This window comes from Glycine soja, chromosome 19 (genome assembly GCF_004193775.1).
Source record: "Glycine soja cultivar W05 chromosome 19, ASM419377v2, whole genome shotgun sequence".
Classification (NCBI taxonomy): Eukaryota; Viridiplantae; Streptophyta; class Magnoliopsida; order Fabales; family Fabaceae; genus Glycine; species Glycine soja.
In genome coordinates, this window is record NC_041020.1 from 4,417,031 (window position 1) to 4,478,656 (window position 61,626).

Here is a 61,626-nt window from a genome sequence, read left to right on the forward strand (position 1 = left end):
AACATATTTGATAAATTGCATACCTACTTCATTTTTGAAAAATGCATCCCCTTATGAAAAATTGTTTGAAAGTCCATGTGATATATCAAATCTCAAAGTTTTTGGATGTCTTTGTTACATTTCCACACTCTCAGCACATAGACAAAAGTTAGACCCAAGAGCACATCCATGCATTTTTCTGGGTTTTAGGCCAAATACAAAAGGTTATCTGGTATATAATTTACATTCAAATGATTTAGCTGTTTCTCGAAATGTGATTTTCTATGAAAATCACTTTCCCTCATAACCTGAAACACATGAATCACAACCTTTGGTTTCCCCTACACCATTTGTACTTGATCATTTTCCTTTTGAGACACATGATGTTGTGCCTGTAAGCTTACCCATATCTAGTGCACATACAGAAAATAATTCAGCCACACCTTTACGTCGTTCCACACGAGATAGAAGACCTCCTACATACCTTCACGACTATCATGCATTTCTCACTTCAACTGCTAATACCAATTCAGCTTCAGTGAGCCATCCTCTCGATTATTCAACTTCAGTGTGTCATCCTCTCGATTCTGTACTATCTTATTCGCGTCTATCATCCTTCCACAGACATTTTGTTCTTTCCATTTCTACATCTACTAAGCCTAAGACATATGCTGAAGCATCTCAACATGATTGTTGGCTTAAAGCGATGCAAGCCGAGTTACAAGCTTTACAAACGAATAACACTTGGACCCTTACAGACTTACCAGCTAATAAGAAAGCTATTGGGTGCCGTTGGGTTTATAAGATTAAGTATCATACTGATGGCTCCGTTGAACGATATAAGGCTTGACTTGTAGCCAAGGGGTATACTCAAATGGAAGGATTGGATTTCCTTGATACTTTTTCTCCAGTTGTGAAGCTCACAACAGTCCGATTATTGTTAGCATAGGCTACTATTCATGGTTGGCACCTTCGTCAGCTCGATGTAACAATGCATTCCTTCATGGAGAATTAAATGAAGAAGTCAATATGCAGCTACCTCCAGGAATGCAAGTCTCACACCCTAATCAAGTTTGTTGATTATAGCGATCACTTTATGGTTTGAAACAGGCTAGTCGACAGTGGTTTCATCATTTGTCCTCATTTCTTCTTACTCATGGTTTCTCTCAAGCTTCATCTGATCATTCCCTCTTTCTCTGTTTCAATGATAACTCATTTACTGCACTTTTGGTGTATGTTGATGATATAGTTCTAACAGGGAATGATATAATGGCTATCAATCGTATTACCGTATTTCTGGACCAAACCTTCAAGATTAAAGATCTTGGCACTTTAAAATTTTTCCTTGGCATTGAGGTTGCTCGTTCCTAGTAAGGCATCCATCTATGTCAAAGGAAATATGTTCTAGATATTCTCTCTGATTCTGGAATGCTTGCATGCCATCCAGCTTCAAAACCTATGGATTGTACTACTCATCTTCAAGCAGGCATAGGAGATCCTTTATCTGCTGAAGACTCCTCTTCATATTGTCGCCTTGTTGGTAGTCTCATCTATCTTACTAACACTAGACTAGATATTTCTTACACTGTGCAGCAATTGAGCCAATTCATGGCTAACCCAACTACCGATCACTCAAAAGTCGCCTCTCGGGTTCTTCGCTATCTCAAGAGTTCATCGGGATGTGGAATTTTCTTTCCTACAATTGGTTCAACTCGTCTTCAAGCTTTTAGTGATTCAGACTGGGCCGGTTGCCGTGACACACATCGCTCTATTACAGGCTTCTCCATCTTCCTTGGTAATTCTCTCATATCATGGTGCTCCAAGAAACAATCCACTGTCTCAAGAAGTTCATCTGAAGCAGAATATCGTGCTTTAGCTACCACCACATGTGAACTTCAATGGCTTAAATACCTTTTTCAAGAATTTCGCATTCCATTCACTCAGCCAGCTAATGTATTTTGTGATAATCAATCTGCTATTCTAATTGCTTCCAATCAGGTTTTCCATGAGCGCACAAAACATATCGAATTAGATTGCCATATCGTTCGAGAAAAATCACTAAATGGCCTTCTCAAGCTTCTTCCAGTTAGATCCTCCATGCAGCTTGCTGATGTTTTTATCAAGCCTTTATCTCCTACTCAATTCAAGACTCTAGTTTCTAAGCTAGGAATGATGAACATCTATTCCTAGCTTGAGGGGGGCTCTTAGCCACTATGAGAATTCGAGTTGCTGCTACTGCATTTGGGATGCTACTGTTGCTGCATACATTTCATTTACCCTTCATTTCATTTGAAACTAAATAACTAATTTTCCCTTTTCATTTTCCATTTTGTATATAAACCATACTTAGTGGAAAATAAAGCTTAAGCTGTCTTTGATCATTCCATAAGCTATTTTTCGTTTTCTTCTCTCTCTCGATCTTTCTCTCTCTCTCTCGATACAACTTCCTTTATTCATTTAGTTCAATTTCTGTTAGTAGTTTCCACAATTATTTATACAACTCTTCATCCACATCACCTCCCTCCCCATAGAGAGCCTCATAAACTTCACTAGTTACATATTCACTTCCACCGTTTAGCTTCCACACCCACCCATCACTCATGTTCTGTTTTAGCCCATGGACCCCAATGATGTCCCACAACTTATTCACTAATTGTATTTCCCATTGAATCCAAGGTCTCCTCCATGTTAGATTCCACCTCCACCCCTCCAAGGACCACACACCCATTTCCGTAATCTTTTTATTTTTGGCTCCGAATTTAGGATTTGACGGTTAAATTTATAGCAAAGGCTTTCCTCCCCTACCCATTTAGCTTTCCAAAAGCATACATCTCTTCGATCACCCACCTTTCTCGAGATGTTATTTTGAAATCACCCAAGACTATTCTAAAAAATCTCTCAAATATTGAAGAGATCACACCACCATTTGAGGCCTTTAATAGCATATCCCCCACCTCTCCCCCCACAAGAATCCATACTCATATTTTCCCACTAGGGTGTTGCTTTGGACACCCAACATTTTTGCTGGGACACCCAACAACCTAGGTGAAAGGACCAAAATGTCCTTCACCTGTTTAATATAAATAGGAACAGTTACTCGTCTGTATGAGTAACTCACGCTTCCTCCCTCGCGTTGCCTCTTCTTCTTCTTTGTCCTCTGCTTCTTGTTCCTCTACTTCTTCATCTTCAGTCTCACACTCGCATGCACGTTGCTTCTTCTTTCTAGTTCTTCGTCTTGTTGGTGGTTCATGGTTCTTCCTGGTTTAGTCTTCATGTTGGTTGGTGATCTTCTTCGTGGTTCACGATTCTTCTTCTTCGAGGTAAGTTTTTCTCCGTTCCCTCTTTTTGTTGATTCGTTGTTGTTGCTCTTTTGAATGATTGTATTGTTTCCAATGTTATTGATATTAGTTTGATGCTATTGTTTGAAGCATTGGCGAAGAAAAAAAATGGCGTTTCTTGAAAAAAAAAAAAACCCATACGGATTGGCTCCGTATGACCCATACGGATTGTTGATCCATATAAGTTTTTTTATTAAACCTGTTTTTGATTTTTTTTTTGCAAATTTTTAGATTTTTTTAATTCTAAATATATATTTTTCAATTATTTTTTAAATTGTTTTGTAGTGTAATTTTGTTTTGTAATAGTTAGTGTAATTTTATAATTTTTTTCTAATTTATTTGTTAAGTATTGATTTTATTTATGAAAACAAAAAAAATATTTTAGTTATTACTAAGATTAGATTAGATTGCTAAAACTAAGATTACATTGGCCAAAAAATTAATTTTAAATATTGTAATATTATATTTGTTTAACTTTTAAAAATAATTGAAACAAATATTTAAATGATATTAAATTTGTTACTTATGAAAAATATTGAAATCACAATTAAAAATAATTTAATTTTGCCAGTTACAAAAAATATTGAAAGGAAAGTTTTAAATAATTTAAATTTGTTATGAAAAATATTCAATTTTTTAATTCTACAGTAAATTTGTTAGCATTAAAAAAATTATTGAAACCAAAATTTTAAAATTTTTAATTAGTTTGAAAAAAATTGATTGAAATGAATTAATTTTAAATTTTAAAAATTGATGAAACCAAAATTTAAAATTTAAAATATGATAAGATTGTCACTTAAAAAAATGATTGAAACCGAATTTAAAAATATATTAAATTTGTTAGTTATAAAAAATATTGAAACCAAAATTTAAAATATACTAAGATTGTTAGTTTCAAAAAATGATTGAAACCAAATTTTAAACTATATTAAATATTTTAGTTGTAAAAAATATTGAAACAAATAATTAAAATAATTTAATTTTGTTAGGTTTAAAAATTATTGAACCAAATATTTAAAATAATTTAATTTTGTTAGTTTTAAAAAATATCGAAACAAATATTTAAAATAATTTAATTTTGTTAGTTTTTTTAAATGTTGAAACAAATATTTAAAAGTGATAATAAATTTTTTTGTTTTAAAAAATGATTGAAACTAAAATTTGAAATATTTTAAAATTGTTAGTTAGTTTAAAAGAATTGTTGAAACTAAAATTTAAAATATATTAAAATTGTTTGTTTTTAAAAATGATTTAAATGAAAATTTGAAAGATTTTAAATTTTTTAGTTTTATAAAATGATTTAAACGAAAATCTAAAAGATTTTAAATTTTTTAGTTTTAAAAAATGATTTAAACAAAAATTTAAAACATTTTAAATTTGTTAGTTTTAAAAAAATATTGTGCAGATAATGGTTAGAACTAGAGGTCTCGAACGGACTTTAGGCTGAGCAATAGGAAAAGCCCCGCGAAGAAGAGAGGTGAGTGACGATGATAATGATGCCCCAGCGACGAAGGCTTACCGCATCTGCCCGTAGGCAACGATAACAATTGCGTGTTGTTGAGGATCCTTCTACGGCCGCAGAGGATTTAAATGAAGAGCAACAATAACCACCTGTTGAAGAAGTTGTTATTGATGTTGAGGATTTTCCAGGCGAACCCCATGGCACTTCAATTTTGAGAGATTTTGAAAATCACATTGCTCTGAGAGTCTGGAATGGAGAGGTATGTAAATATTAAAAAACATAAACCACGCAATTTACAAATTATTTTTTTATTACATGATTGATATTATTGTTTGCAAGAACGTCCTGAGCTGAAGCTATCTTCCCATGGACAAAAGATGACTAAGTTCGGGAGGCCTGCTCTAGAGATTGAAGGCCTTGTGGCTGCCAGCGGACTAAGTCCTTTGATCGCATGTTCCCTAGATACGAACGATCGAGGACTAATGTCTACTTTTGTGGAACGCTAACATAAGGAAACTAGTAGTTTCCATTTGCCCGTCGGAGAGGTGACTATCACCTTGGATGACGTGGCGTTGTTGCTACATGCAAAAATCGAGGCATGTCACTAGATTGTAGCAGTGCGAGCGTATTTGATGCATCTGCTTGGATGCACACTCTTTGCTAACAAGAGTGTCACACACATGCACGTGGTATTCTTGGATGCACTGTGTGACTTGACACAGAGTGAGACTTACGCTTGGGGTGCTGCTGTACTTGTGCATATGTATGATAATTTAAATGAGGTGTTAAAGAGCACAGTGAGGTAGCTTGCAGGATATATCACTCTATTGCAAGTTAGTTCAAATGTTAATAAAACATTTTTTTCATTGGTGTTGGTTATTATATGTTGTCGCTTATTTTAATGAATATGTTTGCAAAATATATTTAGTGTTAGATCTACGAGCATTTCCCGTCTGTTGGTTCCGCCCTAGCTATCGAGGATTATGATGAGGGGAGACCGCGTGCATGCCGATAGACCTCTGGCAAGGCACTGCCCGTGTCGACTTATCATAGGCGTTTGGACAGACTGACCCTTGACATTGTGTGTTGGATTTCATATGGTGACCACCATTCATTTAGAGAATTCGAGGTCATCTGCTTGTTTTCTGACCATCTCAGATGGGGTCCCTTGACGGTCATTCATCGACTGGAGAGGGTTGTACGAAATTTTGGGTACATTCAGACTATTTCGCCACATCCTATTGTGCCTTCAGTTTTTGTTGAAGAAATGGATGCTAGATGGATGCAGTTTGGTGACTACATTGCACCTGTAGGGAAAATTTGTGTAGTGCCTAGCCAGTATTCGTTAGATTACATGGAGTGGTTCTACATCATTTTGCATCAATTTAATGTAGAAGTAAAGCTTTAAGAATTATTTTGATGATGCCAAGGAATTTTGAAGATCATTCAAGATGAATTTTAAGGATGAAGAAAGCAAGATGTCAAGAAAAAGCAAAGATTTCAACATAAGAATTAAGATCGGTTTTAGATAGACTCTTAGAAAAGGTTTTGAAAAGCACAAATGATTGGCCAAGTGAGTTTCTATCTTAACAATAATATTTCCAAGCATTTTACTCTCTGGTAATCGATTACCAGAAGCCCAAACATTTCTGAACAAAGCTTGCAAAGTTTTAAAACTGATTTTGACACCTAGTAATCGATTACCAGTTCATGTAATCGATTACCAGTGCTTATAACGTTCAAAAATATTTTGAAAAACATTGTAATCGATTACACAAAATATGTAATCGATTACTAGTGGCTCTGAACGTTAGAATTCAAATATTTTCAAATGAAGAGTCACATCTTTTGAAGAAAAATAACTGTAATATTGTAATCGATTACCAATGGCAAGTTTTCAGAAAATCTGTTAACAATCATATCTTTTCATTTGATTTTTGAATGGCCATCAAAGGCCTATAAATAGGTGACTTGGGCACAAATTTTCTTCAGAGTTTTCCCTGTTCAAAAAAGGCATAATTCTATCAAACAAAAATCTCTTATCATCCATATTCCTTGGTCAAACACTTGTGTTATTCAATAAAGAATTAAGTGCTTCATTGTAAACATCTATCTCTTTCAATAGAGATCATCATCTTCTTCTTCTCTTTCTAATCAAAGGGCTAAGAGACTGAGAGTCTCTTGTTGTAAAGTATCTGAACACAGAGGAAGGGTTGTCCTTGTGTGTTTCAGAAAGTGTAAAGGATTTGTGAGATAGTGAAACTTCCAAGCGGGCTTCTTGGGGACTGGACGTAGGCAACAGACTTTGCCGAACCAGTATAAAAACTGTGTTTGCACTTCGTCTTCCCTTAAACTCTTTTATTTATTGTTACTTAACACAGAGGAAGGGTTGTCCTTGTGTGTTTCAGAAAGTGTAAAGGATTTGTGAGATAGTGAAACTCCCAAGCAAGCTTCTTGGGGACTGGACGTAGGCAACGGAATTTGCCAAACCAGTATAAAAACTGTGTTTGCACTTTGTCTTCCGTTAAACTCTTTTATTTATTGTTGCTTAACATTTACATTCAGATTGTTTAGTTTGAATCATCATTTAGAAATTCATCTTTAAGGGAACTTGGAACTTGCATTAAAATCAAAGTAGAATTTTTTAATTAGGGAATAATTTGTAAAATCTTAATTCAACCCCCCTTCTTAAGATTGTCTAACATTTATGACTCCGACACAGCTAGGGGATCCTCCTAGAGTTTCGCCGGTTCAGCAATATGACACATTTGTTGAACCAGATGTGCATCAGCAACCGGTGGCGGCAACAACACATGATGAATCAAACATTCATGTGCATCGTCCTAGACATGCAGTGGTAATATTTTTTTTGGTATTTTGTGTTTGTTGTTTTATTTTCTATTTTATTACTAACAATTGTTATGTTTGTTTTTTTTTTTTTCACTTACTAGGATGGTTATGTAGCAATTGCTGATAAGTTGGAGAGGCTACTAAACCTGAGAATCCTGACCGAAGGAACAAAAGCCTATACTGTTGCTGAAGAATGTCTGAGCATCGCAAGAAGCTACATTGGCCAACCAACTGTAGGTCACAGATCGAGGCGTAGGTGGAATACAAACGGTCATTGAAGTTATTTTGTTTTTGCCTTATATATGTCTATTTTAATTTTTTGGATAATTTATTTATTTGGTACACTTATGTATTGACACTGACATTTGATTAATTTATAATTTTGGCGTGTTACTTATGGACACATTTTTAATTATTTTATAAAAATATTTGTTATCCGTTTATCGTTAATTAGCCGTTAATGTTGATTTGAGGAATAAATTAATTTGTCCATAACAAATTATGAATATATGTTTTTTGAAACATTTAAGCATCATAAATCATTTTTAAAGTTGATAACACACTGTGAATTGCATGCGTCTATTAAAAAAAATGAATACTAAACCTATATATTGACATAGAAATGACTACTCAGTTATTTTAGTTCTGATAGTAACAATGCATGTTTGATGCAAAATTAAAGCATGACACAATATTGTTGTACTTGACAACACATAGGAAGTGACACGCGTCTATTTAAAAAAAATAACACAAGCAGTCTCATTGAACAACATCTATATATATCACACCAACACTCTCAACCATCACACATTCTTGCCCAATCTACCTTTAGAAACCAAATTCTACAAGAAACTATGATATTTTTGGGAGAAACAAACAGTCAGACCATTGTTAACTCCAGATTAGCTTTTAGTTTTTCGAATGGATCGATTATTGACAACAAATCTGGTGTTTATTTACAAAGTTCCACTCTGATACCCATTCGAGTACCTAATGATTGTGATTTTGAAACGCTAAAAACAGAATGCACAATACCCTTTAACTAACCAATGATCAATATTTGGATGAAATTTACTATCGATATTCATTCACAAATGCAGGTAACCAATTTGTCTTTCAATCTATGTAATTGAAAGATGATGATGATGTTAACACAATGTTAATGTGTAATGATCAATACTCGTGTGTTGACCTGATTGAGTTATTATGTACCATTGGTAGAACACCGGATGATATATTAAACTTACTTCAAGCCACTATGACTCCTACTCATGATGCCCTGCTATATTACAACAGGAGGTGAAACATGTCACGCCAACACGACTTTGTAAGTTACCGTTCACAGGAAAAAATCCAAAAAGATTTGACATTCCTTCGGGATGTAGCATCAACGAATTGAAGGATGTGATCAAGCAAGTTGCATCTCAAGGGATTCTCCCTTATGGTATTCATGAATCACAAACGGTAAGATGATTGTTTTTTTGATAGCCAGGTCATTCTGAGTATTCATAAAAAGTTATTAAATTTGAAATAATTGAACTGAAAACTGACGAATACGTGTTAAAGGTCTTAGTACAGTCTAACTATAGGAAACAATTTGGCCCAATAGAAATTTTAGCTATTCTTAATAAAGCGGTAATCAAAATGGAAGATGACATGTCTTGATTGCAACATGATTCAATGCAAAATTAGTATTAATTAATTGTATTTTTTGATGCATTTTCTGTTTGTTTCAACTATGTTGTAAGTTAATGTAATGTTTAAATTGGTATCCATTAGCTGATGAAACTGTATGTTTATTATTTTCAAAGTACTTATTTATGAGCTAACTTTTTAAAATAGTTAGTGGAAATAACATGCATAGCGTAACAAAATGTCAACAAAATAATTATTTATAGAAACGTCAGTGGAATAACAAATTTTATGTTCATTCTTCACCTAAATCAACAAATTCGGTTTTTAGCTTACACAAATTTGTGTAACGATGCATTCTACCTATGCATGGGGTGGGCCACTGCTTTGCCTGATAATGGCAATGTGTATTCCACAACAACGCCAATGGTGGTAAAGGACAATGGTCTCGTAAAAAAACTTGTTACATAATGACAAACAGATTCAATGTGAGATAACCAACAACATTGTCAGCATTTATACTGACATAATAATTATGCAATTACCTATACAAAATGATTCTCATACACATGACCAATGCATATTACGCGATACACAGAAGAATCTGGTGGTGATTGACTTCTAAGAGGAAAAAATATCATGCTTTGTTGTCATAAAAGAGAAATAACAATCACGTTGTATCGTGAAGCAATGACATATCCCATATTCATAATATTTATCCACTTGTCTATGGTAACCTACATGTAACAGACAACAAATAACGGTTACTTAAATGTTATTTTAAGAAAAAGTGACATAACAATAAACTTACGTACCATAGATAATCCGTCAACAAGTAGAGAACGCTTTAATTCCTCAAATCTCTCTATGCCACCAAGCAGGTTGATGTACTTTTCCGACCAGCTTGTCAGTTCTTTATGTAGATGGTAATGCACCAATGACCATAATTTTTCAACCATACCCAATAAGGCAGCTATTGCACGATAACCACAGTTACCATCCGCTTTGACATCAATAATGTTTTTAATAGAATCCTGGATGCACGGATGAAATTGATCCAACATTGGAATATTTCTTCTTTGTATTGGTTGCTCAAATGATGATACATTACATTTTACTGAAGAATTACTATTTTACACAGAGTGTAATGCATCAACATACTCCCAATAAGAAATATCACGTTTTGTTGACTTTTGTTGTTTGGTCAGTGGTTTTTTTGGAGCACCTTTAGTCTTCACTTTTTCTGGAGGAAGACACATAGAGTTCAGATCAGGATAAGAAATTTCTCAAAGCTTTGTCTTCAAATGTATTTTGCCACAAACATCGAGCTGCTCAAATCGTCTCGATATGATTTCCATCTCCACCAAAAAATATGGATTGTCTCTAGTGGTATGGAGCCAACAACATATTTAGACAACTCACGTGCACATGGAAGACTGTAGGTAGTCCTCATGACATATCCACAACATGAAGGGTTTTTGCCTACATAAGGTATACGCTCATATTCAGCAGCAATTTCATTTAAAGCGTACCTTGATATCATGCCAAGTAGTTTTTTTGTACAAGGTAACTTTAAACACATGCCCAACCACGTGCGTGCTTTTCTCAAAAGATGCTTTAATTTGGGTGTGTTGAAGTGTCATCTTGTTGTTCATTGCTTCCCAAACACTACATATGTCACCAAGGAAGTTTTGTAGGAGTCTCTTTAATGACCAATGAGTATTCTCAACCCTACAAATGAAATATACAACAACGTATAAACAACCGTAACATTTTCATTTAAGTCAACACCAAAACAAATCAACACAAACAAAAAATAATATTCATATCTGTTAGTAGTTGTGTTTCCTAGATGCATCACTTTGTTAGTCCATGCTTTCACAAATTTTTTTTTGTGCAAAATCATCCATGTTTGACACACATAGTCCACAAACATAGGCCACAAAGAGCAAGCCATTTCAAAGTTTTTAAGGTATTCATCAAAAGAACTCTCACATGGACAGTCAACCAAACCCCCCAAGACTCCATCACCTAATCTCATGCATTCTTTTGAGCAGCCAAGGTTTTGCATTTTGCCTTCACATTCTTGTCAATGTGAAACCGAAACAACAAGTTTGTAGCATCCGAGAATACAGTTTTCACTGCATTAATCAAAGACAAATCTCTGTGAATAACAATAGCCTCAGGGAGTGCATCAACTTTCATGAAAAGACCCCGAAACTGCTATAGAGCCCAAACAACATTATTAAGATGCTCTCCTTCCAAGTACCCAAAAGTAGCAGAGAATGTCATTCTTATTGGTGTAACACCAACAATATCAAGCAACAACAGTTTGTACCTATTTGTTTTGTAGGTACTATCAATAAAAAAAACCAAATTACAAGAATTGGTTAATTTGACTGCATCAGGATGACTCCATAACAAGTCACGTACAACATTTACATCCTTCATCCTATGCCAGTGAATATATTGATCTCGATCAAACAACATGATGAGAAGTTGCATTTCGATGTTACTCCCTCTTATGGAAGAACGATAAGCATGTCTAGCATTGTAAATTTGTTTGATTGTTGTATAACTGTTGGCATTGTGCTCCTTCAACATCAAACGAATATTTCTTGGCTTCACCATGGACTTCGTCATATCAGCAACAACAAGCTTCTCATCTTTAGTCAGTCGACCTGTATATGAATGCCCAACAAATGACTTTGCCATTTTATGATTGTGAATCCCACAAATTAACTTCACCATCCATCCTTCTCCTCCCAAAATTGGCTTCGCATGCAACTTAAACTGATATCCACATTTTCTACTGTCAGTGCATGTTCTTACCAAATCATTCTTCTTAGGCCTATATTCACCACTCCTTTTGCAAGCTATTAATAGAAATGAGGTCCTTCCTCTAACACTAGTATTTGTGTCTAACCTCATTATTACGACAACAAATCCAATTTCATGAGCCACCGATTGAGCCCAATGTAAAATTTCATCATGGGTAGCAAACAACTATAACACAATTCAAAGGTCGTCTAAGATCAATGAACATTTATGTAATATAATTATTGTACCAACAACAAATTAGACAAATACCTGAAAAGTATTAAAGACATCAGAGCAATCAACGTGTTCTACTTTCACGCCAACATCTTCCTCATTTTCAACATTCATATCAACTTCTTCAGACATGATACTATCATACATCCACTATTCTTCATCCATCTTAATAAAACATTTAACAACTTTAAAAAATTATACAATCACCTTATTTGTTATCGACACAAATATAGCTCTATACAAAATTAAAAAAAAAAATGTATTGTACATCATATAACTACAGAATATATTTTCACTACATATCTTCATTAAAATATTCAACTATAACAAATAAAGATTACTATTATAATTAAACAAATGAATAATAAATATCATATAAATTCTAATAAATACGTCATTCAATAAAACACCAAATTTGTTTAATTATCAATTATTGTAATAAACATCTAAATACATAATTCACTTAAATATCATATTTGTTTAATTTTTAATCACTGTAATAAACATCTAAATACATCATTCAACTAAATACCAAATTTGTTTAACTATTAATTTTTCTAACAAACATATAAATACAACATTTAATTAAATATCAAAATTGTTTAATTATCAACTTTAGTAAATATTTTAAATGTATATAAAAAATTGTTTTAGCAATCTAATGTTACTTTAGTAAATTATTTTTTTAGTAATCTAATGTCAATTTTAACAATTTTTAAAAGTTTATATGTATTATCATTTTTTTATCAATGTAATTACTAAATTTAATTACTAAAATAATATCACCAAATCAATATTTATATAATTCCTAAAAAAATATTACAAAAAATTACACTACAAAACAAATTAAAAAAAAAATCAAAAAAATATATTTACAATTAAAAATAAAATCCTATTGATCACCAATCCGTATGAACCATACGGATTGCCAATCTGTATGATTCATATGGATTGGTGATTCGTATGGCCATACAAATTGTCAATCCGTATGTTTTAAAAAAATAATTGCATACCTCTTCTTCTCCGGTATTTTTGCCATTTTCAAAATCTGCTGGGTGTCCAAGCAAAAACGTTGGGTGCCCCAAGCAGATGCCTTCCCACTAACGCTTCTCCCCGAAAGGCTTTTTTCATGACCCAACAGCCTCCAAACCCATTTCCCAAAAGAGCTTTATTAAACAACTATAAATTTTTTAAACCCAAACCCCCAATTTTGATAGGGGAACACAATTTTGGAAGCGTGTTTGAAAATTAACTTTGGGAAGTGTGTTAAAACACAATTCTAGAAATTACTTTATGAAATAGTTTTATGTTTCTAAAAATTATTTTTTGGTGTTTTTAGTTTTTTTTGTTACGACATTGTTTTTCTTTCTTTCTTCTTCACAAGTATTAATGTATAATCTAGAATGTGTGCATCAATCATAACGAGAGAAAAGAAATCATTCTATTTAAAAGAAATGTTTCTAGAAGAATAGAGTGAATTTGATGAACAAAGGAATTGATACAAAATGAATTACATTTCTAAAAGAGAGTGCACGGAGGGAGGAATAGAGGGGATAATGTTTATAGAAAAGCAAAGGGGTTCAATGAAATGAGAATAGCAAAGGGGTTCAATGAAATGAGAATTATTTGAAAAAAAGAAGTAGAATAATTAGGTAAATTTACATATTGAATAAAAAGAAATAAAAGTGTACATAATAAATAGGGAGTTGTAAATAGTTAAACCCTTGCAAGAATGTATTGACAAATTGTGCTTGAATCTATTAATAAAGAACATAACTAGATGACCCAAAACTTTGGAAGAAAGATCAAGCATATACAACTACTATGACAAATATTATACAAAGCAAGTGGGTAGGAGGTGAAAATAGGTCAGATTAATTGTTCGACGAGGACTTATTGCCTAGATTACATTAGGTTTGAGTCAGACGTGACTTTTATTTAATAAATAAACCATGTCAATGTTTTTATTAAGCCTATTTAGTTAAAAATAGAAGGAATTTTTTGTCATTCAAAAGTCTATTAGGCTTAATAGACAACCTATTTATATAAATATAAATAAATTTTGTTGTTGTTGTTACATATTAAGCATTTAAATAGGCATTTAAAACAATATTTTTTGGGTGATGAAAATACAACAAAATATATAACATCTTCTTGAAGTTTATAATATTTATTAAACATAAGCATTTCACTCTCCCTCTTTAATTTTAAATTTTCATTTTAGTACTATTTTTTTGGAGAAAAAATTAGGTGAGTTAAGTTTCGGAATTTATCAAGGTCAGTACCTCAAGACTTAATGAACGCTTACAAAAGTACTTACAAATAATCGTCCACCAATAATGCCATCATATCAGTAGCAAAATTTGAACCCATATCCTCATGGGATATGAATTCAATTTTTACTAAAAACCTTTGTTGGCTTATTTTAGTACTATTCTAAGTCATTTAAAAAGTAAACCATTTTTACTACATATTGATAAATTTTAGGCTTAAATATGTTTTTTATCCTTGATATATACTCGAATTTTTTATTTGGTCCCTAATGATTTTTTCCTTTGTGATAGGTCCTTAATATTTGAAAAGTTTTGTGCGAGATCTTTGTCGTTAAAAGGGATTTGTTAACTGTTGATGTGGTCGTTAACTCAACACATCGACATGCTACCTATGATGCCACATCAGATTAAAATGTGACATGTAAGTTGACCACGTGTCGCTTGACATGACATCATATTTTAATTAAATTAAAACAAAAAAAGTAGAAGATTAGGATTCCTTATATGAAAACGTTGTTGTTTGAGAATAGTAGGAGGCTTGTGTCTTCTGTGTCTTCTTCCCGCACTGGTTATTGGTTGTGATAGAGAAGAGGAGTATGATGGTCTAAGATGCTCAGTGGTGCACCTCTATATGGTGTTGGGTTGGCTTTGTTGAGGGGTGTTTGTGCGAGTTGAATATCTTCTAGTCCAGAGAAGAGAATGACATCCATAGGAGCTTCTTCTTTGTCATTTGGGTCCCTTTCTATTTGTTGTTGGTGCGACAAGGTGGCGATTCAACTAACATGTTGAACCAAGAAACATCCAGACAAGATATCTTGGCGATGTGCTGAGTGGAATGTAATAAAATTTTACTTTTGACATAGTTGGTTTCTGTTGTGCTTTTTTTTTTTGTGTTCTATTTTAGGTTCATAGTAGTTGTTGTATAATGTGCAGGAAGATAAAAGGTGTAAAGTTTAGGTCTGGGATGATGATTTGGCAAAATATTTAAACCAAGGTTCTTATTGTAGTGATTTGTATTTTTTAGTTTCTCTCTAAAGCTGGTTCCTTTTACCTAAAGGGGTTTCTAAAATGTCAATGTTTGAGCTTCCTTGTAAGAGGGATGGTGTCAAAGGCCAGATTCTAAATTTGTACATTATGGTGAAAGATGGGGTTTTGGGTGGTGGTGTTGATTCTGGGGTTGTGGGAAATTGTTAATTGCTATTCATGAGCTTTAAATGCATTAAAAATAGGAGATAAAGTAGCAATATACCTCTAATTTATGGTTTCCTTTGCGAGATTTGTAAATAATTTATTCTTGTGTGAATTCATACAGTGGAAACTCCAATTTTTGTGACTAATGTTGAATTTAATTGGGTTTTTAGGCTAAAGAAGAGAAGATTTTGAAATTCTACTGAAGGGTTCGCTCAGCGAGCTAGATTGACTAAGCGAGGCTCATCCACTTAGCGAGGGAGCCAGGCTCTCTAAGCAAGAACAAAACCTAGAGAATGTTGAGCCTGAGAGCAACGCGCTTAGTGCGCAGCCAGCCTGCCTAGCGAAGACGTTGTCTCTTCTTGCGCTTCGCGCATCCAAGCCCGCTTAGCGCACAACCACTTACTCGCGCTTAGCGAGACATGCTCGCTTGGCGCGCCTTCGTAAGCTGATGAGCCCAAAAGTCTTTAAAACACTGAGAATAGAGGGAAGTGAAGAGTCATGCAGCGTGAGAAGGAAGGAAGAAGGCACCAAGGCTGAAGAGAAGACATTTTCTTCATACTTTTTCCATTTTCTTTCATTCCAACATCATTTCACCTTTGTATTAAGCCCTCCTTGCTAATGGAGGGCTAAACACATCATTGTTGGGGAGTTTTTCTACTGAGCACTCTTGATGTAAAATTTCTAACTATCTATTTAATGTTACTGCTAGTGTTCTCTGCTTCTATCTGTGTTTATTTTATATATTTGTGGCTTGATCACCCATTTATATTCTCTTTTAAGTTTTAAGTATTGGAAAATGCTTAAAGTCCTTAGAACTTGGTAGAGCAGCTAGAAGTCTTCATTTCTAGGAATAATGTGCAGTAATCTAGTAAAAGTTGCATCTTGTGTGTAGTGCAGCTCGCTTAGAATAAGTTTGTTGAGGAATCAAGAACAAAACTAAGAGGGTTAGATTCTTACATGTGAGGAATTACGGTTAGAGTAATTTGACGGTGCAAGAACATTAGAATAATATTAAATAGAGAAAAACCTATTTAGTTATGTCAATAGAAAGTCCAGTAGAATACTCCCCAACGTTTTTATCTTGATATTTGTTCTGTTATATAGTTTTGCGTTTGTTTTGTTATGTGTTTAAGTCTAGAAAAATTAATTAAAGAATTTGAAACATGAATGAGTTTTTCTACTTTATTTTACTGCAACTGAAAATGTTTACAAACTGAATATATGGCATCTAGGTATAACAAATTCCCTGTGGACACGATACTCGGGCTTACCGTTTTGGTACACTTGCCAATCGAGCTAACAAAAATGGGGTTGGTAAACAATTGGATCTTGCGAAAATGATTGAAGAGTTGGACCTGTGTGAAGTTCCTTCTATGTTTATTTGCCTAGTTTCCCTTGAGCCAATGCATGACCCTGTGACCCTTTGCATCGGCTAGACCTATGAGAGGAGCAACATTCTCAAATGGTTCAGTTTGGACCACTTCCCTTGCCCCACCACAATGCAAGAGCTTTGGGATGATTCCCTCACTCCCAACACCACCTTCCATAATTTCATATCCACTTGGATTTCTTAGAAGTAACCTCCTTCTCTCCTCTCTTAATCTTAATTTAAATTTTTATCCTAAATAATATTTGCTAATTATTTTTTAAGAATAAAAAATCTATTTCGTATGGGAGTCCTAACTCAAATATAGAGTACATGTGACATCACAGGTAGCTTGCTGAAATGTCGAGTTAATGACCACATAAGCAATTAACAAATCCTTTCTAACGGCAGAGATGTCACACAAAACTTTTTAAATATTAGGGACTATTGCAAAGAAAAAATTTATTAGGGACCAAATGCAAAATCGAATATATATCAGGGATCAAAAAACATATTTGAGTTTAAATCTTAATATGAAATCAGTATGTTCTAATGTTTTTTTATATTATTTTTGTCATGTATTTTCAAACCCATTTTTTTTATATAATTCTCAGGTATTCTCTGTTAGGAATAATCTTACTTTAGTTGGGTAAGATTATTAAGAATAATAAAGTTCATCCTCTAAGTACTTTAACATAATTGTATTTTTTTTTGTTATGGTATTAATATAAGTAATTTCAATAGTGATTAATATTCATTAGAGATCATGAGCGTACACAAAATATGCAAGAAGGAAACAAAAAATTTATTAAGGGAACAAAAATTTAGCACATAGATTAGCAATAATCTATTTAAAAAATAATGTTTATAACTTAGCATATACCAACATGTCTTTAATTTGAGTAGATTTGAACTAAGATATTTAATATGATAAAAGTATATATTTACTATGAGGATAACAAAATTTAACAATTGAATTATTATTTTAAAATGTATTTTGTATAGCCTCCGGCCTCCCGTTCTTTGAAGTTTGAAGGTCATCAAATATCCTAACAAAATGCCGGGGGTGGGGCGATAGATGATAGCATTATATAGTATTGTAAAGGAACTTTAATTTATTTAATTGAGGGCGCGATTGTCCCTATAAACCAATATGTGATTCTATAGCTGAAGGTGAGTAATTATTTTCAAACACATTTTATTTCATATTAAAAGTTAGGATTTGATTTATGTATCATTTGATTAATAGACATAAATTATTAATACTACTATCAATCTTTATTGATACGCAATTCCATATCTAAGTCTATATGATTGAAAATTATTATTACCAACAACCTAATCCACCAATAAATAAAATGTATAATACTAATAAGCAGGGGTGAATTCAGACTCTGATGACACGGAGGGTCAACTATAAAAATTAAAATTTATCTAACAAATATATATATATATATATATATATATATAAACAATTTTTATATATAAAATATCATACATTATCAAAACCATGGAGCATCTTCTTGCATCTCACAAAAATCATCTATAATTTATACTAAATTTTTCAACAAATTTCTTTTCAATTATACTAACAAGCAATTAGTCAAAAATTCATCTTCCATCTTATTGCAAAGGATAACCTTGACTGTATTCATAGCGGAGAAAGATCACTCTCTAGTCTTGTTGCAAATTTGAAAATTATAACAATGTCTTGTCCCTTCAATGATATTTTAAGAAACAAAAACTCTTTTAATTGCAACAAAAATAAAGTTTAACAAAGTTCGAGAAAAAATAAATAATTATATAAAAATTAAAATTAATAAATATAATATTCACATAAGATTTATTTAAAAAAGATAAAGTTATTATTTATTTTTTAATTAAAAAGTCAAGAGATAAAAATTAATTGTATAATGACAAAAATCTGATAAAAGTATAATATTTAAAGAAAATTTCTTGAAAAAAAGATAAGATTGTTATTGATTTTATAGTTTTAAAAAATTAAGAGATAAAAAATAATTATATGATGACTAAAATTAATAAAATATAATCTTTAGATAAGATTTCTTTTTAAAAGACAAAATTACTATTAATTTTATAATTTTAAAAAAAGTCAAGAATATAAACTTACTGTATACAGTAGTAATTAAAATTGATAAATATAATATTTAAATAAGATTTTTAAAAATATATATAAGATTGCTATGATTTGATAGTTCAGAAGAAGAAAAAATCAAGAAATAAAAATAGATTATATAATAACTATAATTTAGTCCAATATATTTTTAGATCAGATTTTCTTATAAAAAAGTAATAATTTATTTTCATAGGCAAATTTGATATCAATCTCAAGTTGCTGCTTCTCCATTGTGATTATATACATAATAAATAATAAAATAAGATTAATCTATAATCATATTTACACCCGCATGCCTAATTTGAAGTTGATAAATTTAGATAAGAGCCATGTAGAATTCCGTAAAAACTCAAACTAAAACTTCCGTAAAACATAACTGAAATAATCCTTTGAACGTAAAATTTAGAAAAAAGTCAAGGGGGTCAAACCAAATTATATAGGGCAGATCTTCACATTCAAACCTTATGACAAATATATAGATACTTTTATCATACTTTAATCCATTGAATTATTTTACATTTAATATATTTACACTCATTCATTTATCCTCACTCAAGAAGTAGTTATGGTGGGCATAATCTCTGGTGGTCGAGTACGAAGGAACCTCCTTAGGCCATACTCGCTATATTTCTCGCTCTCTTTCTGTTCTCCAACACTCCCATGCTGCGACGCTCTTTGTTAATCCTATACAAAATTTTCAAGTCAAATGAGTAATCGAATTATAATATATTGATGATTCCCTTGTATAAAAACAATTGAGAGAATAGAAGAGAAAACGAAGAAATGTGAGAAAAATAGATGGGTTGTTGCTTGGGGTATCTAGCAACGTGGGTGAAAGGGTGAAAATGCCCTTCATTCTTTCATATAAAAGCGGCACAATGACTCATCCATACGAGTCATTGTTCATTATCCGAGAAACCGCTGCTTCTTCTTCTTCTTCCTTGCTGCACAACGCCTTTTCTTCTTCTTCCACACTGCTTCTTCTCCCCGCGGCCTCTTCTTCTACCTCCACATTGTCATTGGTGCTGTTGCGTCTTCTTCCTATGGTGATTGCGACCTCTTCTTCTCCCGTCTTCTTCTTGTTGCATCATCGTCTTCGAGGTTAGTGTATCTTCTTCTTTCTGTGGTGCTTCTTCTTCCTTGCCGTTAGATATTGTGTATTGTTTTGTGTTTTGATTTGCATTGGTGCTGCTTCTTCGTTATCTTTGTCCCCCGCCCCTGCCATGCTTCTGCTGCTCCATGTTTATTTCTGTGAAAAACCCATACAAATCAGCAATCCGTATGACTCATACGGATATGGATGGTCAACCTATATGTGGTTTTTTAAAACAATTTGATTATTCAGTCTGTGAAAAATCCATACAGATTGACAATCCTATGAGTTTTTTTTAAAAAAATGATTTTTTTTTCTTTTTGTGAAAACCCATACGGATTGGTAGCTCATACAGATTGTCAATCCGTATGAGTTTTTTTTTTTTAAAAAAAATGATTTTTATTAGAAAAAAGTAGGAAAAATTTTAAACGAAAAATATTTATATGTTAATTATTTTATAAATTATTTAGTATTGATTTTATTAGTTTGTGATTAATTTATGTATCATTAATTTGTTTATTATTGATTTTATGAATGATTTATTTATTATTCAGTTTATCTAAGAAATGTTTATGTTAGTTAGTAGTAGGATTATATTACATTTTAGATTAGATTAGATTTTTAAAACAAACATTAGATTTGATAAAGAAAAATTAGATTAGAAACATGAAAATGTTAATAGAACAAAAATACTAAAATATTATTTTGTTAAATATATTTAAGAATGTCACGCTCTCGTCCGTCGTTATCACGTTTAACCAGCCTCAATGAGGAACTGGAGCAGCTTTTTGCGACTGTGCTCAATAAGAATTAACATATAATTGCTTGAATGTTAATTTTGTTAATTGCTTGAATGCATGTTAATTGCTTGAATGTTAATTATGTCAGAATTAACAATTGAAGAGTACGGAGAATGGAGTGAAATGGCAAAGATGATGCAGAATGTCGCAGTTCCACCAGTTACTATTTTAAACACCGTTCACGCCAAGGACCAGGTCATGTTCATTTTGATTTAATTAACATATGATTTTTCTGTTATTTTGTGTAACTAACCAATCTTATTTTGTGATATCAAATGTAGATTTACGGTGAAGTTAGTAAGTTATATGTTGTCAGATGGAAGGACGTACTTGACAGCGTATGACATTTGGTTGACAAAGACGAAAATTATCATAACATTGTCTATAACAAAGATTTGGACCAACCAGCAATTGTAGCAGGGTGGACAATACTACGAGATTTTTACCAGCTGACCGAAGATCATCTAGTGTCCTTAACTCATTATGGTAAGAGTGCATTTTTTTCTTACCATATTCAAGACCAGTTGCCTGCCCAGATCATTCCCAAGATGACACTCTTTATACCATCAAGTGTCAAATTCTGTCACCTTCAAGGTTTATCTCACTCAGCAGAAAGTTACCTACAGCAGTCTGGTAAGCAACTTTCTAATTTAATTGTCAGCATTTCTTTATTTTTCAATTTTTAAATTTCATAACATAAAGTGCTGACATAATACTATTCTTAATATCAGGACGTTCCAAACAGCATGTATTATTTTCTTGAAGACAAAGGTTAGACTCATTTGCACTTGGAGGACGTTGCAGAATGTCGGCTTGTGTTCAATCATTGGAGGAAAACACTTAAAATTGGAGTCAGATGGAAACATTTCTGCGAAACCTTGTCCTTGACAGCTAACATAAAAATAATATTTGAATTCATTGATTCCACTATTAATCGTCTGCTTTTTTGACCATGTTTATGAACATTTTAATTACTTCTGAACAATTTATTTATATAATAGTTGTTTTATAATTATTGTTTTATCATGTGTTGATTCTAAATTTATTGCAACCATGTTCTTATATATAATAGTTGTTTTGTCATGTCTAATATTATCCCATTGTTTTTGAAATAATTTGGTCATGTTTTTTAAATAAATTATTTTTAATTAATGACTAAATTAAAATTTAAGCAATCTAATTTTAAAAACTTTATATATTTTTTGAATTAAATTTTTTTATCATTGCTAAAATTAACCAATTACTAAATTAAAATTAATAACCAAATTTAAGCAATAACTGAATTAAAATTAATCTTTAAAATAAGTTTTGAATTGATTTGTTTTATCATTGCAAAATTTTTGTTATTTATAGTTTTTTTATTATTAAAAAAAATTTCAAATCCGTATCACAAAAAAGTGGCCGGTATCTCAAAAAAAAAAATTGGCGTGCGTACGGATCAACAATCCGTATGAACCATATGGATTGGCAATCCGTATGGTCATACGGATTGTTGATCCGTACGTGTCATTTTTTTTTTTTGCACTCCTTTCTTTTTCTGACGACAGAAATTGATCAAAATTCACCGTATACTCTTCACAAATGCACGTACACCACCGTAGACCAAATATGCTTTCAAATCGCTCTTAACGGAAGTAACTTACACTAAGTGATGGAAATTTTGCGAAAAAAGATGGTGCTGCAAAAATGAAAAACTGAACCTGCTATTTACAACCGAAAATACCGTAAGGATATTTTTGACATTTTCAGAAATTGCTGGATGCCCCAGCAAAAATGTTGGGTGCCCATGCCAAATTCCTTTCGGGAGGCAAAATTTATGCCCCAATGTGGTCCTATACTAGAAAACAAATCAAATTAAACCTAATTGAAAATAAATAAATAGAATAAAATTCAGCAAGTTTAACATATAAAATTTTGAGAAAAATATATGAATTTATAAAAAAAAGTTAACATAAGCCTGAATTTTTTCAAGTCAAAATTTTATTGGCTTAGAGGCTGCCTAATTTTATTTGCCTACATTTTTAGAGTTCAATCTAACCTTAAGCATGAACGATTCAAGTTGACCACGAGACTCAAATGGCTAATTCTAGGACAAACCACTCTCAATTGATTTTTTTCATAGATGACGTTGATCTAAAGATTGAATATTTGATCACATATTTATTTAGGGGATAAAATTATTTGTCAAATTATGTTAACGAAATGGATGATATGATACATAATAAAAAAAAAAGTGAAAGAAAAAGAATATGCTCTTGTTTTTTTTTTTTTCTTCTTTTTTCAAGAGATTGTTAAGTTTTATCGATAGGCCAAGTAGCTCTCTTAACATTCAGAAAAACTCGCCTAAAATAAAATAAATAAGAAAAGAGAAAAAATATATTTTTACTGGTTTGTACAACAAAGAGATAAATATCACTTATAATTCTAGAATGAATTTATCACATAAGATAAAATTGTATCTAGGGGTGGAAATGAGTCAAGCCAAGTCAAGCTTTACTAGGCTTGAGCTCGGCTTGAATACTTAAGGTTTGAGCTTGACTCATTACCTATCATAGACTTTTTTTAAAGGCTCGGCTCGGCTTACATAAAAGTCTGGCTTGGCCACGAACCTATTTAAAAGCTTGTTTAAAGACGTCTTTGATCAATTAATTATTTTAAAACCTAGTGAAATATTAACTAAAAAAAGAAACTTATAAAATTTCGTATAAGCAATGTACAAATCCAAAAATAATTCATAAACAAAATCATATTGAATTCAAGTCGTTAAAGCACAAAGTATATCAAAAGAAAATAAAAAGAGCATAATATTAAAAAAATGTATGGATTAGGTCCTCAGCCCCAAAGCTTACAAATCTATTTTAAGTCCAAACTCATAAACGAAATAAAATAAAATCTGGACAAGATAAGATAAGATTGGATGAAATAAAATCTGAACGAAATAAAATCTAGATGAAATAAAATCTAGATAAAATAAAATCTAGATGGAATAAAATCTGGATAAGATAAGATTTGATAAAATAAAGTTATTATTATTATTATTATTATTATTGTTAATTAAAAGCTTAACAAGCTTTTTTTATAGTTTGAGTTTGACCTTTTTATCTAAAAAGACTTTTTAAAAAACTTGAGCTTGACCTTTATAATAAACAAGCCGAGCCGAGCCTTACGTAGGCCGAGCCAAAGGCCCTTGACAAGCTGCTCAGCTCATTTCCATCCCTAATTATATCTTATCTTTTTTCTGTAATCTAATTAGAAAAATTAAACCCATCACATGTATAACAGGGATCAGAAAGCTTTAGGTAACTAACTTCACTCAAACCTATTCTTTACCTGCTCTTTTTTTATTTTATTTTAAAATTTGAAATATTTTTCGTGGTTTTTAATTTACATTATATCTTAATATTAAATTAATTATATGTATTTGGAGTTAGATATATTTAAGATTCAGAAAAAAATTATATATATCTACGTGTTATTTTTTTTTACAAAATATTCTATTCTCTAATAGTTTTTAATGTAAAGATAATGATATTCTTTCATCCTCTTGGATAAATATTCCTTTTTTATATTTTTTTTAGAAATTATTAAAAAAATATTTTCTTAAAAAATATTCAAATATCATTAATTTATTTTCGATATTATTTTCCTTATATAATTTATTATTGATATTTTAGAAATGATAAATAATTAATTTTACAAGAATTTGTTAGCCTTCTCTTTATATTTATTTGAAAATAAATGATGTGAGAATTAAAAATTATTTATTAACATTTGCCAATACTATATGAGACATGAAATTTTTTTAATATAATGGTTAAAATATCATTTTCAATGACTGAAAATAGTTTTGATCAGTAAATAAAAATGTTTAACATTTGAATATAAAAAATTTGATTAATGTCAATACCATTTTTTAGTATAAATCATATTAGCAATTTATCATTTTAAAAAATTTATTTAATTATTTTCTATGTATATATATTTAAAAAATATGAATATTTTATAGAAAATTTGATGCATATATAAACCTTAATTTTTTCATATGCCTCCCCTCCTTCTAATAGTTTATCATGGCTTCGTTCTGTTCATATGTACATCTCATTACCACCATAACAAGATTCTGTTAAATATGATAAGAACACTAAACATATTTTTTCTTTGTAAGTTATAATCTCGTGTTCAACCAATATTTTACCCTAACAAAGAGATAAGGAAAATTTATTCTCGTGTGATGATAATCTCTCTTCATAAGTAAACATTTAGATATACCTTGCTTATCATCTACTACCTCGCTATCCTCCCGAAATTACGTTCCCATATGTTGCACTTGCACCAATTTCATTTACGTTACTAATTGCCAATTACATGCTAGCAGAGGGTAACGTGTATATGTTAGATAGAAACCTTGTTTAGCATTTATGCAAATAAACTAATAAGGATATTTTAGTAATTATAATATATTTACAGAAAAAATAACTCAATTAAACACACGTTTTAATTATTCTTGGAATTTAAAAAAATATTTTCAATCAATATTATTAGTTAACCAAACAAATTTTTTAATAATACCCAAAAATAACATTATATGTTATTCAATTTAAATTTTGTAATGATCCTAAATGTCATTAATGAAATACTAAGACTTTAATGCGAAAAGATTTACTTTTAGTCCTTTTAAAATTCTTGAATTAGTTTAATTAATAAAAATAGGTATAAATTTTTCATGAATACTAACATGTCATGTAAACATCACAAGTAAAATTAGAGCCCTCAAGTCATAAGATATAAGGTACTTATGTCCAAAGACACTGCATCATCAAAACATCATAAAAAAATCTACAAACACAACACAAATGGTTCCATTAAGGAAATAAATACAACATACATTCATGAAAATATCTAAACTCTAAGATGGTTCCAAGGGTTGAATCTCGCCCCCAAGTCTACCATTGAGTCTACATCAACTATAAATGACATGCTCCTCAAAAGCTACATCAAAATTTGTTCCCTATCAAAGATATGGTTATCTGATTTCAATAGAAAATGCAAGGATAAACTCATTTTAAAAGAAACATTATATAATTGAAACAATATAAGATCATCATGTTCAAAGAGATATAGAAATCCTTCATTTTCCTACAACCATGTATTAATACAACTCATCAAATAACACATCATTCTCAAATCACAAATATCAGTACATATGTCTAACTATCATGTTATGTCATGCTGACTCTTTACTCGCAGAAGATTTCACCTTGAGTGATTAACCCATATGCATCCCTTAACATAGTTACACATTGACCATTTAGGAAGACTCAAATTAATCATGTGGAGGAAGAATGATTTTAGTAAAAATAGTCGAGTGTAGGTAATGACTTACCTCCAACGTTGAATTAATCGCAAACTTAAGCATTTTTTTATATATATTTGAGTCCGAAGGACATAAGTTTGTCTTTCATAGTTATAAATGACTATATGGATTTGTCATTAACCCTTGTAAATGAGTTTGTACTATCTATGAAAAGTAAGATAGAATCAAAGAAAACATTAAACCAAAATTCTAGGTAGAGTTAGAGTATGTAAAGTTTTTTTTACTTCTTCATCCAATCATAGATTACCATATCTAGTAAAAAAAATTTGTGTGTACAATGACAATACAATGAGACTTGAACCTATGGTATCATGCAAACTATCTAAACTCTTCACCACTAAGCTCTATCCAAACTCACCTACCCACTAGGTCAACCCTAATGGATTCCATATAGATTGTTTACTTATGTAATAATCATTTTAAAAGATACATATTTAAGTATAAGACATTAATTGTGAAACAAAGAACCTACGCATGAGAGGGATTATATAAAAATAAAACTACATATACACCATTAATTGAATTCTTTAGTCTTTTGTCTGGAGAAACTTTTCAAAGTCATAATCGACAACATGCTTCATTGAACAGTGAACACATCATATGTGTACGCACTATTTCAGCTATTGCAGTTCTTCTTCAATCTTGGGACCCTTTTGAAAGAAATTTCTACGAAACTCTCCGAATGTCATGGATTTGTATATTGCTGGAGTGCTTTCATTGATCAAAGCTTGTGCAGGTTCTATGATGCTTTCAAATGATGGATAGACGAAATAGGCAACACTTGTGCGTGCACTGCTCGAATTCGTCACAGCTCGGTGTTCAGCACCAACAAGCCTTCCATTAGTTATGATCTGTAAGATTCAGAGAACAATTTATCAAACTTTACTTCGAATTAAGCTTAAGAGCAATTGACAATTAATTAATTAAATTAATCTTTCACAGTTTCTCATGACGAGGTAATGATAACATTGACTTGACAAGGACTTTTATATATATTTTGTATGTAAGTCGTGTTTTTGTTACCCACTATCAAATATTTAGATAAAGTACTTGTAAATCATCATTTTATTATTTGTTAAAAGCTACACGACTTGCGTGGATCACAACATGATTAAATTACTTTTGCGTAATGCATTACATTATGATTTTTGTAAAAAAAATTACGAGTAACAATGTAATTTCGTGGGCTGGACTCTAATATTCAATGCAAGTATGCGGATTTAAAAAAAAAAAAAGCTGATTATCTACAAGGTCCGTTGATATAATAGGCCGACACACAGATCTTGATTCATATACACACCTTCTAATATTATTATAATTTTCTAATTTATATGTTATTTTGCATACACAGTGTCATATATATTGTAGAAAAGACTTAGGTGTGATCCATTCATAAAATGTTATTTTGGTAATATTTGTCATACTATTAAATAAATCCTTTTACAATCTATTATGGCCGACCTAGTGATGGAGGGTTTAGATCAATGACAGATCTAGAATTTAGAGTTAGTAAGAGTAATTTATTTAAAAAATTATTATTATTATTATTATTATTATTATTATTATTATTATGAAAATCAACGTCAAATGAAATGAAATGTGTCTAGTTGTAGCATAAAAATATCTAATGAATTGAAAAGATAACAAAACGTAAGAAAGAAATAGCTAGTAAAGAAAAAAATTTGACAACGGAAAAGTTGAAGGGCAAGAAACTAAAACTAAATGTACACCCCGTCAAACCTAGTTGTGTTCGGCCACTGGTTTGGGTATGTATGAAGACTTATGTTCGTTCTTCATTTCCTCCATTGTTAAAAAAAAAAAATCCTTTTATATAAGTTATGAGATGCTAGCTAAAGCATTATTACATGTCTTTGTGTATATATATTGGAAAAGATATTATGCTATCATCGTAAACTTTTTTTTTTATATAAATTAGGATGAAACCTATGTTATTATTAGTTAAATGAAAAAATTAATACATGATTTGGGATTATCATATTATAACCTCTACATGATATATAATTAAGTTTTATTAATTTTTCATCATAAATTAAAAAATTGATTACATATCACATAAAAATTAACCGAGACTATATGAACATGTGTGATAGTAGGGGACATGAAATCATTTCTCTTGTTAAATGAGACTAAAGCAAAGTGGGAGAATAAAAAATAACCTGCAAGAGTAGACCAATGTTAACCACAAAAGCGTTGGGAATAGGCTCAACTCCAATCCATTCTCCATCCTTCAGGACTTGAAGTCCTTGAACCTCCTTATCTTGAAGCAAAATGGTGATAATGGTAGGGTCCCTGTGCTTAGCTAAGCCTAGTGTTAAACTTGGGTCAGGGCAAGGAGGGTAGTGATGAACCAACACTGATGGATTTTCACTTAGTCCACCACAGAAATATCCTAGGTTTAGCCCTAACCCTTCACAAAGCAGCTCCAAAATTTTAAGGGCTAGTTTCTTCAATTCTCTTGTGTATTTTCCAACAACATCTCTGAAAAGTTCCAGTATGAAAGTTTGTGTTAGTTAGCTAATTAAACATGGAGTACAAGATTTCATTATTTGTGACGATATATGATAATATAGATTCTTTTAAAAAAAATGATAATATAGGTTATTCTTGGTCACATCAAGTTAAAATGTATATTTAAGAAAACAAAGAAAATAGCTCATTATTAATATAAAAAATTCAGTTTGAGCTGGGCATTCTTGGTCACATCAAGTTTGGTAATGACGTAATCACTTCTTATTTAGTTCTAAAAGCATCCGAATAAACCGAAACGAATCAAATCACTTTCATTGGAAAAATGTATATTTAATTCAAATTAATGTCAAAGACATTATAAAATTACGAATTTATTCAAAGTAAAATGCCAAATGATAATGATCCATCAGAAAGGCCTACATGAAGTTGACCTCTAATCAAATCTACGTAATATTAGAATAGTTTATTTTTCATATACTTATAAAATAATTAAAATTGTTCAAAGTATGACTTTTAATTAAAATAATTATTAGAAAAATCAATCATCTTATCGTACCGAATAATTTATAATTAGAATTTTTTGGTGAAACTTTTATAATTAAATGATCGTATAATAAATATATTAATACATTGCAATTAAATTCATGTTAAAAATTAATTATAATGAAAAAGAGTATCATAATTTAAAATAAAGGTTAAATATATTTTTATTTCTAATAAATATCTTATTTTTGTGTTTGTTCTTTAATAATTTTTTGTTTTGCGTTCAGTCCTTAACAAAATAATATTTTTATTTTTGGTCATTGATATTTTGTTTTAATCCCTGATAAATTAACGAATTTTGTATTTGTTCCCTAATAAGTTAGGATCAAAATTTATTAATTTATCAAAGATTAAAAATAAGTTCCAAGGATCAAAAATAAAATTATTATTTTATTAGAAATTTAATACAACACAAATTAATTATGAAACAAATGGAAAAATCAAATATTATTAAAAATAAAAAATATATTTAAGTCTTCAAATAATAAGATCGAATATAGAGAAGAAAAAAAACTAGATTCAAGCAAAATATGGAAATAAACTTTACCGGTATTTGGATGGTTTTTGTGGCCAATACTCCATGTATTCCCCAGAAGGAGGACAAGGATGTGTTAGTGAGTCCTTCCAATAATGAATCGCATCTTTCTTGTAATTCTCACTACTTGTATAAAGCTTGCAGCTTCCATTTGGGTCCTTGGAGCATTCATTTACCTTCTCTTTGGGAGGCATGGCATGGAATTCTTTAAAAATGTTCATTGTTTCGTCCATTAAATCCTTGGAAACTCCATGGTTGATAACCTATATATTTCACAATTAATTTTTTGGACTATGTCAATTTTCTAGGGTATATATTTAGCTCAACAAAACCAAGGACTATTTATTCTAGAGAAGAAACTTAAGTATGCACATGCATGGAGATGAAAATATCACTAATAAAAAAATAGTTTTAACATGCTACGTAAACATTAGTTTTATAAAAAATTAATTTTAACAAAAATAGGAGACATATTTATAACTAATATAAGCTTTTTAATATCGGTTATTTAAAAAATCGATGTTAATAAATTTACATTAATATTGTTTTTTTTTCAAAAACTGATGTTAATATGGAAGTCATTAATATCCATTTTATTTACAAATTGATGTTGTTGGAGTTTTTTTTTTTATATAAAAAGGAATATGGCGCCCAAACCTTTTGTCTCTCACACTGATCGTGTTCTCGTTCTCTCACTCTCACTCTCCTCGTGGCGGTGAAATGACTCCCGGTCTCGCTCTCTCATTGGCGTCAACATTGTCTGTTACTCCCTTGCCCATCTCACCACTGCATCGCTACATGTCCACCGTGCCACCATGCAATTTCTCTCGTGAAACTCCCATCTCTTTCTCTCGCTAGTAGGTTCTCTTTTTCTCTCTATTGCTCGCTGCACACTTTCTCTGTCTCTCCCACTCTCGCATTGCCCACCGTCTCTATGTTTTTCCTGAACATATTTACATGTTTTTGAAATTATTTACTTTGAGTTTACTTGGATTTTGGTTGAGCTAGGTCATGAGCACCATGTTTGTGAATATGCGTGAAAGAGAAAGAGAGAAACATTTTGGTTCTTTATTTCCTCTTCAAAGCACCACATATTCTCCTTTGCCATGTATGATAGTTGAATAGCACACTAAGTGTTTGCAAAAATATGCTAATGATGTTTTTCCAATTCTTATAGACCGTGGTTTGAAAATGAAAGAAACGTTGTATTGTTTGTATTCAGGTAACCACTTGTGATGATTTAGACTCCTTGCTCAGCTGCTTCACCAAGTTAAATAAACTCTTCATCCCTTAAATAGTGTTACCTTACCCGTATCCATCACAGGTGTTCTACTTGGTAATTGATATATGAAAAATAATGAGGGTTGTGAACTATGAAGATATATGCATATTGTGCATCTTTCCTTGGCTAATTCAATTTCCATTAATTGTTATTGTCGTGCTGTTTTGTTTGTTCTGTAAAATGTTTTTTTAGGAAGAGGCAGCTGGATAGTTTCTGTAAAATTATTACATATAGTTATGTAGTACTAGTTTTGAGGGAAGTTGTTATCTACAGAAAATTAACTTTTTAATGTTAATAATCATTAATTAGAGTGAGGATAGTAAAATAAAGGTTGTCCTACCATGAAGCAACCTAAGAACAGCTTCTAAACTTATATGCAAGACTACTAGCGGTTTTACATTAGTGTTTTAGTAATAATTGATTTATAATCATTAAACAAGTTTGTCACAAATTTGAGTAGGCTATATGTATGATATATTATATAATTAAATTCATGAGAAAGTTGAGAACCAATCTCCCATAGCAAAAATACATACTTTCTAGTTGCAAGCACTCCACAAATTTTGAACCTTATACCTCTACCAATCACTAATTATTAATCATTAAAACATTAGTTAAACTCTAAAATTGGATTTACTGTAGTTAGAGAAAGAATGTAAGAAGAATATATATTGTTAATACATTAAAATATTAATAAAATATAAGCTGAAAATAATTTGGCCCTTTAGATTTTGACTGCAGTAAGAAATTCCAAGTCTTGTAAAGGATACTAGAGAATAAGTTTGTAGAAATTCAACCATGAATTGCCAAAAACGATGTATCAATAGAGGAATTCATCACTTGGATCAAATGCTACCGAGTACCTCTTTGCACTTCATGCAGGGAAGGAGGAATTCTTCAAACTTCTTGTATATGAGCATAAAAAAAACACATATAACACTCAACTGAAATATTATATTTTGGGTTGACTAAAAAATTAATTTTAAATTTCCTTATATTATTTTTTTACTGCGTTCTTATATCATCTTCTTATTACTATTTTTTTTTTATATTATAAGCACAAATAGATCCAGAAATCTATTAGAGGGGGTTAATTTTTTTTTTCTTCGTTCCTTTATAATTTTTAAATATGTCAATTTTTCTTCCTTTATAGTTTTACTTTAGTTTACTTTAGTTATCACCTTAACTATTGGCCTAATAACAACACAACTAATTTTTCCCAATTTTACATTATCTAACTTTAACCATCATTATTTTACTCCATATAAAATTTACTTTACACAACTTTAAACTAACTAACTTAAAAATATATATGGATATACATAAGAATATGTTTTAGCACTTATTCTCACAAATCATCTACCTTCCAAAACTATCTTTCAAATTTTGTGTATAAAAGAATAATTAATTTAAATTTAAGAATTCATACAAATTATTTGAATTCTTTATCATTATCAAAATAATTATATAAAAATCAGTTCACCTTATGAAAATATTTTATTTTTTTAATTAATTTATTTTAAGCTTAAATAACATTTTGATCCCTATAAAATAGGATTTTTATTTTTATTTTAGTCATTTAAATATTTTTGTTTTTTTTATTTCAGCCCCTTTAAATAACATTTTGTAGTTGTAATTGTGATTTGTAGGTATTTTTCCTTTTGTTGTTTGCATCGTCATCACAACATTCATTGTTATTGGTAGTGACCATCTTCACAGGTACGAATGTCTTTCATAAACTTTTGATGTTCTTTTTTGTTATGAATGTTTTTATAACTTGTTTTATGTGACTATTGCTTTATATACAATTAATGTTCATCATGACTGGACCTTAAATTCTCGTTTGAGATTCAATACATTAATTCTTCCGGACAGTTTGGATTAATCGTTGTATTGAATATTGAATTATTAATTTGGATAGTTTGGGAAGAGTCAATTTTTTTATAGTAGATTCATACATATAGGTTAACTTTATTTTCTTAAATTTGATAAAATTTTAGTACAATGCATTTGACTTTGTTCACTGGGTGTATACTTGATTGTGGTGGAATTCATGTCACTGTTTTCATGTTGTGTACTTGGAGATAAAAAGAAAATGCTGTAGAAATTTTGTCAAATCTAAGAAAAGAAAGTTAAGCTTTACATATGAATGTACTATAAAAAAATATCTTCCTGAATTGAATAGTGCCACACTTTTAATGAAAAAGGTGAGGTTTTCATGCATCCAATAAACTTTATTATCATAGAGTTATTAGATGGATCAAACTTGAATGAATGCAAGTCACATGAGCTTTGCATATGAGGAAGACGTTGAAAAATTCTTGAAATTCATATTTGAAAGAAGTCAACCGGATGAGGATAATGTTGTATATCCTAAGGATAATGTTGTCATCTGGTTTTGTTCTTTGTATAATAGGCCCGATAATTACTTGAAAGGAATTATTATCAAGTCAATTGTATTTTGTAATACATTTATTTTATCATTAGTATTTGACATCAATATTTTAATTGTATAATACGCATGCATGTTTCTCTTAATCAGTGTTTTGAAGGGATTCAACGATGATCAAGGAAGTAAATCCAAAGTTGTTGCTAGAGGCATTGTAGTTAAAGTAAATCATTTAAACAATGTTTGATGCCTTAAAAATTACATTTTATTACTTTGTACAGTAATTTTCAGATAACTTTGGATATCTGAATATCCTATCCAATTTAGTGTAAAAAGCAAAAAGAAAGCATTGAGTACAGATATTATGTGATGCATTGGATATCAATAATAATCCTAGAAGGTTTCAAGGATAATTGAGATACGGTAATTGTTTACTTCAAAAACAATTTTATTTGTTATACTTGTTGTTATTTATGTTTATTAACTTATGTTTTATTATATCATGTAATATTTTACTAATAAAAGACCATTGGAATCAGAGACAATGAAGACAATTCGCATTCAGTGGACAAAATATTATCTAAAAGTTAAAAATGAAACACGAGGTGTTTAGGGGATTTTACAATTGTATATAGTTATGTTTAATTAAATTTGATTATAGTAGATAATTTTATGTATTGACATTATTGTTTTCTTTAACTATTTCTTATAATTGATACTAATTATTCAATAGAAATATAAAAATTTGTACTATGAAATTGTTTGGATTGGTCTATTTTTAAATTTGCAGGTTTGAGTACTATTAAAAAAAACAATCAGGATATTAAAAAAATTGCAAAAAAAAATCTTGGTTTTCTTAAAAAATCAATGTTGTGCACTCATAATAACATCAAAACCGCTTTTTTTTTACATATTTTACATTTTTTTTTGTTTATTGCATATTATACGACATCGTTTTTATATAAACAAAGATGTTATTTATTGTATTTAATATCGTTTTTAAAAAAATCGATGTTAACACTGAGTTTGTTAATGTTGGTGGTTTCAACATCAATTAAAAATCAATGTTAAAAGTTAAAAAAAAAAAAATCGATGTTGAAAACCTATTTTATAATAGTGTATATGGTAGAAGAGAAAAGAGACTTATTCTCTCCTATGCTCTTACAATTGCAACGAAGAGAGAAAGACAAGATTTAGGTGTGACTTCCATGATAAATGACAAAAGTTCATCTAAATCTTATGTCTTTCTTTATTTTTTCTAATTCGAGAAGAGAAATTACTGTATGATTTGAGATGATCATATGTCTATAATTCCATATAATCTTTACGTGATATATAGTTGAGTAGGGCACATAAAGAGAAGAAGAGTACACATAAAGACAATAGAAAAGAAAGTTATTGTGAGTTTGAAACCTGGAAAAAGCCATATTCCTCGGAGGCTTCCAAAACTTGTTTTGTGGTATCACCAAGGTCATGTCCTCCAAAATCAATCACCGGTATTGCCTTATGCAAAGAACTAACCACCCTGCCAGGCCTGTTTTCTGGTAATTGCACAAAGGATGGGGGCACCGAGGAATGAACATTGTACCAACTAGACACAAGCATCTGATCCAAGGTCTCCATATGCCTAGTCAAGTCCCTAGAGTTTGAATTGTTCTTTTGGACAAAAAAATGATGAGTTCCACCTTCTAGCCCTCTCTTCTTATTGTTAACTTGCATATGTGGGATACAGCGATGTGATCCATGCAATTCTATTTTGTTTTTGTTTCCTGTCAATTTCCTTTAATTAGTTGCAAACTAGAGTGATGTGTGTGTTGCCATATGATGGTAACATAATTAATATAATTTTGCAAGGAACTTCCAATTATTAATCACATCACCTTTTATTTTATTAGTTTGAGACTCTCAACTGGCATCCAAGAACTATTTTGAACCTTAATTAATTTAAATTTAACCGGGTGAATTTGGTTAAGGAGATCAAACTATTTCATGCTTGTTTTTTTATGCACAAAAACTTAAGCTAAAACTTTAGGTCCTCATGTATGCGTGACTTAGTTATAAGTTATAAAAAAATTAAAATCATTTTTTTACTTTTACTTTATAGTTTTAGTCTGTTTCTTTTTTTAAATTGTTTTCAACTGTATAATTTTCTTTTAAAAGATTTACAAAAAAAAAATGTAAGACTCTTTACATGAGACTGCAATAAGAGGATTTAGAGTGAGAGTAGAGCAGAAGAAAAAATGGACTTTTCTGCAAGCTAAATCAAAATCAAGTCATGATCGAATTAAGTTACAAACACTAAATGATTATTCTTGAAAAATCAACTTAGTTGACCTATTTGTTCATATTTAATGAAGAAGATATCATTATATATTTATATATTCTTAATTATTAAATGAGCTTAGTGATTAGCACCCAAGAAAACAATGTTAAAGTTAATAACATAATCAATTTTAATTTGATCGGGGCAGGTTTTCAATGAAAGAGACTATATATTTCATTGTTTATTATGAACATTAGTTGCTTTATGCAGAGCTGACAGTACAATGTATCTTATTCTTTTTTTATGGATTTTGAGCACATCAATATGGAAGAAAATGACGCCGAATTAGACCTAAAGTTGTTTTGCAAAATTCACTATACTACTGCTAAATGAACATATTCATATTTATTAAGTTTTTATTAATCAACAAAATAAAATGTATTATATATGTATGGGGCACAAAGGGGTGGTGTTCAAACCCATCTACATATAGTGTGTAACATAAATATTTTCTAACCATTATCCTATCCCAAAAAGCAAGTACTGTATCTAGGCATAGAATATAAAACATATTCCTTCTTATCTCAAATATAAGAGGAAAAATATGACACATTAATTAAAAACATTAGTTAATCACATTTAATTTTATTAATTTTAATTAAAAAACAATTTTTTTAACTTATAGAAAGAACCATTAAATCTAGAATTTCAATTAAATGAAAAATATTTTAAAGATAATAGCATTAAATATTGTTGCTTTTACCACTACATATCACGCATGCGCTATATTGACTCTTTGGCAAATGTGTAGGTTGTCAAATAATATTCAATAAATAAGAATTATCGTTCCCACAAGAATTTGTATAATACTTAGTAAATATCATAAGTTTTTACTATTTAAACTAACAAATGAACAATGATGATTTCAACATGGCATTCAATAATAAAAATAAATTAAACAAAGCTGTAAGTTAAAATATTTTTGGGATTTATGATAAATATACATTAAAACGAATTGAAGTTCAAATGGTGAAGGTTGTCGGAGTTAGATTTGGCCAAACCAAATTCTCTTTACACTAAGATAAGATGGTCAACTTGCAATTCAATGTTAATATCAGTCATAGTTTAAAAATAGTATTTTAATCCTTAATTCTTTAGGTAAAAAGACCTAAGTTGCTCCATTAAATGTCAATTCCTTGCATATTTAACAAATAAATTTGTTTTAAGCTCAATGACCTAAAAATAACCATTAACCATCATCCAATTCCTAGCTTTGAGGTTTAATAGGCATTTTACTACAATTCAAGATAGAGAAAGCATTTTCCAATCACAATCCTATCTAAAAATAAGCTATGGTTGGTCAATTCATAACAAGCATAAAGCATAGAAGTAAAAAACTAACACGGAAGAATAAGATTGATATATAACAATATTTGAAAAGAAATACATAAAAGTATAAGGTTCAGTTAGAATCTAATCCCAATAACAAAGGGTTTAACTATCCATTTTAATGAGTAGCGTCCAAAAGCAAGATAGAAGGAGGAAAATGAAAGAAAGAAACTTGGAGAGCACAAACTTGAACAAAGAAATTGTTTTTACAGGCACAAAACATCACCCCCTCCCCCGAAAGGGGCACGAATTCTATTTATACAATTCTAAAAATCTGAACTTTACTGAAAATATGCTTAGGTAAAAAATTTCGAGCTTGAGGAGATTCTACAACTTTACAATTCTACAATTTTGACTTGTTTCAGCTTAAGTCAAAAAATGTTAAGCTTAAGCTAAATTTTCTTGTGTAGCTTTGATGCATCTTCTCCACAAGGAAACTCCAATTTAAGTCCTCATTTCCTAGCTTGAGCACACTTGAGCCGCAGTCTTCCATTTAAAACTTTCACAAACTTTGATTCAAGTTATCACTCAATTCACTTCAAATTCCTACAAAAAATAATTCATCCATAAACATATGTAACCTATCAAAATGATAAACTAAAGAGAAAAACTACACGTTCAAAATTTTAACAATAAAAAGGCACAAAAAAAGTTCTAAATAAGGGAAAAGATGAGATAATTATCTAAATTTACATATTTTAATTTTTTTTTGGCAATTATCACGAATCACCCATATATTCATCATTCCTTCCTCCAATTTCCATTCATGGCATCTAGTCAGAGACACGCCAACATTTGTCTGCCACGGTGAATGAGCAAACTTCATATTATGACAAATTTTTCAACCAAAACCATGAGAAACAAGTGATATCCTGCATTATTAAGTTGTGATCCAATTCATAGTTATTAAGTTAATTGGTTGTTGCATTGACAAATCAACGTAGATTAGGGGGAAACTAAAAGTAAGACTAACAGAGCAATATCACGTGATGACTCAGTGGTACGGTTGCATTGAAATTTAACAATCAGCTTATTATGTTAAGCAACTCATTCATAATAATGCATTAACGTGGAATGCTTTAATTTGAATGTTGTTAGCTGATGTGAAAGAGAGTTTAATAATGAAGGGATTTTTGGTTATATTTTCAACTTTCGCTTCTAATTGTAGAAGTGAATCATTGTTTTCACTCCATTTTTTTAATTTAAATATTAAAATTAGTTAAAATAAAAATTATATAATATTTAAAATAGTAAAATAAGATGAAAATAATGTAATATTATTATAGTGAATAATTGTTTTCACTCCATTTTTTAATTTAAATATTAAAATTAGTTAAAATAAAAATTATATAATATTTAAAATAGTAAAATAAGATGAAAATAATGTAATATTATTATAATATTTTTAAAGAAATTATATAAACCAAATCAGACCTAATTTTCAAAAGATAGCCGCCCCAAATTAAAGTAATTTTGATCAGACAGGTGCCTAAATTTGTTTCACTTAATTTTGCATCGATCATTACCAAAATGAAAAGTTACCTCCTTCAGTTTTGGTTAATGTTTACTTTTAAGAGACTTTTAACAACTCTTCCTATTTAGGTGATATACGTGGCATCTGATTTTTTTTCTTCTTCTCTTTTTTCTCTTCATTTACCAAAAAAATGTGGTGCTTCTTTCTGAAAAAAATATTAGACGGTCTTTGGATTACATAATTCCTAATTGATTATTATATAATACTCCGTATTTAATTATGTATTATTAATTTTTCTTATAAATTAAAAAAATATAAATACATGTCATACACAAATTAATTGGAACCTTAAATACTTGGTCGTCTTGAACTAACTAATAATTTTTCTTTAGAGGTTTTCAGTGTACGTTTTATATAATCAATAAAATTATAAGTACGGTTTTCTTAAAAAAATTATAAGTAATAGTGTGATTTGTTTCCTCATCAATAGAATTAATTAAGAAACCTTAATATTCTTTTAAGATCATATATGTTTTAGATTTTTTAATGTTTGTTTAAAATTGACTTTAGTCTTTATACTTTAAAAGCAATTTTTTTAATCTCTTATATTTTTATATATAATTAGTAAAAAAATTACTAATTAGGACAAATTAATGCATCAGTGACAAAATTTTCATTACTAACGGTAATTTTCATTATCAATATTGGCATCACTAAAATTTCAAGTGACAAATTTTTATAAATTTCATATAAATTGTTTCATTAAATATTATTGTTAAATAATTTTTTTTAGCGAGTGAGGGACAAAATTTGCTAATTATTAAAATATGAGCACCAAAATCATCATTTTTTTAAAATAATAGGGACTACAACCATAAAGCATAGTCATAACTTAATGAAAAAAATCAATTTTGACCAAAAATTGATTAACTTAAACAAATTTCACTCTTTTAAAAAAATAAATTGTATTCAATCCTAATGTATGTTTATTTGCATATATAGTTTTTTTACATGGTATAAATTCGTCTCAGTGTTCGATGACAATAGAGATTATATTCTTAGAAATGTTATACAACATCACACTCTAGTTAAAGGTTCTTGAAATGAGAACGTTAAGTTACCATAAAATAAGCATAAAAATTACCATAAAATATTTGACTAATGTGGACACATGCAGGTCATAACCGTATACAATAGTTATAATGTGCCTATTGCTGTCTCAATTATATTGAATTGCCCTAACTTCGCTATCTGTCATATTTGTTAGACCTAGTTGTCCTATCGAACTGTATTTCGATAATATAATAGCATTTCATAATTTTCATCTATCCACAAGTTTGTCATTAACGGCGTACGTTGTTGGCGGCTTATGTTTGTTTGTTCGTGAAAATTTTGGTAGCATGCCGGTTCCTTTCTTTGTCTTTGTTTGTTTTTTTTTACTTTAAAGAAAAAAGTTATACATGAGATCTTATAGATAATATGTGTAATTTTTCTACTTTAAAAATTTAATGATAAATATTGAAAGACTTAAAGCTTAATCTTTTGTTACTTTTTATCTTTGTACTGTCCTGCGTTCACTCATTATTTTTCATGACTAATTTTAACATTAAACCAACATTTAGTTTTGTGAATTTTTAGATATAAATAATGACCTATAAAATATTTTATTTAAATAAAGTATATTAGTTAATAGTTTTCCTGACATCATCTTACTTAATATTTTTAAAATCTTATTGAATTGGTCAATGTATTAGTTCAAAATTAAATAGCGCAAATGTAGTATCATTTAGTTCAGTAAACTTTACTAGACATATTATATTACAGTAGTTTGTCTACTAGATGAAGTAATGCTACTTCATGAGTTATGCGAGCAGTGATCTCTGAAAAAAAAAAAGGTTATTTCAGTAAATATATATTTTATTTTATTTTATTTTTTTTAAAAAAAAGAGGAAGAGTGCTTAGCAATGAATAGGACTGCAAATAGCAAGAACCGTAAACAACCAACAATACTCATGGCCCAGAATAAAGCGCCCCCACAAAACTATTTTTTCACTTGCAATTAAAATAGAAAAATGCCCTTCGATCCATAAAAGTAAAATGTTGTCCCTTTTAAAAGACAAATAAATAAAATCTAAGAATTTTAAAATTCAATCTTTAATATACAATAAATAAAATTATAAATAACTGAAGATCTCATTGGATCCGCATATGCAGAGTTACGGCCCATATTCTCGCAGGCCTAAACAAAATAGAAAATAAAAGCTTTAAACTTGGCCTATGCAGGTCTCGAACCTGCGACCTTCGCGTTATTAGCACGACGCTCTAACCAACTGAGCTAATAGGCCAGTTGTCTATTATTTCACGCGTATAATTTATATAATAATACTAGTTGAGTGACTATTAAAGCAACATGTGGGACAGAACAGAAGAAGGAAGAGAATGGATAACATCACAGCAAGTGAAGTAGCTGGTTTCGGAGTGGGTGCTGTGCTCCTCTGTGCCACTGTTGCTGCCACCAAAGTCGATGCTTTCTTCTCTTCTTCTCAGCGCAGGTTCTCTCTTCTCTCTTCTCTCTTCTCTCTTCCCTTTTCTTTTTTTATTTATTATTTTTTGCCTTCATTCATTTCTTTAAATTCTTGTGACCATGAAACCCTATTAGACTTTGTTGGGTGGCATGTGTTTCTTTGGCATAATTTTCACTAACCCATGTTTTAACTTTGTCTCCAATGTTACCCAAATGCAATCAAAGTTGTGTTATAAGCTCATCATTTTTTTTTTTAATTTCTATCTCACACCAACATTTATTTATTTATCTTTGCAATATTTATGAATTGTGGCCATTCTTATGCCTAACTAGTTACTAAAGAATCTGCACCATGTTTTAACTTAATTTGCTCATCAACTGTTATGTACTTATGTCTATTTTAATATTTGGTCTGGTGCATAAGCTAATCAAGCATGCCTATTCGAACTTGTTTCATGTTGCATGCTTTTTATGACTTATTTCATTTTTTTTTTCCATATCATCAAAGCATGAAGGAAAACATGGATCCAAAACCTGCTTATTTACATTCTTTCCCATTTCTGAAGGTTTTATTCAGTGTATTATGCCCTAGACCTAACCTTAGAGGGTAGAATTTGATTCATGAATGTCAACTCCCAAATAATCAACCTCCGAAAATTGTTAGTACTTCTACAATACAACGAATACATTTTCTAGTAATTGGTCATTTTGAGACACATTTCTCATTTAAAACCAATCTCCAAGGCCACACTCTGACATCAGATGTAATTAGCTAGTGTATATTTCCAGGTTCTTTAATCTTTTGGGGTCAATCTTTTTTATCCCAGAGAAATATCATGTGGTTTCTCAGTGTTAGAATGGTCAATTTACTTTTAGCGATCTTCTTTCTTATCGCAAGTTAGTGAAATAGTGAAGTTTCTCATTCCATTCCATTCCATCTCAAAAGCAAAGATGCAAAATGACAAATTTCTAATGAAAAATGCTGAATGGGAAAAATACAACCACATCATCCATCCAACAATGTTAAACCTCTGCCCTTGGATCCAAATATTATTGGCCAGTCACTAGTCAGATTTTCCTACTACCCTGTGGATCTACCTGCATAGGAAGAAAATTTATGATGAAGAGTAACTTTTGAATGTCATTGTTTTGTTTCAAATGCTTGCTAGCTAATGTTACTTTTGAATATGCTAGCAAGGTTATGGAGTAGCACTTGTATACATGTTTTGCAAAATTGTGAAAAGTATGATCATAATTGTTATGGTTGACTAGTTATGTCTTCCATATGGTTAGGACTCGAGAGGATATATCTAGCACTTTATTATATCTTCTGTACATCATTTTATCTCATCACCAAGATGTTGGTGTTTGTTTGTTTCTCATTTCTGAATCAAGTTGGTTGGATGTACTTCAAATTCTGTACTTTTTTCTTGGATTCGGCAACTTCAGCATCTTGGATTCTCATGTCCCCTTTAAGTCCCCTTTATAACATTTACTTGGTATTATTAAATCATGTGAATATTCATTTGGGGCATGATATTTTCAGTCTTGCTGCTTGTATATATTATACCCAGCAGGTTATCAATATTGGTAAACTACTTCAGTATTTGATTCTATGCCATGGTGATATTGAACCTTTCACAGACCCTTGAATTATAATGCACTCGTGATGAAGTGAATTGTGGTGGCTGGATTTATACAGTGTCCGCAAAATGGTTGTAGTTGAAGAATAAAGAATTTATGATATTGAGATAAATACAGCACAGTAGATTCTGTAGAACTATGATGAGAAAATATTGCAAACAAGCTCCATAGTCTGTAGTGAGACATTAGTTTTTTTGGCTTTTGCCACCCTCTCTTTTTGACAGATGCTGCAACCTCTTACTTGCAGCTCATTAGGGATGTGCAAGCGATGTGGCAATCTTAGGCGATTGGCTTGCTCGACATGCAAAGGAACTGGGTCTATCAGAGAAGGGGGAATACTTGGTATTAAACTCGTAGAAGATTTGTTTGAAACAATTGGTAATAGTGAACCAAAGGTGAAGCAGATAGCATGTGTAAAATGTCAAGCCAAAGGTTACTTTTCATGTCCTAATTGTTCTGAACTATAATCACTGTGGTTTTATGTTCTATACCTACAAGGATTTTTGCCCAAAACATTCAATTTCAACATGTAACATTGTGAATTGTTATTATAGATGGTGGCATGCAGCATGCAGTTTATCTTCTGCTCCTCTTGTAAATTTGCTTCATGCCTTGTTACTTCAATAAACATAAATTGAATACTTCTTCTTTGCCAGGATTCTTTGTATGTTTTATCTATCAGTTGTTTTCGTTTAGACTTCATTATTGACCTTAATTTATTAGTTTTGAACTGAATTGTTTGTGTGTTAAATCTTGCATACCACAAGATCATCTTTAGTTCATTCTAGGAAGCATACCATTGGTGCATTTGTTTGGTCATTGGACCACTATTACAAAGAGAGAAATGATAATTTTAGAGCAATAATGCTTTAAGAATAAAGACTTGAATATAAAGGGTTAGCAAATTGTAGTGTCAGGTTGAATTGCATGTGAATTTGTGAGAAAGTTTTGATACGGCACTAGAGTCCGAGTAACAGATTAGAGAGATGTTTCATTAAAAAGTAGGTTTAATCATACAAGTGGTCCCTTAATTATAATTTAAAGTTCAATTGAATCCTTCAATTATTAAAATATTCAATCAAGTTCCTTAATCGTTTAAAACACAATGATTATATCCTTTCCGTCCAATTGAGTACGATGTTAAGTTCCCATCATAAACGTTGTCAATTCCAAAAACCTACACCCAACACCCTGATGCTTCCGCATGCTTCTCCGTCTTTGGCCGCAACCCAATCGTCCAGAACACTGGCAACGCAGGCGTAGGTTGCAGAGAATGCGATTGTGGAGAGGAGGTTGAGGAGGAATGAGCGCGAGATGACGAAGTAAAGGTAGGAGAGCTTCGTGTTGCACGAGTGTGAAATCGAAACTTCAGAGAAAAATGTAAAGGGAGAACACTATGTTTTGGGGGAAGAAGCGGTGGTGTAATAGTGGAGAAAGAAAGAAGAGTGTTGGGGAATGACTTTTGCACCCTCCAACATTGGCAAACGGATGTTGTTAGGTGCACCCAATGACACAACACTTTAACCAACTAAACTAATAAACTAATTACGTTATAAAATAAATAATGTTATACATAACACTAAAATTTTTAATGTATATTTAATGCGCATGTAAATTTAAATAATAAATTTTGTTACAATTAATTTTGATATAAATCGAACAAATTATTTAATTCCGAATATTTTTTTAAAAGTAAAAAATATTTACTATTACAAAATTTACTATATATTAAATTTTGTAATAGTAAAAAAAAATTAATATACAAATGAGTAATTTAACATATTAATAATTAAAAAAAATAAAATTATTTAATCCTAACACTTCAACTTTTATGTACTAGCTTGTAAATGATATTATTTTACCATGATATTAGACACTGTCAATTTTTGTTTATATGAGAAGAAATTCCTAATATTTATAGGCTAAGATTTGCGGTAATTACAAACCATAATGTGTTGGCCGTCATTTTCAATCATATTTAGTTTAAAATATATTAGTGGAAGTCGTAAGCTTAGGATGTCTAATACAGTACTATATTCAAAGATTAATCACTCTGATTGATTTTACCATCTTAAAATACTAATACTTGGTGTGATAAGGCTCAGCATGATGTGATTTTTTTATTTTTTGGTTTCTTTTAATTCCTTAAAATTTTAATTTTTTTAAATTATTAATATGTTAAATTACTCATTTGTGCATTAATTTTTTTTACTATTACAAAATTTAATATATATTAAATTTTGTAATAGTAAAAAAAATATTTTTAAAAAATATACAGGATTAAATAATTTATACAATTTATATCAAAATTAATTGTAACAAAATTTATTATTTAAATTTATATACGCATCAAATATACATTAGAAATTTAGTATTATGTATAGCAACATTATTTATTTTATAATGTAATTGATTCATTTGCTTAGTTGATTAGAGTGTTATGTTAATAATTTAAAGGTCACAAGTTCGAGTCATGTTTGGATCATTATTTTCGAATTAATTCATAATCAATATTTTTAAAAAAAAAAATGTAACTTAGATCTTACAAAAGAGACTTCTATTTTCTCCATTTTTATTCTGATCGCAAAATTGGTTGAGAGTTTTTGTAGATGGTTTAGTTTCGAACAAAACCCATCCAAGAATATTTTTTTTCTTTCAGTGAAGGTATTTCAAAAAAATGATTTTGGGGTATTCTTGGTGTGGAAGTGTTTGTTGATGGAAACTTAGACTTTTAGATTGGTTGTTGGTTTCCATCATTCAAATTGACAAATTTGACCGAAAGGATAAATTGTTACTTTTTAAATAATTAAATGATTTTATTGAATATTTTGATAATTAAAGAACTTAATTAAATTTTAAATTATAATTAAGGGACTAAATATATAATCTAGTCTAAAAAAGTATTAAAGTGAATCTTTTATATCATGTTTCAACATTTTTTAAATATTATACTATCTCTCACTTGTTTGCCTAAAATAAAAACGGAAAAAGGTTTCCACCTTTTAATCCCAATTTTGGCACATTATGCAATGTCTTACATAACGATTAGGTTATACTTGGTAGACCTAGAGTTGTTTGGCAACCATTGATCTCCTAAGAGTATGATAAGAGGGTAAATGTGTAATATACATTGTGCTTATTTGTTGTAGATTTTTTTTAGCCAAACCTAACTTTTTTTCATTAAAACATAAAAAAGTTTATATGACCTAAGCATCAAACTAATAGTGGGATTAAATAAGTTTGAAAAATGGTCAAAAAAACAGAAAATATTAATTTTAATAAATAATTAAATATAAATAAAAAAATTTGGATAGTCCGGTTAACTGACCATATGTGAAGAACCTCTAAGTTTTTGTATATACAAATAAAAGGAGAGTACTACCAAAAATTTAGATGAAGGATTTTTTTAAGCAATTTAAATGAAGGATTGATATCCATATTACTTGTAAAAAATAATCATACTATTAAAAATTTTCTTTCGTATAGTTGGAAAAATGAATACTTCTCATTTTTAGCCTCACCTTATCAGGTTAATTCCGTTACTGGATGTCAAATTCACCGTAAAACAAAAAATACTACCAAGTATATAACATTGCTTCTAAAGAAGAAAAAAAAAACACCAACATTGTTGCAATTTTCATACTACCAAGTAGCAAGCAATACCGAAGTAATTGCTTCTAGTATTCAATACAAAAGCGATCAACAACATGGCTTTCTAATTTTACTTTAAAAAACGATCAAAAAATTTCTTGAACATGAAAGTACTACACTCTCCAATGGGGAAACTCTGGTCACATTGAAGGCCATCACCTCTCTTGTTTTTGTAACCTGGATAAAGATGTGGATAGAACTCTGCTTCTTCAACCAACACCTATCCCTGACGTTTAGCCAACTTCTTGATATTCCACTTACTGAAAGGATGAGTTGTCTTGTGAGTAATATGAATCTCTCCACCTTTATTAAGCATGTATTTAGCATTGTACAAAAATCCACTCACTAAATCCTTGTGAAGCCTGCATTTGATTGAAAAAACATATTTAGGGTGAAGAGAGAGAAAAAAAAACCATATAGATTAACATTTTTTGCATAACTTACTGAATTTGGTAGTCATCACTTTCTCGAGCAATGAAACCCGCATGAGGAAAATTAAAAATTATGTAGTCAAAATGACGATCTATGAGATGTGGGCGTTCTAACATTGTGTGGACATCAACCCTATGTACAATGGTGCAGCCAAGAGCCTCTAGTTCAGTCAAGTTCCCTAATGCACTTCCATACTTGTTCCTTAAAGATGCTTAAAAAATTGACGTATTCAAATATTAAACAAAAATGAAGTTAGCATAAAAATGTATTAGCATGCATGATAGCAAAGTTGCATGTATTATATACATATATAATTTGTCAATTTCAATAGTTGAAAATGTACCTCTAGAATCAAGAGAGGTAGCAACCATGTTTTTGGCGGTGCCAAATGCCCTTGCCAAACAAAGTGAAAATGAGAAATCTCCCTCTCCCACTAGCAAAATCTCATCAGAGCTACGGTAAAGCGTTATCCTTTTCTCTCCCATTGAACACTACGACACAGGTTTAGTGAGTCTTCACTTTTACTTGAAGAAAATAACCAATGATGAGAATGAATATATATACAGATGTTGGAGACTGAAGAAATTCCCCACAAAGTGTTATGGAGAATCCAAATAATAATTATAGACACTATTTTCAATTATACAAGAAGCTTCCCCTTTAAATTCTCGAAAAGCCCAAAGTTAGTGGATATATTGGAAATGGAACGTTATTACCAATAGGACTCATAACAGGAAGCGCAACTGAACTTTACATGAGAAACAAAAATCATCTTTAAGGTGAATATCAACTGGTATGAGCGGTTGTACAGGTTGATTTGTTTTCTACTTAATACATTTTTTTAAAAAAATTATTTTAAAACTACTGATGTTTTAGAAGTTTAAATCCTAATAAATATTTTATAACTATTTTTCAATTATACCTTTATTTGAAATAAGGAGAGATCATCATATTATAATTTATGAAATGTTAGGAATATATTATTTTTTATTGGTTAAAATTTATTAGAAATATGTAGGTATCATATCTTATTTAATGAATATCTATTATATTACAGTTTTCAATTAATTTTAAGGAATAATTGAAAAAAATGTGTAAAGAAAAATATGTTAGAAAATATATTAGCATTCCTATGAAAGGATAATCTTTTCAAAATATGAAAACAAGAAGAAAGAGAACTTAAATGTCAATATATGTTCTCTTGATTGGTACCCGTAAAGTAATAAAGAAAGACAAATATTTAATATCGAGAACACCCGTTTACTATTTGACGGCTGATTTTACCAATGCTCATCGACTGGTGCAGATCTTATGTTGGCACTAAAAATGGCTTAAGACTGGAATAATCTTCTAACGACTAATTGTTATTTCTAATGGCTGGCGTGGGCCCAACAAAATTGGGCTTAGAAGTGGCTCAAAATTAAGCCTATTTCGGAGAAGACCAAGAGTGTTGCTAGGTGCACCCAGCTTTATTGCTGGTGCACCCAGCATTCTAAAAAATGATAAAATTATTTTTGTTTGGTTTTCTTCTTACTGATCAAGTAGATCCGTAAGAGACTTACAAATCAAGCTGATCCGTAACTTCCGAATCAAATTGATCCAGAAGTCTCTTACGAATCAACTTGATCCGTAAGAGGAAAAATAATAATTTATTAAATATACAACATATTTAAAGATATTGTTTAAGGTTATTTTATACATATTAATAAAAATCAATAAATACATAAAAGCTAATAATAATTTATAAAATTAATATTATCATCATTAATTTATTTTTTATTTTTATAATCAATCATATCATTAATATTATAAAGAATATAAAAAAATAATTAGTATTATATTAAAAATTAAAATACTAACTACTTTATAATATTTTTTTTACATGATCATTAGTATAAATGGGAAAATAGTAATTATAAGAGAATTTAAAAATATTAGTACGTTATATAAAATAAGGATCTTAGATAACGAATGATGTCCATTTTTTGTTTATTTTTTTTTACATCCTTTTCAACTTCTTTATTTCAATTATATTTAAAGTTATATTTCAAATTATTTTTTATTAGTTGGTAAACTAAGTTAACTAGATCATTTATAATAATTTACATATACTATAACTAAGTTAACTAGACCATTTTAATAACACGTGTGTATATAGACACAAATGGAATACACAATCAATGAAAATAAATAAAATTAGCATTATTAATGAAAATAAATAAAACCAACAATACTAATGAAATGAGTTTATGTACAATATATGTATATACATGGAATATCAATATAAAATATGTACATAAACTACGCCTGATCCGTGCGTCGCCTGCGTCTAGACCTAACATATACTAGATGGTCCTGTGTCACACTCCTGGCCAACCTGAGGCATTCTTCGATCACCTCATGTGTCGATGAGGCAGGCGTGACCACCCCTAGACTTAGATGGCGCTCCAACCTCTCAGCAATGTCATCACAAACTTCCTATTGCATACAAAACAAACTGATTACATAAATTATTATGCAAATATTGAGATAAATGACGTAAATTATTAGTATTACTTACCACTGCATGTCTAGGCTCCTCCGCAGATGTCGACGATTCTCCTGGCTCCGGCACGTGAGGGATATCTGTCTGCGGGGCCTGAGGGACGACTCGGGGCTGCGGGGCGTGACCATGAGGCAGAGGATCTAATGTGTGGCCTGGTGTCATGAAAGGATGGGAGATGCGGAAGAACCAGTCCATGTAGTCACTGGAACACGCCCCTGGCACAACGCACACCTCACCTGCTGGAATGATATGATCCTCGTAGTGCATCCACTTGTCGTGTATATTATCATACGAGACCCATGAATCGACAGGAGGAGCAGGAATGGTCTGCGTGTAGCCAAACTGTCGCACGACCCTCTCCGGTCGGTAATAAACAACAACAGGCCCCCAGCGCAAGAGACCGGAATAACACGATCTGACGTGGAAGTCTCGGACCTCCCGGTGCTCCCCATAAGGGGTCCAACAGACATCCGGAATCCGGAGTCGGTCCAGGCGCTCCCTGTACGCCGGCGTACGAATGCTCTTCACGGTCTTCTTGGTCGCAATCCACCTACAAATGTAACATCAAAATTATAAACATTAATAATGAAACTGTAACAAAATTTAAAGTTGAACATTGTTGAGGCTGAACGAATAAAAAACATATTTGTTACCTGCAGCAGTGTGATGTAACCGCCAAGCTGTCAGCTGTGGCTCATAGATGCATCGTTCAGCTGGTCGTACATATGCACCAAAGCAGCCACTCCCCAAGCGTACCTCTCCGTCATACTGAGGTCACGAAGGGCCTCCAAGTAGACAACATGGACATTGGTTGCACTCTTGTTAGCAAACAGAGTGCAACCCAGAAGGTGAAGAAGATATGCGCGAGCCGCAGCTGTCCAATGACCTGCCTGGCATTGGCACTCATATATATCACGTACCCATTGCAGGCGTAGATACGGTCCACGACACTGGGCTGTCTCAGCCCTGGCAGACTCTGGAGAGACCATCAATAAGTCCACCAGCATCTAAACCGCATCGTCCACGTGCAAGGGCTCAAAAGCGTGTAAGTCGCCAATCACAGGAAGATGGAGGAGCGAGGAGACATCGTCCAACGTGATGGTGAGCTCTCCCACCGGGAGATGGAAACTAGACGTCTCCCGGTGCCACCGCTCCACAAACGCGGACAAAAGTCTCCGATCGCCAGTGTCTACCGAACACGCGATTAGAGGACTTAGTCCTGTACCAACAACAAGTCCCTCAATGGCAGGGACAGACCTGTCTAAACTGTGGACCTTCCTCCCATGAGAGGATAGCTTCAATTCAGGACGCTCCTGAATTGAAGTATAAAGGAATGCAAAATTCGTTAAAATCATCATTTAAAGGAAAACTAATTTCAATCATAAAGTATAATTTACAAGTAACTAAAAATAAATAGTATAAATACCTCTCCCGTCCATACGCTGCAAGCAACGTGATCCGCATACAGGGTCAACACGGATGGGTCGCTCGGACCACCCGAAAATCCTTCATGCTCATCCTCAGCAGCCTCTGCACCTGTGTCCGCAGGAATGTCTGCCACAATGTCCTCTACAATAGCTGGTGCCTCCATCGAGTCATCCTGAACATCTGGCGCAGGGATGACTGGCTCATTATGCGCCGCAGTCACAGCGACTCGCTGCCTCCGTGCGGATGCAGTAGGCCGTCGACGCTGCGGAACATCATCGAAATCATCATGATCTCTTCTGCCCACACCTCTGCCAGTGACCTGACCTAAGGCACGACCTAATCCTCTGGTCCTAACCATGATCTGCAAATGAGTACCGCAAAATCCATCACTCATTTCATTTTCTCAAATTTCAAGCATTTGGTTGACTCAATTCAATTACTCTAATGGCCACTTGTTGTTTTATCATATGTTTTACTTATTAGAGAGAAACTTGCTGAGCTTTATGAATCTGACAAACAATGGTCAATAGCATCTCAAATGCTTAGTGGTATTGACCTTGATTCAGGAAGGTGTTGTTTTATGGTCAACAGCATCTCAAATGTGTGTGGATAAACAAACTAAGCATAAACAATGGTCAACAGCATCTCAAATGCTTAGTGGTATTGACCTTGATTCAGGAAGATGTTGTTTTGTGGTCAACAGCATCTCAAATGTGTGTGGATAAACAAACTAAGCATAAACAATGGTCAACAACATCTCAAATGCTTAGTGGTATTGACCTTGATTCAGGAAGGTGTTGTTTTGTGGTCAACAACATCTCAAATGTGTGTGGATAAACAAACTAAGCATAAACAATGGTCAACAGCATCTCAAATGCTTAGTGGTCAACAACATCTCAAATGCTTAGAGAGAAACTTGCTGAGCTTTATGAATCTGAGAAACAATGATTCATGAAGGAATGATGTGTGTGGATAAACGAAATAGAATCAAAATTGTGTTTGATGTGTTTGGATAAACGAAAATTAGGAATTAATGCTAAGATAGTGTTTGATGTGTGTGGATAAACGAAATAGAATCAAAATATACCATTTCTCAACACAATATTGTGTTTTGTTCTATTTTTATAATTCACCAAAGCTAGAATGGAACCCATTGGTTATGTTCCATTTTGTAACTTCTGTTCTAATATGTTTACCAAATGCTACCTAAGAGTGTAACACTTACCAAAAATATATGATTGGATTCCTAGGATTCCTAGGAATCAGCATTTAGGACTGTGGAAGGTGTTGGTGGGGGTGGCATCTTTGTGCCCGTGCTTACTCTAGTTGTGATTTTTATCTTTGTAATAATGAGACTAGTTTTACTAGCAATATTTGGTTTGGAATATTTGGATAATTTCATACAAGCACTAGGTATCTCTTGGAATTTTTTAAATGAAGTAATTCATGCTAATCATTCAACGCTACTAAGCTGATGGATGATGGACTGTTTTTGCTATGGTCTTGGCTTCGAGCATCGGAGAAAGACTTTAATATGCACTTTAACTATTGGTCTACCAACCTAACAATATGTTTTTCAGCAGATTGGGAGGGCTCATTAGTTGTGGGGCATTAATTTAGAAGGGTTCACAAGCCAATGGGTATTGTTGATGTATTCTTTTTTGTAGGGTGGATCACATCAGTCCGAAAGTAGCATCACATGTGGATCCACTAGGATTTTTATAACACCTTGTAATTATAGTACCTCTGGTACTCTTTTATTAATATATATATATATATATATATATATATATATATATATATATATATATATATATATATATCCTATTTTGCTGATAAAAAAAATGTTAATCAACATATACTATTTGGATAATTCCCTAAAGAGGATATATCTATATATATAGAAAAGTTTATCTAAATAGACCCATAAATGTAACCGCTGATGTGTGTTTTATTCTATTCATCACATAAGGGGGAGCATCCTAACTAATATGTATGTCTACGAAAAAGGGATATTAGGTGCTAACCGGGACAAGATTTTTTTCTAATGTGTCCAAGAAACAACCAAAAAAAGCTAATTAAAGGGGGAGAATTGTCAGTAATTACAATGTTCAAGTTCAACAATATTGAAACAACCAAAAACAAAATAAGGCAAGCAAACCTAATTAAAGGGGGACCATTGATTTGCAGACAATGATTGTACAGTCTAAATTAAAATACCCTAAATTAAAATACCCTAATTTCAAAAAAAACTCACAATGTATCAAATATTTGGCATTTTTTCAATTAAAATGAAACTGTTACTTTTACGGATCAAGTGATCCGTAAACTGTTTGTTAATAGTTTACGGATCACCTGATCCGTAAGCCTCTTCCGGATCAAGTTGATCCGGAAGATGCTTACGGATAACGTGATCCGTAAACTACTAACAAACAGTTTACGGATCACTTGATCTGTAAGCCTCTTCCGGATCAACTTGATCCATAAGAGGCTTACGGATCAGATGATCCGTAAACAGCCTAGCAACTTCCTGATAGCGGTTTCCGCCATCGCCGGCAACAATGGTGGAAGAAGCAGAAACGCGAAGGAGAAACTTACCTCTAAGAAGAAGCAGAAACGCGAAGAAGAAGCCTTCCTCCTAATCACGACAACAATGGAGGAAACGCTTGGGAGCTTCACTTGGGAGGAGCTTCACTTGGGAAGAAGATGCAGAATCGCGACGCAAAAAAGAAGAAGAACGAAGAAGATGCAGAATCTCGAAGAAGAAGCAGAAGCAAAACCATCCGAGGAAGGAAGAAGAAGCAGGCGTGGGAGAGAGAGGCGAGAGTTATTTTTTAAAAAAAAATACTAAGGGGCTAAAAAGTCTTTTCACATAAATTGCTGGGTGCACCAGCAAAATTATTGGGTGCACCTAGCAGCACTCGAAGACCAATCTGAAAAGGACAGATATGTGGGAAACAATTTGTGATAATTTTTCAAGATTGACCTGGGACTTCAATCCTACACTCCCAAGTTGAATCTTGCACCTCCCATTATTCAATAAAAATATAATAATACTTCTAATGAAAATTTCACCTCTCATTTCCCAACCCAAACGCCTCTTTTCTCCTTTCTCTCAACCCACGACAACATCCCTTCTTTGATGGCACACTCACAACAGCGGCACCCCTCCCTCCTGTAGCAGCTTCTCCTTCCCTACACCCCTTCATCCTCTTTCCTCCTCCTGTGAAGGTAAGTGCCTCCTTCTCCCTTCTCTTTTCTTGCTCCTCCTTCTTCCTTTATGAAATTTAATTAACTATAAAAAAAGCTTCTAGAAAAAGGTCATTCTGGAAGCAACTTTTTTAAATTTAGAGCAGTCTTTCTAGAAGTGTATTTTTTATATTCCAGAAAGGGTGTTATGGAAATCATTATTATGCTTACGAAAAACCCATTCCATAAGAAATAACAACAATCCAAGGTAGTATTTTTGGAATTTTATTCTGTATCTTTCGAAAAGCACTATTTTAGCTTATGGAATGATCATTCTCGAAGCAAAAATTGTAATCCGGAATAGTCTTTCCGAAAGTGCATTTTGTATCTTCTGGAAGGGTTATTCTAAAAATAATATTTTTACTTACGAAAGAGGTGTTTTGTAAGATTTTTCCTTCTAGAGGGGTCATTTCGTAAGAGTACTTATATCCTTATGGAATGTCATTCCAGAAATAGATCCAAAAGTCATAATAAGAATGAATGTTCTAAGAAGAAGAGTTGAGTTGGAGAAGAAGAAAAGAAAGGGAAAGGGGAGGGTCTAGACTTATGTTGGCAGCCCAGAGAAAAGAGAGGAAGAAGATAGAAGGGATAGGTTATGGTTTTTCTTTTATAATGAGAGGTGTAGGATGCAATAAGGAAGGTGCAGAATTCAATTGTCACTTACCCTATGTTTGGTTGGTTTGATGTAGCAGTGCTTTGTGTGAAAATTTTCAACAATTGCCCTGAGTCTCACATTTTGATAGCTACTTTAATTTAAATATTTCTTCACAATTTAATTTCTTTCAATTTCATTTTACTCTACCAAACAATACCTCAATGTGTATGGAGTTATGATATCCTAAAAAAATTAGGAAAAGTAGGTAGTGAAAAATAACAATTATTTATTATTTAAGGAAATTTTTTAGGATTATCCTCATGATGGAAGCATGCTCTCACAAATTCCGCCCTCCCCCTCCCCAAAAATGGCAAATGCACCCATAAAACGATAAAAATCAGTCAAATTTATCTTTTTCCAAACAATGGATAAAAATCTCTTTGGAGTTTACGCTAGTTGTCAAAGATTCTCAAATTTATGTCTAGAGCCATAATTATCAATTTTTAATTTTATATTTTTTTAAAAAATAAATTTTTAATCATTAATCTATTTAAATTCAAGAAAAATATGCAAAATTTATTATAATAAATTTCAATGTACAATTTCGTTGTACACAAATAAATATTGTTAAGTATAAGTAACTATTTAAAAAAATTAACTACTGATAACTAATTAACAAAAAACTTAATTTACAATGTATATTTTGTGTAATTAATTCTAATGTAACCTTATGTTTATGTTATTTAATTAATAAACTTTTATAATATTTAAATTAATACTAATACTCCTTACTTTGGTTGGTTGTTCGACGATGCTAGACTGATGGACAAGTCAGAATTTGGTTAGCTTCTCGGGGTGCATGACTTACTCTACTATTGCACGCTAAACTTTGTCTATCTTATGATTATATAATTTAAATAATATATATATATATATATATATATATATATATATATATATAATGGTAGCATAATATATCATTTTCATAATAAATTTTATCGCTTAATAATTTGAATCAACAATATTAGTGTATTAAGAAAATGTGTAGAAAAAAAATGAAACCCTAAGACAAAGGCCTTATCGTGTAAATTCGCCTTATGCCTTGGTGCCAGCTAGAACAAACATAATATGAATACAGCTTCATTGCAAGGATTCTTCGCACATGAATTGTCAGTTGTGAAATTTCACTCAGCCTTTGTTATTGGCCTTAATTTATAAGCTGTGAATCCAATTCTGTGTTAAATCTACCATACCATAAATCAAAAGATCATCTTTACTTGTTTCTAGCAAGCATACCACTGGTGCATTGATACGATGAGTAGACCACTATAACGATTTATGAATTTTTTTTTTAATAAAAGGGCATTTAAAACATCAGAAATTAGGTATAAACCATAAGGTTTAACCTGCTTTCTTGTACATGAAAAGATTAAAAGTGCAAGAGCTATTAACAAAAAGATCTTTGTTTTAAATACATTTGGTAGTGTTGTATTTTTAGGACATGTTTTAATCGAGTGTGTTAAAAATAAATATTTTTCCTTGAAAACATGAATTATATTTTGTTATATTATATTTTTATTTAGAAAGGGAAATTAAATTTTTATTTTTAGAAACAAAAGAGATGTTATTTTATTTTTAGATTTTTTTGGGTCGACAAGGGATTTGCCCTTGTCCTACGTATCCTCGGGAATAATGAGAAAATCAGACTTATATAGTTCTTTGTAGAAAAAGAGGTTGTGTGTTGAGTTGATTTTATTTTATTTTATTTTATTTTGAAAGGTTTTGATTTTATGGTAAACTTTGTGAAGTCAAGCAAGTTGGAGACCCAGCATGATATTCACAAAATTTACTCACACTTTATTGAAACACTACCAAACAAGTCGGAGACCCAGCATGGAGTGCGTGCAACATTGAGGGATTATTTATTTGAGAATGTTACCATTTTTAGAAAAGACTTTAGTTTTGTGATAATCTTTGTGAACTCAAGTAAGTCGGAGACCCAGCATGTCATTCACAAAATTTACTCACACGTTATTGAAACACCACCAAGTAAGTCGGAGATCCAGCATGGAGTGCACATAGTGTAAACGTGTGCTGAAGAATGCCAATGTGAATTTGTAAAAATAAATAAATAATTGACGTAGTGCTATGAAATCAAATAAATGGAATAAGAATGGAAAGTGATAGAATAAAAATGAGGAGTACACTTAGTAATTAAGGATGTAAGATTGAAACGTGGGAAAAAAAAGATGAATATTGAGATGTTTACAGTATATTAATTAAACTAACTAACAAGACAATTATATAAATAAAATCACATTGAATAATAAATGATAGAGACAATACAAAAATACAATAAAATAAAGAATTATTCACTAGCGGCGCGGCCAAAGGGGAACCACCACAGAGGGTGGCGCGCTGCCCCCGACATCGCTAGTACTAGGCCCGACAATACAAGACCACCACAGGGGCAACAACGGCGTGACGGTGGCAGAGGTTTTGCGGTGGTACAAACAAAAAAGAGATAAAAGAAACAAAAAAATGAAGTTGGTAGGGCCCTTAACGCCACCGACGAAGGCCCCACGAGCGCGAAGCTACCACGGGATAGCGACAAATGATGGCAGCAGCATGGATAGAGACACCGCAGCCTCGCCAGAGTTGGCAAAAGAAAAGAAAAAAGAAAACAAAAACACATCAAAGGAGAAGCACTACCCAACAAAATAAAAGGATGAGAAAAAAAAATAGCAGATCGTGTAGGCCTCGCCGCCGGCCATGGTGGAGTCCCTAAGGAGGGCGGCACGGTGGGTCAAAAAAGAAAAGAAGAAGAAGATGATGAAGAAGAAGAAGAAGAAGGAGGAGGAGAAGAAGAAAGAAAGAGAGAAGAGGGGAAACGTGAGGATGAGGGAGTGAGGAATGAGGGGTTACCTGATGACCCATCTTCTAGCACCGTCTAATTGGCTCCTTTTTCTTCTTAAGATTCGTGCCTTTCTGTGCGTTCATTTGCAGATACCTTTCATTTTTTCCTTTTATGCAATGTACCTTTTCTTGACCTAATGAGTTCTCTTTAAGAGCCCAATAGGTTATAAAGTATTTTTTTTCTTTTTTCCTTTTTTTCTTACTATTGTGCTTTTCACGTTCTTGTATCTTTCTTTTATTTTGTTTTTTCTTCTTTTTTTTTCACGTTCTTTTTTCTTTCTTTTTTTTGTTTTTTCTTCTTTTTTCACGTTCTTTTTTCTTTTTCTTTTTTTCATTGTTTTTGAATTTTACCTTTTTACTATTTTTCCTTTCTTCTTCTTTTTCTTCCTTCTTTCTTTTCTTTTTTTTTTTGCACATTTTTTCTCTTCTTTATTTTTCCTTTTTTCTTTTTTTTTTGTTTTCTCATTTTTTTTCTTTTTCCTTTTCTTTTGTTTTTCTTTTTTATTTTTGGACTCGAACAAAATTAGGGTCTAACAACTGCTCCTATTTACTTATTTTTTATTGAAAGTAAAAGATAAGTAAAGACAAATACACTAATTCTGTTCGGATGATTCTTCAAAAGATCACAACATGAGAATGAACAATCTTTGGAAAAAAGAAATTGGTGTACCAACAAAATAAAGAACTTTGAGTTCAACGACAAAGCAGAGAAATGAGTCTCATGAAAGAAAAAGCATATGACTTTGAGTTCTATGAAACACAAAGCAGAGGACGTTGAGTCCTATGAAAACATAAAGACAAGGAACATTGAGTCCTAGGAATCATAAAGACAGAGGACAATGAGTCCTATGAAAACATAAAGATAGAGGATGTTAAGTCTTATGGAAACATAAAGATAGAGGACATTGAGTCCTATGAAACATAAAGACAGAGGACGTTGAGTCTTATGAAAAGACAAAGGACATTGAGTCCTATGAAAACATAAAGACAGAGGACATTGAGTCCTATGAAATTTAAAGACGAGGACATTGAGTCCTACGAAAACATAAAGACAGAGGACATTAAGTCCTATGAAACATAAAGACAGGGGATGTTGAGTCTTATGAAAAGACAAAGGACGTTGAGTCCTATGAAAATATAAAGACAGAGGACGTTGAGTCCTACGAAACTTAAAGACGAGGACGTTCAGTCCTATGAAAACATAAAGACAGAGGATGTTAAGTCCCATGAAACTTAAAGACGAGCACTATTAGAAAATACACTTTTAAATCGGTTATTTAGAACATTCTACATCTGTTCTAAAACCGATGTTGAAAGTGACGATGTTGAATGTATGAATGTTAACATCGGTTTTGGAGAACCGATGTTAACATACATATGACAACATCGGTCCTCTAAATAACCGATGTTAAACACAATGAATAACAGCAAAAAAAGTGTACGCATGATGAACGTTGACATCGGTTTTCCAGTAAAACCGATGTTAATATGTTAGTTTAACATCGGTTTTCTAGAAAAACCGATGTTAATATATGCCCTTAACATCGGTTTTTCTAGAAAACCGATGTCAACGTTGATGATGCATACACTTATTTGGTGTAGTTCTTTGTGTATAACATCGGTTAATTATAAATAACCGATGTTAATATTCAAATATTCACATCGGTTATTTATAATTAACCGATGTTAATGTAGACTAGTTGACATCGGTTATCTACAGATAATCGATGTTAAAATACAAACGCTGACATCGGTTATACACAAAAAACCGATGTTAATATACAAAGGTTAACATCGGTTTTCTATTATAACTGATGTTGGTTATGATATTAACATCGGTTTTTGTTAATAACCGATGTTGTTTTCAATTTTTTTTTTATATATACTTTCTGTTTTTACAGTAAACCCAAAATTGTACCTGTCAAATGCAATTTCAAGAGGCCCAATTCACAGCAAATAAACATTTTATTCTGCTTTCAAGCAGTTTTAATGATAATAAACATCAAATAGCATATTTATATATTATAAAGAACAATCAACAAATGAATTCAATGTTCATGTTACATAGAAAATGTAAAAAATGTTAAAAAATGTCCCTAAATCCTAGGTCTGATCTCTAACTCGAAGATAAAACTGTGCCCACTGGATCCGCAATGTTTTTAATCTCTCAGGCTCCAATGGTCTAGGGTCGTTAAAATACTGCATGATTAAATAAATCATATTAAGTTAATAATGTAATACAAATTATAAATAAATCGATTTTCTTTGAAATAAACTTACCGCTTCCTAATTATTTCTAAAACTTCCTAAAATGATGGTGGACATCCAGTGCATGACATAGTAGCCACACTCAGTAGTTCCTTTTTGTCTATTACACTAAATACATAATGAAATTTGGATATTAATTAAACAGCTAGTGTACAGACACATAAAGAAATATATATATATATAAGTGGAAGTTTTATGTAAATGACGTACCTTGACGACAATCCACCTAGCAGGAGCCTTTGATTTAGGCTGTGGAGCATCATCAAGACCCTTGATAGCACTGCTCCATATGAGTAACAATTAAAAACTGGTGTTGTACGTTGAGGTAGTACAATGCAAATGTATTGAAAAGAACACTAACCTATTAATAATCCCCTTAAGGTAGTTGTCTGGCCTGTTATGCAATGAACAAAACCAGACAACTAAGTGTTCCTTGGGCAGGATGACCACCATCTGCCAATGTCCGCTCCAGTGGAACCTAAAATGGGTTAGTACATTAGTAAACATTAATTAAATTTTGTTATTTTGTGACTTACCCATTTAGGTAGGCTCCAAGATACACATCGCGTTGTGAACTCTGCATCCAACTCTTTATGTAACTTTCAGATTCAAACTGCGATTGCCCAGACCTTTGAATGGACTGAGGCTCGAGGAATCCATAGATATCAGAATTCCCCGCTCGCATACATGTTTCAGTGAGATGCCTGTTTATGTTAAGTCAAAGTTAAATATTTATGAATTGAAAGCCATAACTTAGGTAAATAAAAACCTTTTATATAAAGACTTACAGAATCTACAACTGTAACACTGATATGCTGAGACATTGACCACCGTGTGCGATTTCGGAGAGGTCTTCATGCTTTATGTACAGGGGGAAATCTGGATTAACGACCCCGAACACGGTGGCATCCCATCTAACCTGATAAGGCCTCAAGAAAAGCTCTGGGATGGTCAATTTCATCAGATAAAGTAGATAATCGACCTCCGGATCGGGCTTCAGAGGTGGTTTTGGCGGAGACACAACTACCTGTTCATGAAACAAAGTTAAATAGCCAAATTTGAGGCACGCTTAATGAATTAATTTAAAAAAAAGAAACATATAGTAAGGACAATAAGTACCTGGTTTGATAAAGACTTGATCAGATGTGTCGGCCAAGCAAGGAAGGTGTGAAGTGCCTGCCCCACTAAGGAAACCTCAGCAGTGGGTACAGGAACTGCAGCATCTGCATCTTTAACCTCGTCCACACTCACCTTTACTTGGCCAGGCAACAAAGGAGTGTTATGAACAAGAGTGGATCCCTCATAAACTCTCCCCACGACAACCAGGCGAGCAGGATCTGCTTCTATGTACAAGCCGCACCTGTCAGAGTCACCTGTCTCAGGATCATTTCCTGAGGGATCAACACAACTCCCCTTTGTGCTCACCCGAGGACCGGAGGAACCAGGACCAACCAGAGGCT

General features: G+C 31.5%; 5 protein-coding genes, 1 long non-coding RNA gene and 1 other non-coding gene across 8 annotated transcripts; 2 read left to right on the top strand and 5 right to left on the bottom strand.

Moving 5' to 3' along the window:
- Nucleotides 1-26,940: 26,940 nt before the first annotated feature.
- LOC114399367 (hyoscyamine 6-dioxygenase-like) lies at nt 26,941-35,535 on the bottom strand. The gene is made up of 4 exons (XM_028361557.1): nt 35,202-35,535; nt 30,130-30,380; nt 28,727-29,048; nt 26,941-27,400 (listed from the first exon to the last, which is right to left on the bottom strand). Exons 1-4 carry the CDS (start codon nt 35,505-35,507, stop codon nt 27,170-27,172), a joined length of 1,110 nt encoding a protein of 369 aa, XP_028217358.1. The 5' UTR covers nt 35,508-35,535; the 3' UTR covers nt 26,941-27,169.
- On the top strand, nt 30,780-34,521 carry LOC114399368. 2 transcript variants are annotated; one of them, XR_003663709.1, is made up of 4 exons: nt 30,780-30,974; nt 31,340-31,441; nt 33,049-34,211; nt 34,314-34,521. It is a non-coding gene; the product is annotated as an uncharacterized LOC114399368 (long non-coding RNA). The 2 variants fall into 2 exon arrangements; XR_003663708.1 differs by lacking the exon at nt 34,314-34,521 and having other exon boundaries at nt 30,781-30,974; nt 33,049-34,246.
- A 5,650-nt stretch (nt 35,536-41,185) lies between the features above and the next one.
- On the bottom strand, nt 41,186-41,259 carry TRNAI-AAU. The gene has a single exon. It is a non-coding gene; the product is annotated as a tRNA-Ile (tRNA).
- Nucleotides 41,260-41,338: 79 nt separating this feature from the next.
- Nucleotides 41,339-43,743, top strand: LOC114398144. Its single transcript, XM_028360301.1, has 2 exons — nt 41,339-41,466; nt 43,330-43,743. The coding sequence occupies exons 1-2, from the start codon at nt 41,354-41,356 to the stop codon at nt 43,547-43,549; spliced, it is 333 nt and encodes a 110-aa protein (XP_028216102.1). The 5' UTR covers nt 41,339-41,353; the 3' UTR covers nt 43,550-43,743.
- A 3,060-nt stretch (nt 43,744-46,803) lies between these two features.
- LOC114398493 (uncharacterized protein At4g26485-like) lies at nt 46,804-47,650 on the bottom strand. Its single transcript, XM_028360695.1, has 4 exons — nt 47,509-47,650; nt 47,178-47,376; nt 46,995-47,095; nt 46,804-46,910 (listed from the first exon to the last, which is right to left on the bottom strand). The coding sequence occupies exons 1-4, from the start codon at nt 47,648-47,650 to the stop codon at nt 46,804-46,806; spliced, it is 549 nt and encodes a 182-aa protein (XP_028216496.1).
- Nucleotides 47,651-49,466: 1,816 nt separating this feature from the next.
- Nucleotides 49,467-50,699, bottom strand: LOC114398494. Its single transcript, XM_028360696.1, has 3 exons — nt 50,467-50,699; nt 49,726-50,260; nt 49,467-49,643 (listed from the first exon to the last, which is right to left on the bottom strand). The coding sequence occupies exons 1-3, from the start codon at nt 50,697-50,699 to the stop codon at nt 49,467-49,469; spliced, it is 945 nt and encodes a 314-aa protein (XP_028216497.1).
- An 18-nt stretch (nt 50,700-50,717) lies between these two features.
- On the bottom strand, nt 50,718-51,532 carry LOC114398495. Its single transcript, XM_028360697.1, has 2 exons — nt 51,137-51,532; nt 50,718-51,023 (listed from the first exon to the last, which is right to left on the bottom strand). The coding sequence occupies exons 1-2, from the start codon at nt 51,530-51,532 to the stop codon at nt 50,718-50,720; spliced, it is 702 nt and encodes a 233-aa protein (XP_028216498.1).
- Nucleotides 51,533-61,626: the final 10,094 nt, after the last annotated feature.

What these genes read in the sequence shown, in the direction of transcription:
- LOC114399367 (XM_028361557.1), bottom strand. Translation starts at nt 35,507, where the DNA reads ATGCAAGTTAACAATAAGAAGAGAGGGCTAGAAGGTGGAACTCATCAT. An exon ending in AGGAATATGGCTTTTTCCAG is followed by an intron (nt 30,381 to 35,201) that starts GTTTCAAACTCA and finishes TGAAATATATAG; the next exon opens with GTTATCAACCATGGAGTTTC. An exon ending in CAAAAACCATCCAAATACCG is followed by an intron (nt 29,049 to 30,129) that starts GTAAAGTTTATT and finishes GGAACTTTTCAG; the next exon opens with AGATGTTGTTGGAAAATACA.
- LOC114398144 (XM_028360301.1), top strand. Translation starts at nt 41,354, where the DNA reads ATGGATAACATCACAGCAAGTGAAGTAGCTGGTTTCGGAGTGGGTGCT. An exon ending in TTCTCTTCTTCTCAGCGCAG is followed by an intron (nt 41,467 to 43,329) that starts GTTCTCTCTTCT and finishes TCTTACTTGCAG; the next exon opens with CTCATTAGGGATGTGCAAGC.
- LOC114398493 (XM_028360695.1), bottom strand. Translation starts at nt 47,650, where the DNA reads ATGGGAGAGAAAAGGATAACGCTTTACCGTAGCTCTGATGAGATTTTG. An exon ending in AGTGATGACTACCAAATTCA is followed by an intron (nt 47,096 to 47,177) that starts GTAAGTTATGCA and finishes AATCAAATGCAG; the next exon opens with GCTTCACAAGGATTTAGTGA. An exon ending in CAAGACAACTCATCCTTTCA is followed by an intron (nt 46,911 to 46,994) that starts GTAAGTGGAATA and finishes ATCTTTATCCAG; the next exon opens with GTTACAAAAACAAGAGAGGT.
- LOC114398494 (XM_028360696.1), bottom strand. Translation starts at nt 50,699, where the DNA reads ATGGTCTCTCCAGAGTCTGCCAGGGCTGAGACAGCCCAGTGTCGTGGA. An exon ending in GACCTCAGTATGACGGAGAG is followed by an intron (nt 50,261 to 50,466) that starts GTACGCTTGGGG and finishes TTACATTTGTAG; the next exon opens with GTGGATTGCGACCAAGAAGA. An exon ending in AGGAGCCTAGACATGCAGTG is followed by an intron (nt 49,644 to 49,725) that starts GTAAGTAATACT and finishes TGTATGCAATAG; the next exon opens with GAAGTTTGTGATGACATTGC.
- LOC114398495 (XM_028360697.1), bottom strand. Translation starts at nt 51,532, where the DNA reads ATGAGTGATGGATTTTGCGGTACTCATTTGCAGATCATGGTTAGGACC. An exon ending in GCAGCGTATGGACGGGAGAG is followed by an intron (nt 51,024 to 51,136) that starts GTATTTATACTA and finishes ACTTCAATTCAG; the next exon opens with GAGCGTCCTGAATTGAAGCT.